The 60,845-nt window shown below is 41.3% G+C and overlaps 3 protein-coding genes across 11 annotated transcripts; 1 reads left to right on the plus strand and 2 right to left on the minus strand.

The window, feature by feature from the left end:
• Positions 1-13,743: 13,743 nt before the first annotated feature.
• LOC109615789 lies at positions 13,744-16,206 on the plus strand. 2 transcript variants are annotated; one of them, XM_020046427.2, is made up of 3 exons: positions 13,744-13,912; positions 14,151-14,379; positions 14,775-16,206. In XM_020046427.2, the coding sequence occupies exons 1-3, from the start codon at positions 13,891-13,893 to the stop codon at positions 15,121-15,123; spliced, it is 600 nt and encodes a 199-aa protein (XP_019901986.2). In that variant the 5' UTR covers positions 13,744-13,890; the 3' UTR covers positions 15,124-16,206. The 2 variants fall into 2 exon arrangements, with proteins under 2 accessions (XP_019901986.2, XP_019901985.2); XM_020046426.2 differs by having other exon boundaries at positions 13,744-14,379.
• A 3,669-nt stretch (positions 16,207-19,875) lies between these two features.
• On the minus strand, positions 19,876-20,475 carry LOC117594527 (stonustoxin subunit beta-like). The gene is made up of 2 exons (XM_034292403.1): positions 20,461-20,475; positions 19,876-20,391 (listed from the first exon to the last, which is right to left on the minus strand). The coding sequence occupies exons 1-2, from the start codon at positions 20,473-20,475 to the stop codon at positions 19,876-19,878; spliced, it is 531 nt and encodes a 176-aa protein (XP_034148294.1).
• A 4,683-nt stretch (positions 20,476-25,158) lies between these two features.
• On the minus strand, positions 25,159-39,630 carry LOC105028842 (G2/M phase-specific E3 ubiquitin-protein ligase). 8 transcript variants are annotated; one of them, XM_034292106.1, is made up of 14 exons: positions 38,995-39,630; positions 36,507-36,602; positions 36,035-36,268; positions 35,767-35,917; positions 35,219-35,278; positions 33,616-33,786; positions 31,792-32,004; positions 31,537-31,672; positions 30,643-31,205; positions 30,140-30,456; positions 29,831-30,012; positions 29,569-29,741; positions 27,057-27,271; positions 25,159-26,917 (listed from the first exon to the last, which is right to left on the minus strand). In XM_034292106.1, the coding sequence occupies exons 1-4, from the start codon at positions 39,544-39,546 to the stop codon at positions 35,807-35,809; spliced, it is 993 nt and encodes a 330-aa protein (XP_034147997.1). In that variant the 5' UTR covers positions 39,547-39,630; the 3' UTR covers positions 25,159-26,917; positions 27,057-27,271; positions 29,569-29,741; positions 29,831-30,012; positions 30,140-30,456; positions 30,643-31,205; positions 31,537-31,672; positions 31,792-32,004; positions 33,616-33,786; positions 35,219-35,278; positions 35,767-35,806. The 8 variants fall into 8 exon arrangements, with proteins under 8 accessions (XP_034147997.1, XP_028975450.2, XP_019901835.3 ...); XM_029119617.2 differs by lacking the exons at positions 36,035-36,268; positions 36,507-36,602; positions 38,995-39,630 and having other exon boundaries at positions 35,767-35,790; XM_020046276.3 differs by lacking the exons at positions 33,616-33,786; positions 35,767-35,917; positions 36,035-36,268; positions 36,507-36,602; positions 38,995-39,630.
• Positions 39,631-60,845: the final 21,215 nt, after the last annotated feature.

Genomic DNA, 60,845 nt, shown 5'->3' on the forward strand with positions numbered 1-60,845 from the left:
TCTAACACTTATAATAATTGAAAACACATACTACTTAATTAACACTACTATACATACTTCTGCTGCTACAAAAAAGTTGATCTTCCCTACTGCCCCTACTACTGCTGCTTTTAATACTAAACAAATTAAAGCTCCTACTACTTTTAATACCATTCAAATGAATAGTTTGAAGACTTCTCAGACAAATTATTAAATGTTAGAGTTTTAGAAATATATTAGAAGAAATGCTTGAATTGTTGCAAGTCTGGCACCAAAAATCAGCCCTAGACTATGACCCAAACCATCCCACCACCCCAACCAAGTCTCCCCATCCCCCACGGGCTGCTGCATGTACCCACCTGCATCAACCACACAATGCTCCCCAGCTTCCGTCATGTTTAAACATTCCATAATTATTGTTTAATTGCTGGAATACTAACTGAGAAACAGATCACTGCTGCTCATAGAGGACTGATTTGTTCTGTGAAAGTAGCAGATAGTGCAATTGGCTAAACTACACAGTAAAAGCACTACACTAGAACAAACAACACAGTGAACCAGGACAATTAGAAGAAAAATACAGTATGTTCTAGTTATCTTATTTTATGGAGCAGTTTTCTCACCAGCTTACAGTTAGTATCCTAGCCTTAACTTTGTCCACTGCTGCTGACCTGGGCCTATCATCAACATGAACATGAATTAATTAATTGATCGTTTATAAACGGTGACTATGCTGTATCAAGGACTGAGCATCAGGGCACAAAAGAAATATTAACCTGTTGAATGGTATTTAACTATTTAATTATTTGCCTTAACAGCCACACTCAAAAGTCACTATTCATCATGTGTAAGATTATGTTATGGAGCTATGGAGCTCATTAGAACATGCTAAAGTAAAACGGTTTGATTTGTGCATCGTTCATGGGATTTCTCAGTCGTTAATATATTAAACAGTTAACATATAAATACATGGATATCAGAAGACCATTATTTTTTTTATTATGATTTAGGCTTATCACAGTCTGTGGAACGAAACGCACCTACTTGTTCGAATTGAACATGTTTTTCTCAAGGAGGATTAACATCTAGGCCTAAATTGCTTGCATTATTAGAAAACTTCAAGATCGCGGATGGCCAGTCAACTGTAACTAATTGTATTATGCATGTTATTATTGTTCAAAAACCCCTTAATGAAGAAAAAAATCATGTGTTCTGTGACGTCGCCCGGCATGGCGCAGCCGGGGCCCCACCCTGGAGCCAGGCCCAGGGTTGGGGCTCGTTCGCGAGCGCCTGGTGGCCGGGCCTTTCCCCATGGGGCCCGGCCGGGCCCAGCCCGAACGAGCGACATGGGGCCGCCCTCCAGTGGGCTCACCACCCACAGGAGGGACCATAAGGGGCCGGTGCAGAGAGGATCGGGCGGCAGTCGAAGGCGGGGGCCTAGACAACCCGATCCCCGGACACGGAAACTAGCTCTAGGGACGTGGAATGTCACCTCGCTGGCGGGGAAGGAGCCTGAGATGGTGCGTGAGTTTGAGAGGTTCCGACTAGAGGTAGTCGGGATCACCTCTACGCACGGCTTGGGCTCTGGAACCACACTCCTTGAGAGAGGATGGACTCTTCACCACTCTGGAGTTGCCCATGGTGAGAGGCGGCGGGCTGGTGTGGGTTTGCTTATAGCTCCCCAGCTCTGCCGCCATGTGTTGGAGTTTACCCCGGTGAACGAGAGGGTCGTTTCCCTGCGCCTACGGGTCGGGGATAGGTCTCTCACTGTTGTTTGTGCCTACGGGCCGAACGGCAGTGCAGAGTACCCGACCTTCTTGGAGTCTCTGGGAGGGGTGCTGGAAAGTGCTCCGACTGGGGACTCTATCGTTCTACTGGGGGACTTCAACGCCCACGTGGGCAACGACAGTGACACCTGGAGGGCCGTGATTGGGAGGAACGGCCCCCCTGATCTGAACCCGAGCGGTGTTCAGTTATTGGACTTCTGTGCTAGTCACAGTTTGTCCATAACGAACACCATGTTCAAGCATAAGGGTGTCCATCAGTGCACGTGGCACCAGGACACCCTAGGCCGCAGGTCGATGATCGACTTTGTTGTCGTTTCATCTGACCTGCGGCCACATGTCTTGGACACTCGGGTGAAGAGAGGGGCGGAGCTGTCAACTGATCACCACCTGGTTGTGAGTTGGATCCGATGGCGGGGGAGGAAGCTGGACAGACTCGGCAGGCCCAAGCGTACTGTAAGGGTCTGCTGGGAACGTCTGGCCGAGTCTCCTGTCAGAGAGATCTTTAACTCCCACCTCCGGCAGAGCTTTGACTGGATCCCGAGGGAGGCTGGAGATATTGAGTCCGAGTGGACCATGTTCTCCACCGCCATTGTCGAAGTGGCCGCTCGGAGCTGTGGCCGTAAGGTCTCCGGTGCCTGTCGAGGCGGCAATCCCCAAACCCGGTGGTGGACACCGGAAGTAAGGGATGCTGTCAAGCTGAAGAAGGAGTCCTATCAGGCCTGGTTGGCTTGTGGGACTCCAGAGGCAGCTGACGGGTACCGACAGGCCAAGCGGACTGCAGCCCGGGTGGTTGTGGAGGCAAAAACTCGGGCCTTGGAGGAGTTCGGTGAGGCCATGGAGAAGGACTATCGGCTGGCCTCGAAGAGATTCTGGCAAACCATCCGGCGCCTCAGGAGAGGGAAACAGTGCCCTACCAACGCTGTTTACAGTAGAGGTGGGCAGCTGTTGACCTCAACTGGGGATGTCGTCGGGCGGTGGAAGGAGTACTTCGAGGATCTCCTCAATCCCGCCGTCACGTCTTCCATTGAGGAAGCAGAGGATGAGGGCTCAGAGGTGGACTCGTCCATCACCCGGGCTGAAGTCACTGAGGTGGTTAAGAAACTCCTCTGTGGCAAGGCACCGGGGGTGGATGAGATCCGCCCTGAGTACCTCAAGTCTCTGGATGTTGTGGGGCTGTCTTGGCTGACACGCCTGTGCAACATCGCGTGGCAGTCGGGGACAGTACCTCTGGGATGGCAGACCGGGGTGGTGGTCCCTCTTTATAAGAAGGGGGACCGGAGGGTGTGTTCCAACTATAGGGGGATCACACTTCTCAGCCTCCCCGGGAAAGTCTATGCCAGGGTTCTGGAGAGGAGAATACGGCCGATAGTAGAACCTCGGATTCAGGAGGAACAGTGTGGTTTTCGTCCAGGCCGCGGAACACTGGACCAGCTCTATACCCTCTACAGGGTGATGGAGGGTTCATGGGAGTTTGCCCAACCAGTCCACATGTGTTTTGTGGATTTGGAGAAGGCATTCGACTGTGTCCCTCGTGGCATCCTGTGGAGAGTGCTTCGGGAATATGGGGTCCTGGGTCCTTTGCTAAGGGCTGTCAGGTCCCTGTACGACCGAAGCAGGAGCTTGGTCCGCATTGCCGGCAGTAAGTCAGACTTGTTCCCAGTGCATGTTGGACTCCGGCAGGGCTGCCCTTTGTCACCAGTTCTGTTCGTAATTTTTATGGACAGAATTTCTAGGCGCAGCCAGGGGCCGGAGGGTGTCAGGTTTGGGGACCACACGATTTCGTCTCTGCTCTTTGCGGATGATGTTGTCGTGTTGGCCCCTTCAAGCCAGGACCTTCAGCATGCACTTGGACGGTTTGCAGCCGAGTGTGAAGCGGTGGGGATGAAAATCAGTACCTCCAAATCCGAGGCCATGGTCCTCAGTCGGAAAAGGGTGGCTTGCCCACTTTAGGTTGGTGGAGAGTGCCTGCCTCAAGTGGAGGAGTTTAAGTATCTAGGGGTCATGTTCACGAGTGAGGGAAGGATGGAACGGGAGATTGACAGACGGATCGGTGCAGCTTCTGCAGTAATGCGGTCAATGTATCGGTCTGTCGTGGTGAAGAAAGAGCTGAGCCGTAAGGCGAAGCTCTCGATTTACCGGTCAATCTACGTTCCTACTCTCACCTATGGTCATGAGCTTTGGGTCATGACCGAAAGGACAAGATCCCGGATACAGGCGGCCGAAATGAGCTTTCTCCGCAGGGTGGCTGGGCGATCCCTTAGAGATAGGGTGAGAAGCTCGGTCACCCGGGAGGAGCTCAGAGTAGAGCCGCTGCTCCTCCACATCGAGAGGGGTCAGCTGAGGTGGCTTGGGCATCTGTTTCGGATGCCTCCGGAACGCCTTCCTGGGAAGGTGTTCCGGTCCCGTCCCACCGGGAAGAGACCCCGGGGAAGACCTAGGACACGCTGGAGGGACTATGTCTCCCGGCTGGCCTGGGAACGCCTCGGTGTCCCCCCGGAAGAGCTGGAGGAAGTGTCTGGGGAGAGGGAAGTCTGGGCATCCCTGCTTAGACTGCTGCCCCCGCGACCCGGCCCCGGATTAAGCGGAAGATGATGCGATGCGATGCGATGTTATTATTGTACTGTAGCTGTTCTTCTCTCAGCTTAATATTAGATTCCCAGGTGACAGGTCAATAGTTTAGGAGCTACAAAACATGACAAACTGAACAATTTCATGTTCAAAGTCATCTTGTGTTCGCTGTATTTGTGCAAGAGAGTACAACAGGCATTAAGGATCTCCGTGGATATGTTTTTGAGACCGGTTAGAAAGCCAAGTAGTTGCGGGTCTCTGTGTATGCGTTGTATTTTTGACGTAGCTCACCCGTCAAACCAAAACTTCTACACGAAATATCTCATTGGATCAAGTGTCCTGGACTCGTCTGCTCTTTGTTTTCTATACTTGAATAACACACCAGGAGTCAGGTCAATTACCGTACCGCATATTCCGTTTTATTACAAAAGCCTTTGGAGACAAGTGTCGCCGCACAATGTCTGAACCAAGCGTGCCGCACAAACCCTGAAAAGTGAAGCCAAAACGTCTCGATCGCCCCCTGGTGAGTGGTCCCAGTATAGGTCATAAACCCCGCCCTCCCCATGTTATTCAATGGGACGCGAGACAAACTAAACAATTAAATTACCCTTCAAATATATTTTTTCCGAAGCTGGTTTCTGTCATTTACTGTAGTTTATATCACGCTAATGTAAATTCAAGAGTTTGTTTTTAAAATAAGTTTGTTTTTAGTTAGTTATTTAATGCTCTAAAAACGGTGGTGTGACGTCGTGATTCACAGCTGTTCTATACCTTATATGTGTACATGCAGCACAAGCGTCAGTCTCAAGTCGGTTGATGATTTTATTGTCAATAAAATACAAGAGTATTAGTGACCTGTGCGTGAGCTGCCCATCGTGTGTCCGACATTCCTTTCAATGTCTTTCAGTGCCTTTCCATCTTCTAGGGGATCCTGGGAAATTTCCAGTGAAAGAGAGTAAACAAGCCACCCCCTTGGAACTTTCTCTCCATTACGTTTTGAACGCGTCAAAAAGGTTTTGCTAAAGGTTCTCATCGGTTCCTCAGAGATAGGACCGCAACAGGCTACGTCAGTGGATACATTGACTAATTATTCCTCTTCCGCAGGTAAAGATTCACCTGTGACCGTTGAAACACTTGATTCGATGGCGATTATAATGACAACAGTTTTTCTGGCGCTGGTAAAGGCCGGAGGTTTCAACTGTGACTGAGGTAGACGCGCTAGCCTCCGGGAACCTTGCGGTACTATTACCTTCGTCTGAGAGTTTGTTGCTATGTTAGCAGCATTTCTACCGGTGTCTTTGAAGTGTTTGGAATAATTTTTGAAGAAAGTGGTAAGATTTGGTATTCTTCTAAGCACTTGTTCATTTCTAGACCTTTTCAGTTGCTGTAGTTTTCTCTTATTCGCTCCACTATCATATTTCTTGGGGCATCATGAGACATGTATCACGTTTTTTTATTTGAACTGACATACAGTGAACTGACACAAATCCTACGAGATGTGATAGCCCATAGCTAGCAACTTAAAATCCCAATGAAAATTTCGATTTAGCCGCTCACGCTCATTGCTCTCTAGTGGTCTTGCCAGGGGCTGCAGCACCTGCTTGTACCGAGTAATTATTTCTTCTTCAATGTTTTGCGATTATTAGCTGCGTAATATAGTAGCTACTATAGGTGTTTTTCAGCTAGTTTCTTAATAGCAAAAAATACGACCATATATAATTGGCCACGTCCCCACTAGGCCACCTTACTATTTGGTTCTGTTACATTATATTTTGTTTTTATTTGTGTTGAAAATGACATATCATAGTCAATCAATCAAATCAATCTAATGTATTTATAAAGCCCTTTTTACAACAGCAGTTGTCACAAAGTGCTTTACAGAGACACCCGGCCTTAAACCCCAAGGAGCAAACAACAGTAGTGTTGAATTTCAGTGGCTAGGAAAAACTCTCTAAGAAGGCCGAATTTTAGGAAGAAACCTAGAGAGGACCCACGCTCAGAGGGGTGACCAGTCCTCTTCTGGCTATGCCGGGTCAGATATTAAGAGTCCAATTGGAATAATAAATACATTTCTCTGGGCTTAATCCAGAGTCTATTTGATTTTAGACTAGGTCAGAAGTATGACCAGGTGGACAGGGACAGCAACAGGCCCCCCAAACCAGGTAATCCGCAGGTGTGGACCAGGACCTCATCTCCTCCTAAAATTTAAAACTGGAGGAGACTGAGAAAAGTTAGTAGTGCATTCCTCATATCCCCCAGCACAATAATATAGCAGCGTAACACCTTGGAACTGAGACGGGGGGGTCCAGTGACACTGTGGCCCTACCCGGGGGAGGCCCCGGAGTAAAACCTTAAAATCAGCCCTAACCCTAACAAGCAGCCAGTGTAAGGACGCCAGGACAGGAGTAATGTGTTCAATTTTTTTTGTTCTAGTTAGGATTCTAGCAGCCATGTGCAGCACTAATTGAAGTTTATTTATTAATTTGTCTGGATAACCAGAGAGAAGAGCATTGCAGTAATCTAGTCTAGAAGTAACGAAAGCATGGATACATTTTTCTGCATCAGTTTTTGATAGAAAGTTTCTAATTTTTGCAATGTTTCGAAGATGAAAATAAGCAACTCTTGAGACATATTTTATATGTTCTTCAAAGGCGAGGTCAGGGTCAAGGGTAACGCTGAGGTTTTTTACAGTTTTTTGGGATACGACCATGCAGCCGTCGAGGTTCACAGTGAGATCTGCTAACAATGCTCTTTATTTTTTGGGTCCTAAAACGAGCATTTCTGTTTTATTTGAGTTTAGGAGCAAGAAATTCTCTGTCATCCACTTCCTAATATCTGAAACGCATGCTTCCAAAGTAGCTAATTTAGGGGCTTCTCCATGCTTCATTGAAATATATTACTGTGTGTCATCAGCATAACAGTGAAAGTTAATATTGTGATTTCGGATTACATAGCCCAGAGGGAGCATATATAGTGAGAACAATAATGGGCCCAGAACCGAGCCTTGTAGAACTCCAAAGCATACCTTTGACTTGTCAGAGGATATGCCATCCACACTAACAAACTGATATCTTTCAGATAAATAACATTTAAACCAGGCTAGAACATGTCCACGTAGCTCAATATGGGTTTCCAGTCTCTCTAAGAGAAGGGAGTGATCAATAGTGTCAAAAGCAGCACTAAGATCAAGAAGCAACAGGACGGATGCGGATCCTTTGTCTGAGGCCATTAGAAGGTAATTTGTTACCTTCACGAGTGCAGTCTCAGTACTATGATGGGATCTGAAACCGGACTGGAGTATTTCATAAATGTTATTTGTCTTTAGGAAGGCATTCAGTTGTTGGGAAACACATTTTTCTAAGATTTTTGAGAGGAACGGGAGGTTCGATATTGGCCTATATTTTTTTAGAAGAGGCTTAATTTCCGCTATTTTTTGTGAGTTTGGTACGCATCCGGAGGAAAGGGAGCAATTTATTATGTTCAGCATTGGCTGACCTAGCACAGGAAATAGCTCCTTAAGTAATTTTGTTGGAATCGGGTCTAGCTGAGAGTTTGTGGGTTTAGAACTCATTACAAATTTTGTAAATGTGTCGAGCGATACGGTATCAAAAAATTCAAGTGTCCCCATTGACAGGGAGGTTCAGGATATTTTTTGGACAACTGAGATTTTGAGGACCATAACTATTTAAGGAGTCAGTTATTTGTTTTCTAATGGTGACGATCTTTTCATCAAAGTAATAATAATAATAATAATAATACATGGGATTTATATAGCGCTTTTCAATGACCCAAAGACGCTTTACAAAAACAAGCAAAACAAAGAACACTGAGAAATAAAATATACAACAACAAAGGGGCTATGGGAAGGCTTGTTTAAACAGAAATGGCTTAAGGCGGAGTCGGAAGGTGTTAAGAGAGTCAGAGTCAAGGATGGATTGTGGCAGTGAGTTCCAGAGCCGGGGAGCAACCCTGGAGAATGCCCTGTCACCACAGCTCCGTAGCTTGGATCTGGGGATGATGAGGTGGCCTGCTGTACAAGAGCGGAGTGAGCGTGAAGGTTGATAGTGTTGAAGAAGGTCCGAGAGGTAGGGGGGAGCAAGTTTGTGGAGGGCTTTGTAAGTCAGGAGGAGTATTTTGTATTCAATGCGCTGTTTGACAGGGAGCCAGTGAAGCTCACAGAGGATGGGGGTGATGTGCTGCCAGGACTTTGAATGAGTAAGAAGCCTCGCAGCAGAGTTTTGAACCATTTGGAGCTTATGGAGGTATGAGGAGTTGATGCTGGACAAGAGGGAGTTACAATAGTCAAGACGGGAGGAGATGAATGCATGAATCAGAGTTTCAGCTGCAGGTGGGGGGAGGGAGGATTTGAGTTTTGCAATGTTACGAAGATGAAAGAAAGATGATTTGACAGTCTGTTTAATGTGTTGCTCGAAACAGAGGGTGGAGTCAAGGATGACCCCAAGGTTGCGAGCACAGGGGGAAGGAGAAACTACAGTGTTGTCAATGGTGAGAGAGAATGTGCCAGTTTTTAAAGTAGTTCATGTATTCATTACAACTAAAGTGAAGACCCACTTCACTTGCTAAGCTTTGCTTTTTTGTTAACTTTGCAACTGTATCAAAGAGAAATTTTGGATTGTTTTTGTTCGCCTCAATCAGGTTGGAGAAATAAGCTGATCGAGCAGACATGAGTGATTTTCGGTATTGTAGTGTACTGTCTATCCAGGCTAGTCTAAATACTTCCAACTTGGTGGAGCGCCACTTTCGCTCCAATTTTCTGGAGGCTTGCTTAAGTGCTCTAGTATTGTCTGTGTACCAGGGAGCAAGTCTCTTGTTGCGTATTTCTTTTGTTTTTAGTGGTGCAACTGTGTCTAATGTATTTCGCAGTATTGAGTTTAGATCCTCGATTTGATCGTTTACAGATTTATTTGCTCTGTCGTTAATGAGCGAACTTGTAAGAATATCAAGGAATTTATTTGTAGTCCGAGATTTTATAGTACGGCTTTTGAAACTCATTGTTTGGGGGACAAGTGGATTTCTTGTTTTAACGGTAAATGTAATAAGACAGTGATCCGATAATCCAGGATTTTGGGGGGACATTATTAGATCTACAATATCTATTTCTCGTTACAGGACTAAATGTATGATTGTGGCAATGTGTTGGACCTGAGACATGTTGGATGAAACCCATTGAGTCAATTATGGCTTCAAAGGCTTTTTGAAGAGGATCATTGGACTTTTCCATATGAATATTGAAATCGCCAAAAATTTGAATACTATCTGCCATGATTACAAGGTTAGACAAGAATTCTGGAAACTCATTGAGGAACATTGTGTATGGCCCGGGGGGCCTATAAATAGTAGCTATGTAAAACGATTTATCGGCCTGGTTAACTTTCATGAGTTAAACTTCGAAAGAATGAAACTCAGTGATATGTTTGAGAGTAAATTTATATTTACTGTCATAAATATTAGCAACACTCCCTCCTTTTCGGGATGCACGAGGGATATGATCACTAGTATAACCAGGAGGAGAGGCCTCATTTAAGGCAATGAATTCATTAGGCTTTACCCACGTTTCACATAAAACAATAGCATCTAGTTTATGATCAGAGATGAATTAATTTACTGCCACTGCCTTTGGAGCAAGGGATCTAACATTTAGGAGTCCCATTTTGAGATGCGAAGTGATACAATCATTTTTATTTTTGACCAAGGTGGAGGAAGGCTTTATCTTAATAAGGTTGTTTTTGTTAGCAGTACCTTGATTAACTTTTCTCAGCCTGGAACGAGTCACAGTGGCAATAGGTAAAGCTGTACTAACTACTCCGGCTATGCTATTGACAGACTCCACTATGCTAGCAGGCTGGCTAACAGCCTGCAGCCTGACCTGCACCCTATCTCATGTTAAAGCTATAGGAGTGAGACTCCTGTCAATGTTCCTAGATAAAAGAAGAGCACCACTCCAGCTAGGATGGAGTCCGTCGCTCCTCAGCAGATCAGGCCTGGCCCTATTTCTGGGAGAGTCCCAAAAAGAAGGCCAGATATCTACAAACTCTACCTCCTGCGACGGGCAGAACTCCGTTTTCAGACAGCGATTGAGTTGCGCAAGTCTGCTGTAGAGCTCGTCACCACCCCTAGCTGGGAGGGGCCCAGAGACAAGTACTCGATGCCAATACATCTTTCTAGCTAGTTTACACGCTGATGCTATGTTCTGCTTCGTAACCTCTGACTGTTTCATCCTAACATCGTTAGTCTTCTCTGAAGTGTCCACTAGAGAGTTTTAGCTACCTTTCTTGTCTTCTGGTAAAGTAAAAAAAGACTGATCAATCTGATATTACATGATATCTGGTGTGTCATCAAATCTAATAACTTGTATTTTACTCCAATTCAAATCTGCGCAGATGCAGCGCGTTTTAGCAGTCGATATGTCTAAAACTCTGCCAGTCAACATTGGTTTATATATTTTTCTTTATGTTGAGAAATATGTTTTAAGTAATTCACACTTCAAGTGTTTATTATTATACATTATTTATTATTATACATTTTTTATTATTATACAATCCGTGTTAAAGTAACATAAAAAGTCTGTAGTGTAAAAATTAAACCATTTATTCAACCATGTTTTTATTGGTTGATGGACGTGATTATGACGGACCTGATTATGACCTGTAATTCCAGAATGACGTCACAATACCCTACAATTAAAACACATTGATAGAATCTTTAAACTTCACTACACCATATTAAACTGCTAACCTCCATTCAACCGCAAACCGAAATATGAATCCAAACTTTGACGAAGAGATGCAAAAATATGAGAATGTGAGTAATTATATTCCTCTTCTTTTGAAGTTCTTCAAATAGATTTGAATTCTGAATTGCATTAATTATACAGTTTACACCTACTGATTCGAAAATAATACAACTTGTCTCATGAATGTAGTTAATCTGAAAGGCCCATTCATTACAAGAATGTTTACCGTATCGCTCGACACATTTACAAAATTTGTAATGAGTTCTAAACCCACAAACTCTCAGCTAGACCCGATTCCTACAAAATTACTTAAGGAGTTATTTCCTGTGCTAGGTCAGCCAATGCTGAACATAATAAATTGCTCCCTTTCCTCCGGATGCGTACCAAACTCACTAAAAATTGCGGAAATTAAGCCTCTTCTAAAAAAAATCTAATCTAGATCCCGACATATTAAACAATTATAGGCCAATATCGAACCTCCCGTTCCTCTCAAAAATCTTAGAAAAATGTGTTTCCCAACAACTGAATGCCTTCCTAAAGACAAAAAACATTTATGAAATATTCCAGTCTGGTTTTAGATCCCATCATAGTACTGAGACTGCACTCGTGAAGGTAACAAATGACCTTCTAATGGCCTCAGACAAAGGTTCCGCATCCGTCCTGTTGCTTCTTGATCTTAGTGCTGCTTTTGACACTATTGATCACTCCCTTCTCTTAGAGAGACTGGAAACCAATATTGGGCTACGTGGACATGTTCTAGCCTGGTTTAAATCTTATTTATCTGAAAGATATCAGTTTGTTAGTGTGGATGGCATATCCTCTGACAAGTCAAAGGTATGCTTTGGAGTTCCTCAAGGCTCGGTTCTGGGCCCATTACTTTTCTCACTATACATGCTCCCTCTGGGCGATGTAATCCGAAATCACAATATTAACTTTCACTGTTATGCTGATGACACACAGTTATATATTTCAATGAAGCATGGAGAAGCCCCTAAATTAGCTATTTTGGAAGCATGCGTTTCAGATATTAGGAAGTGGATGACAGAGAATTTCTTGCTCTTAAACTCAAATAAAACAGAAATGCTCCTCTTAGGACCCAAAAAACAAATAGCGTGGTTAGCAGATCTCACTGTGAACCTCGACGGCTGCATGGTCGTATCCCAAAAAACTGTAAAAAACCTTGGCGTTACCCTTGACCCTGACCTCTCCTTTGAAGAACATATAAAATATGTCTCAAGAGTTGCTTATTTTCATCTTCGAAACATCGCAAAAATTAGAAACTTCCTATCAAAAACTGATGCAGAAAAATTAATCCATGCTTTCGTTACTTCTAGATTAGATTACTGCAATGCTCTTATCTCTGGTTATCCAGACAAATTAATAAATAAACTTCAATTAGTGCTGCACACAGCTGCTAGAATCCTAACTAGAACAAAAAAATTTGAACACATTACTCCTGTCCTGGCATCCTTACATTGGCTGCCTGTTAGGGTTAGGGCTGATTTTAAGGTTTTACTCTTAACCTATAAATCAATACATGGACTTGCTCCTACTTACCTTGCTGAAATGATCCAGCCATATATACCTACACGTAACCTTAGATCGCAAGACGCAGGCCTTTTAATTGTACCTAGAATTTCTAAACAAACAATTGGCGGCAGGGCCTTTTCTCATAGAGCTCCACTCCTGTGGAATGATCTGCCAATTAAGGTTAGAAATGCAAACTCAGTGCAAACTTTCAAGTGTCTACTAAAAACTCATCTCTACAGCACGGTTTATAATTAGGTGTAGCCTGGCCCGGGGGCGTGAAGGTGACCAGTAGGCTTGATACTGTCCACCCTTGCTGTCTTGCCAGGTGGGCTCTCGTCGCCACTGGGATGCCCTCCCTCCAATGCCCTTCGGGGGAAGAGTCACTGGCTTGTTGTTGACTCTCTATTGCGCACTTTTGCAGTTGGGCTGTACGCTACTAGCAATACTCGGCCCTCATTCAGGGGGGTTGCGGTTGGTGGGTGTCCCTTTGGTTGATGCCTGGCAATGTGGTTGGATTGATTTTCTGCCTGTTGGGCCCTGTCCGGGGCCTCCCCCGGGTAGGGCCACAGTGTCACCGGACCCCCCCGTCTCAGTTTCCAAGGTGTTACGCTGCTATATTATTGTGCTGGGGGACATGAGGGATGTACTACTAACTTTTCTCAGTTTCCTCCAATTTTAAATTTTAGAAGGAGATGAGGTCCTGGTCCACACCTGCGGATTACCTGGTTTGGGGGGACCGTTGCTGTTCCTGTCCTTGTCCACCTGGTCATACTTCTGACCTAGTCTAAAATCAAATATACTCTGGATTTAGCCAAGAGAAATGTATTTATTATTCCAATTGGACTCTTAATATCTCACCCGGCACAGCCAGAAGAGGACTGGTCACCCCTCTGAGCCTGGGTCCTCTCTAGGTTTCTTCCTAAAATTCGACCTTCTTAGGGAGTTTTTCCTAGCCACTGAAATTCAACACTACTGTTGTTTGCTCCTTGGGGTTTAAGGCCGGGTGTCTCTGTAAAGCACTTTGTGACAACTGCTGTTGTAAAAAGCGCTTTATAAATACATTTTGATTGATTGATTGATTGATTTAGTTTTATTTTAATGTGTGAATGTAAGCAAACACTGCAAAACATGGTTTAAACATGGTGTATTTGGACCTAAACATAAGACCTAAACATAAATGTCTGCTTTGCCATTAAACATTGAGTCCTTAAATCTACGTACTCTCCACACATTTCAGGTCACATCCTATCTCCCTTGGCGGCTGTTGAAGATATGTTTTCCAGCCGAACAGATGGTGAGACAAATCAAGACCTATAAACAGCATTTAGAGAGAAAGAGGCTAGCTGGGATGTCAGAGAATACGTCTGGCAGCAATGAGTTCAGTAATGGTCAAAGCTCAGTTCAGAAGACTGTGAGGAGTCCAAACTCGACTCAACTGTCCCAGAGTGCTGTTCTTCATGTAGAGGACAGTGCAAAAGCTGGTCAGGTGTCCTATCTTCCCTGGCTGCAGCTGAAGGACCGTTTTCTTGCAGAGAAGGTGATCCAGCCCAAGACATCCAAAGCTGTTTCCAGGATGTGGGCTTCCAATGACCCCAGGTCAATCCCACAGAAGCAGCAGGGTAAAAGAAAGTGTCCCACAGGGGAGCTGGATGAGGCATCTGGGGTCAGTAAATGCAAAAGAGCCAAGGAAAAGAACATCTCTGATGTGACCCTGCTCAAGACTGATCCATCCACTGGAAATACGACAAATACAATCAATAGGTAAAGATTATTACAACTATAGTATAGCGCTTGTATGATTTTGTATATGTTACCTATAAATGATGACATTTTATATGGAGTATTGTAATATCAAATTACTATATTGTGTGAAACATTTAATTAGTATTCTATACTTTTATTTATACAATTTACAAATATTTTTTTTCTCATGATAGGCAGTTTTTGTGAGTTCAAATGGTGATGGCGACTTATACTGAAAAATCACATTTTGCGTGGAAATTATTTTCTGCGTGGTTTTGTACAGTAGCAAAAAGGGAGTGTGTTCCCATATTGTGTCATGATACATGAGTTTGTCTCAGCACATTACGGTATGGACCAGGTGATGAACAAGGTTTTACATGCGTGTGTGTCTGTGTGTGTATCCTGACTGACAGAGCTGGAGCATCTCGTCCTCTGGAGGCTATGAAGAACAGAATTAGCGTTTGGGGCCACTCTCGGCAATGTCAACCTCAGGCAACTTCACCAGCCAGACGCCTCAGTGCCCCTTTGGCTAAGTACCTAGCCTCCACCATCACACCAAGGGCCATTGACATCCAGCTAATGGGGTTAACATCTGACCTTATGAAGTTCCTAAACATGCCGGATGAGAAGCTGTCATTGCAGCTCTGGGACTTAGGGGAGGATGCAGGAGACCAGCGCTACAAAGCCCACTGGCAGTTCTCCACCCAGCAAGGCCATATACTGATGGACAGCAAATGGCTCCAGAACAATGAGAACTGGTGATGAGACTCAAATCTCCCAAATGCTTCCTCAGGAGACTCTAATCCAGAACAGAGGAAACACTGCTGATATTTCCTGACATTCATTTACATCCTCATCACTCATGTTTGGGGTCAAGTCCATTTCATTTCTAGCAATTCCAGAAGTTAACTGAAATTTAAATTTACTGAAAAAGAATCTCAAAGGAGGCCATGGGGATCACAGTTTTAAATTAAGTTCAGTAGAATTGACTGAATTGGAAAGGAATTAATCCCACACATGTTACAAGTACACACACACTCACACACACACACACACACACACACACAACAAGGACCCTTTTGAATTGCAGCATTTAAAATACACTTATCACTATTTACTGTCTATTTAGTGTCTTTATTTAACATCTTATAACATTCCTTAACTACAAAAATCTGATATTTGTAAAAACGAGTCCTGGCTAAATTTGGCCCTCATAGCCTTGTGGCCACATTATCATGTCTAGTTTCCAAATAGCTCATTTAAGAACTTGGGGTAATCTGGATAGAGCTAGCTGTAGAGAGTTTGACATTCAACTAGTATATATTATACTGAATTTAACCCATTCAGTCCATATTGCTAATGATGTGGGTATTAACAGGTACCCTAACTTCACTGATGAATATGAGCATGCAGTACCATGTAAACAAAATATCAGATAGCATAATGTTTGCATTTAGGACAGTAAATTTAGCTTCTGGTTTTCATGGTTGACAGTGGCACACCACACACACTTAGTGTGTGTTATTAGCCTTCTTTAGATTATTATCTGCTATTTTAGCATACTGTTTGTATATCAGGATGAGTATAGGTAAACGTTTCATGCATGTCACATGAAAAGAGCAGGGAAGGTACATTTTGCTAACACATTTCAGTCACAACCAAGTAAGAATCTTCCGTCTGGAGAGGGTTTCTGATCTGCCTCACTGTGCATTATTTGGTCATCCACTGTAGAGGTCCTTGGATACCAGGTAATTTGCAATTTCTGAGCTTATCTGTGGTTTCTTTATTAATGTAGTAAAAAGTTGGTCTCAGTATGCAATATTTTTTGCCTATGTCGATTTTCAATTAATTCAGATTTATCTGCCTCATTCTTTAGATTATTATCTGCCTCATTTGCATTGACACTTATTTCTCATGTTGGCAGACACAAGAAACAAACTCCAAATGCAAAACCTACAATCAAGATTAGACGTCTCTCTTGTTCATGCGCTTACAATGCAAAAACATCACCCTTCCTCAGCTGTGAAGCCAACTGCCAAATACATTTGTTACCCTAAAATGGGAGTGTACATACAAAATCTGCATAATTTATTTCCAAATTAGAACTGACAATCTGTCCTATACAAGGAGTGGGATGCACAGTTCTCTGGTGATGCTGGGACAGCATAGCCCATAGTTCTCCAGTTCTCCATGATGCCGGGACAGCATAGCTAATTTTCTGAAAACCTTTGAAACCTTAACTTCTATTGACTAAAATTAACTACAGCTCTCCCCACCAACCCCCAGCATAAATTTTTCTAAACTAATGCTTGCAATTTTTATTGTTCATTTTCACTTCTAGCACCGACTTTGCTTTGAGGGCAACTGAATTGAGTAAGGCATATCCACAGTACTGCACCTGAGCTGTTTTTGTCTTACCTAGCTATCTTAACATTGCAGCTAATTGTAAGTTTCTCTGGATGAGAGCATCTGATACTTACTGCAACATAAAATGTTATATAATCAACCTCAACGACCGTTGGTACGCAGGACATTTTCCCGTAAGGACTTTCTAAAGGCTGGTTTAGATTGGGTTTTACGGATTCAGTCAGACTTTTTTGTGTCTCTTTCAGCAATTCCTTGGATTCATACTATATGACCATCAATCAATCAAATGTATTTATAAAGCCCTTTTTACAACAGCAGTTGTCACAAAGTGCTTTTACAGAAACACCCAGCCTTAAACCCCAAGGAGCAAACAACAGTAGTGTTGAATTTCAGTGGCAAGGAAAAACTCCCTAAGAAGGCCGAATTTTAGGAAGAAACCTAGAGAGGACCCAGGCTCAGAGGGTTGACCAGTCCTCTTCTGGCTGTGCCGGGTGAGATATTAAGTGTCCAACTGGAATAATTAATAAATGCATGTGGGCTAAATCCAGAGTTATTTAAATTTAGACTAGGTCAGAAGTATGACCAGGTGGACAAGGACAGGGACAGCAACGGCCCCCCAAACCAGGTACTCCGCAGGTGTGGACCAGGACCTCATGTCCTCCTAAAGTTTAAAACGGGAGGAGACTGGGAAAATTCAGAAAATGCATTCCTCATATCAACAACGATTTATAGTGGAGAAGGAGAACTTAGTGGGGAAGGAGAACTGACCCAATCCCCCAGCACAATAGTATAACAGCATAAGACCTTGGAACTGAGACGGGGGGGCCCGGCGACACTGTGGCCCTATGCGGGGGAGGCCCCAGACCGGGCCCAACAGGCAGGAAATCAGTCCACCCACATTGCCAGGCATCAACCAAAGGAATTCCAAGGTCCTGGGAGATGGACTTGTAAACTTGACAATGTCTATGTTAATGTAATAATTAGTTTCTGCTGTCCTCAGACACTTTGGTACAGGGAGGAAAAGTTTCTGTTGTGTCTTTGTCAAACCCCATTGAGTGGTTTGACAAAGCAAGTAGTTTTGTCCAGGCCATACTTTTTAATGAAATGGGTAATTATTCTAATCTATAGCAATGGTGTACATGTCCATATCTTGTTGTCATAGATGTGTGAAAGACAGTTGCCCTGTTTACTCTAGAGTAAACTTACACCCATGTAATATGCTCAATTTTCTGTGACAAAATAAAGTAGAAACCATCACAACATGAGACAATTCTCTACAGACGCCATCAGGAAATTCACACTGGAGAATGGTCAATGATCACGCTTTACAAACTTTCCTTTATTTCAATGTAATTATATTGGACAGCAATGTTAGGCAATTACAGTTACGCTTCTGTGAGCTACGCGAGAATAGCAGTGCAGGTTAGAAATGAGATCTGGCATAAAGACAAAGCATGAAGTAAACACAGTTTGAGTGATACCCATGTATAATTGTAATAGTGGAAATAGGTACTTTTTTTTGTAATGACATGAGTTGGTTGTGTAGTTTATTTTATTGAATGCAAAATGCATTTGCATAGTTTCGAAACCCCTACGTTTGCCATCACATAAAATGGGTAAAATTATAATGAGGTGCACCAAAACAGGTGAAAAGGATTAGAAAACCATTAGAGAGTAACTTAGAAGTGTCTGAACATCCATAAATATTATTAACTTGGTCTGGTTTGGTCTTAACACATAATGCCATGATCAAAATACCTATACCTTAAGAAATATTATTGATGCCTAAATAGTTTGGAAGTGGATAATTTCACGGTCCCACCAAAGATGTTCAGTCTAAAAAAGCCCCCATGTGACATCATGGGATCTACAGGCACCTCTTGTCAAAATGAATGATTTAACTGTCAGACAATTTGCCATCATTGAGTCAACTATGAATTCAATATTGTACCAGAATATTTTTAAGGAGAATGTGAGGCCATCTGTTGAAAATGTGAAGTTGACCTGAACATAAATTTTGAAACAGGACAATGATCCAAACACACAAGCAAAGCAATAACAAAATGGCTCAAAAATAAGAAATGGAGGATTATGGAATGAACAAATCAATGCCCTGAACTCAATCTAATCTAAATGGTGTGGGGGTACTTGAAGTAGACCCTACATATAAGATAGGCCTTGAACATGACACAGTTGAAGCAATACTGTAAAGAAGGGTGGGCAAAAATTCCTTCCAATCAATAGAAGAGACTAATAGATAGTTACAAGAAATGGCTACATTAAGTTATTTTAGCAAATAAAGGGGCAACAGTTGTAAGTATACCCCATCTATTGAAACTAAGGGTGTACTAACTTTTTCCACTTTATTAAAATACAATTTGGTTGATAAAAATTGAATAAGGCTTGAATAAAATAATTTTTTTTAGTATGTTTTATAACATTGGGTTAACTTTATCGATGAATGTGGTTGGTCTATAGCTCAGAACTAACTTTTTCACTTAACTGCATTTTTCTATATACGACGATTGCAGTATATTACTCGTGCATGCAACCAGACATAATACATTAAGAAAATGGAACTCCAACCAAAGGTATGGTCTGGATTATGCTTCAAAATAAACGTTATGTAAAAAATGTGGTATAACATAAAAATACCTTTAGCACAGTCACACTCAAGAATTCGATCAAGTCATCAAAAATATTATGATTATGATGATTCCTTAATCTTATGTACATGTCACAAATACACACTCATTTATTATTATTAATTGCAATTGTAGTACAGCAATATCATGTTTCCGACCACTGACTAAACTCTGGTATAAATTATTAGTCCTTTCACCTGTCAAACAACACCCTTCACCGTTTCAAGTGCATTTCTCATTTTGTGTTTATGTTCGTTAAAGAATCAAGGACTCGAACAAGGTTTCACCATGTTTGAATGAAAACACAGTAAATGCAAATTACTATATCAAACTTTACTCTGTGATACTTGTCACCTAAAATAAATCCCTAAAAAAGGGATAGATTAATTCTGTTCAGGGTATTAACCTCTTACATCAGCATGTTTTTTGTACCTGTGGTGATTATTAATAGTCCTCCTATTAAATCAAAAAAGACATTGTTGCCAGCAGGCTGATAGCTTTATCACTGAATTGGTGTTAGTATCTTCACAGATCCTGTATCAACAAAGAACCCAGGATAGAGTGGCTGAGCGAATGTGGTCTGAACTCTGTGGAGGAGGGTCATTGTGTCAGAGACACTGTAGAAGAACAGAGTTCCTGCCCTGTGGTCCAGATACACTCCTATTCTGGAGGAGGTTGGGACAGGGATATCAGTCCTGTCTTTATCGTGGTAGAAATAGCAACTGGATGTAGAGCAGTATAACCTCCAGGACTGATCATTAGACCCAAATAAGCATTTCAACCCTCTTCCTTTCCTGCTGATTCCTCTATATGAGACAGATACACCAACCCCTTCCCCACTCCACTCTACCTCCCAGTAACAGACTCCAGACAGACCCTCTCTACACAACACCTGGTAATGGGAGGTAAATCTGTCAGGATGGTTAGGATAGGACTGGTCCTCATCACTCCATGTCACCTTTCTGTTCCCCTCAGACAGACACAGGTACTGATGTGTTGTATTGGGATCCAATGTCAACTGGCAGGAGTCTGAGATGAAAAATAAAATCAATAAGAATGTGTGTGTGTGTGTACATGTGTGACTGACTGCCTGATTACTCATCATGAAAATAGTTCATGGGAATATAGCACACATTCAAGTGAACTGAACACACCTCTGTTTCGTTTTCATTTCTAGGTAGACACCCACGGTAGCAGAAACAGTGCAGAGAGGTGTGGCATGTTCCTATTCACTAGGCCATGAGTAATGTAGCAATTTCACAGTAATTGTGAAACACTATGATTCTGTACATTATAACTCAGTAAAATTAGACTTATAATGCATTATGAGTATTGGTATATGGAATTACGATTCTACATGAGTCTTTATAACTATGCTTATACTGCATTATTACTGTTATATTGCTTTATGAGTACATGTTTATTGCTATGTAATGCGTTAGAGCAATATGGCCTTTAAATAAAGAGCTACCGATGCATTTATGCAAATAAGCATAAATCCATAGATTCATGTGTGGGTTCATGTGTGATTGTATTTACTCACATGCTAAGAAATTCTCTCTGGTCATGGGCTGTGGAGTTTGTTTCATCTCAACTGTAGTCACTACGGAAAGAGAGGACATAAATGACTGGTCAGCAACCACACTTTTTCCTCAGGGAACTAGCATGGGAACAGTCAGACTACTGAACTACTTTGTTCTCCAGAGACAAGCATGCTAACACCACACTGATCAACAACCACTTGGCTTGAGAAGCTAGCTAGCATATGTGTGTGTGCATACGTGTCCAAATGAGGTGAAGGCGAAAACAAGTGCAATTGGGTGCTGTGTGTGGATGGATGACGCACGCTTGTGTGATTGTATTGACTTGATGCGCTTCACAACTTGATAAGTACATTTCCTGAGGATGGTTCCCCACTCATGACAGGGTGAGTTGGAGGAAAACGTATTTTCCTCCAAGTTCCTTTTGCATCCCCAACTCTACTTTATATTCTCCTTTATCAGCTGCTAAAGCTCCTTTCTTTTACTACATTTTAGGCATCTTCCTGGAATCCTTGAAAACTCTTTGCCACCTTAATTTGGGAAAAGGTCTGTGAATGTCCTTTGAGTGGAGCAGTCAACGCCAAGACTTGAATCCCATTGAACAAATGTGGGGAGTATGAGGGGCCGTATAAGACATTATTCATTCTGATACTCTCACATACATACATTCTCCTTTCACATACATATATTTTCACTCTCACATACATACATTCTCCTTTCACATACATATATTTTCACTCTCACACATACATACATTCTCCTTTCACATACATATATTTTCACTATCACATATATACATTCTCTTTTCACATACATATATTTTTACTCTAACATACATACAATTTTTCTATCATAAGAATATATTTTTTACTCACACATTTATACATTTTACTCTTATATTTCTATATTTTAACTCACACACAAATTTATTTTTCTCTCATATTTCTATATTTAACATACATATTTCATAACTTTTTATCTCATGCACATGCAGTCACAATTTTAAATAATATATGTATATAAGCAGAAAATGTATGCATGTGTAAAGAAAATATATGTATGTGAGAGAAAAATGTATGTGTGTGAGAGACATAGTGGAAGTATAGTGGAAACGGAAGGAGTATAGTTGAAACGGAAGGCAGAACATTTCTCGCGCTGTGATTGGCTGAGACACTCGAGCAGGGTCAAGTTCAGTTCGCGATTAGCATGGACGGAGATGAGACGATCGTTTTGCAGCAAGCCATTGGATTTTTAAAAACTATTTAAACATCCTGTGATATTATTTATTCAATTGAGCAGCAAAGGACATGCTCATCTGCACCTAAAGTTGTTCACAGCGCAGCAGAAAGGGAAATTAGACAACTTTTCAGACCAGGGGGCAACTCACAAGTCAGTGCTACAGGCTGAGCAGCTCGCTACACAAGAACAAACTGGAGGATCACGGCAGTCTTTGCGGTATCAAACGCAGCAGCACTTTGGCAATTGGTGCTCTCGTCAGAGGAAAAGGTAAGTGACTGTGCTTTTTTCCCCTACCTGTCTAGCCTTAACCTCCCGCAATTGTGTCCAATCTCATGCCTTCACTGCACTGACATATTGTAAGGCTTCAATCATGCTCTTTGTCACGCTAAGTTTATGTCCTGGCTTCCTCAAATGTAAATATATCAATTAACTTACTGTAATGAAGAGAAGGAACAACAGCCATTGAAGTTAGTTTTAGGTTGGATATTATATATTGATATGTTTTTCTTAAGATTTAATTTCAGTTTAGTAACTACAAACATTTTGTGGAACTATACAAATATTTTCTATGTTTACAGTGTTCAATCTAAGACCAGAAATTGACTAAATTGGCTTCTTTGTTGGAGTAACATAGTTTATAACTGGGAGGGGATACTGGTACTTTGGGAGATGTCACTCTATTGGATGGTAACTCTCGGAAATATAAAGATAAATCTTGATTTTTTTTCCCAGGTACTGGATGATGATCCTTTCAAGGATGATAGCAGCGATGACAACAATTTGAGTTCAACTCACCAACTGCAGTCCTCATCTCTAACGCAACAGGAACTCACTCTCAAACTGAGAAATACATGCAAAGGACTTGTTTAGCTTGGTCCTAACCTGGATTTTAGGGGCCCACCTACACAATGATGCTATTCAAACTCATCCTGTTTTTTTCTCAAGTGCAGTTTCTAATTTTGGGAGTAAGTAGCAATGAAAATGACATTAGAGTTTTTTTTAACAATATATTGGTATGTGTTGAAAATATACAAAGAGGAGCTACAGATTTCTTTGTTCATGAGAGGCTGTATGGAGAACTTCGTGATCATGTTCAAACCTTATCTGGATTAATGTCCATCTCAAGATTTGTTGAACCTTCAAGAAATAGAGAAACAATCAATACATTGGAGTCTTTAAATGCATATCTGAATTTTTTGGTGAGTGCTCATGAAAGCAGGCAAAGAACCAGGTATGAGAACAGGTATGAGAACAGGTATGAGAACAGGTATGAGAACAGGTATGAGAACAGGTATGAGAACAGGTATGAGAACAGGTATGCCCTTTTGCCTCCCCCTGTGATGACTGGGCTTCAAGGAAGGCCTCAATACAGCATTTCACAAGATCAAATCTCTCATCTAGTATCCCTTGGAATGAACTGGCAAAGCATTGCAACATGCTTAGGAGTAAGCTGTCGGACTCTCTACAGGCATAGACAGCTGCTTGGTGTTCAGCCACTGACATATGCAACACTGTCAAATGACCACCTGAACAGAGTTGTCGCTGAAATTCTTCAGTCAACCACAAATGCAGGTGAACGATATATTCAGGGGAGCTTGAGGTCACGTGGGTTACGCATTCAAAGGTGGCGTGTTAGACAGAGTCTGCAAGAAATTGATCCCATTGGGCGATCCCTCAGAAGACGCCATGCAATACGCAGACGAATATACAGTGTTCCAACTCCCAATGAATTATGGTGAGTAAATTCCCAACAGAAAAACAAAATGTAAATCAACAAGCAAAAAGTTAGTCACCCAGAATTTTTATATTTTCTCCATGTTTCAGGGAAATTCAAATAACCCCTCTGAGGAAAATATACTGACAACATATCTTAAAAACGTTGTTGCACCTCCAAAGCTATATTTAGTATATATGTTTTTTAAATCCAGGACCAAATATTAGGTGTGACTTTATGAAAACCTCTACACATAATACCGATTTGGTTAACTGGCAGACACATTTTTTTTTATAAATGAAACTCTTTGTTTAGGTCAGATTTTTATTTAATTTTTTATTTTATACTGTTTTAATTTGATCAATGTAAAACATTCAGCAAAAGTAATTCATACAATTTTATTCATTCTATGTGGTGTGATGTCTTTTGTCTGAAATCTCAATCTGTGATAAAGTTTTAGGGGAAAAAATTGGGATTTGTTTTTATTAGAAATTTCAACCCAACCCTCTGAAAAGTAAGCAATTGATAAAATGTATCTCCAATGGCTAGACTTCTAAAACTCATAACTAAGAATTTGGAGTAGGAATATTGGGAGGTCCCATGAATTTCAGATTCTTCATTTGACATTCTATGGAATGACTCCTGCTAAATTGACTAAGCATCCAAAAAGCAAAACAGAATTTTAACATTTTTAACAATTGTTGATGCACGATTTACAATTTATTTTTCCCCCTTTTCCTAATTTTCTTAGGCACATCGATGGAAACCACAAACTTGTGAGATGGAGGATGGTGTTCCATGGCTGTGTAGATGGTTTTAGTCGAGCCATCATTTACCTTGCATGTCTAGACAACAACAGAGCCTCTAGTGTTTTGTCACTTTTCATTACTGGTGTTTAGAACTTTGGATTACCATCCAGGGTGAGATGTGACCATGGAATGGAAAACACTGGTGTTGCCCGTTTCATGCTTTACAGAAGAGGGTTAAACACACACAGTGTTATCACTGGCAGATCAGTCCATAATCAAAGAATAGAGAGATTATGGGCAGAGCTAAATCGAGTGGTGTCATTTCATTTTGTTAATATTTTCAACTTTATGGAACAGAATAACGTATTAGATTCACTTAATGAAATCCATTTATTTTGTCTTCATTATATTTATATACCACGAATTCAAAGGGCTGCAACTGAATTTCAGAACCAGTGGAACAACCATGGTCTCTCAACACAAGGGGGTCAAACTCCACTTCAGCTGTGGCAAAGAGGCATAGTCAATAATGTTGGAATGCATAACCCTTGTATGAATGGTGTTTATGACATACACAGTGACTTTGCTATTGATGACAGACCACTTTCACAGTTACAGACAAACAATGATGTTGTTGTTCCATCAATGAACATTACCATTAGTGACACAACAATGGAGACACTTCAACAGACCTTTGATCCATTTGAAGATGATGGAAATCATGGTATAGATTTATTTTGCAACCTTGTGCATTTTCTTGAGAGGCATTCCTAATATTGTAACCATAATTCGGTCTTAAAAAAGAAACCGAACCCGTCCAGGAGCTATACTGCGTAACTTGACAAAGACTAAGATTAACCTAAATAGTAGAAGAACACAGGATATTTACTTGCTATAGTTATGTAATATAAAGCAAAACTGCCTTTCACTGCCTATGTGACAGAACAACACTTTACTTAAAGATAGAGATCGTTATAAGGTCATGGTATCATTGTATTGTTTATTTATTTTCAAAAAATAATTCCCAAAAAGGTCAAACCTGAAATACTGTGAAAACCAGTGTTTTTTCATGCTTTTGGATCTAGAGATCTCAATAAATTGAATTAAAATCTGACTTGTTTTAACATGTACTTTGTTGAACAGGATTTAAAAAATCTAACAACAAACATTGGGCATCTGCAGAAATGGACATCAAGAGAAACAAAGCAGAAGATGACAAAAGCAGATTTTTTTTTGCATTGCACATACAGCAAATAAAATACCAAATAAATAACTAGTTAATAAGAAAATTGTGTAAAATGTTATTAGTCAAAGAACAGGAGTAACAAGAGTCAAGTATAGGGCATCACTAACATTTGTCACTAATAAGAGGCCAAATTACAATCTGTCAACATAATGCCAGTGTGTAGATCAGTTTTAGAAAGCTATGCCTTACAATATTTGATGGTATTAGGCAATATGTCAGGTTAGGGTCAATGTGTTACCTATAGGAATCTTGTACACTTATCCAGTTATCCAAACTGTAAGATTTGGTGAACTCTTGAAGCTCAAAAATATTTGCAGCAACAACAAGTGTTTGTTTTAATGGTCCATGCAAATAAATGTCATTAAAGAAATCAAGCACAGATGATTAAAGCAAACACTATTGAAATTAAAATACCAATTAAATGTATCTATGAATTATCACTGAAAAACAGCAGTTTCAAGATGCCTGGCAAGATAATCCTGGCCACAAAAAGCCAAATTAAAAATGTTAAGCTTTCTCAACAATAGGTTTCTGATATGGTTTTACCTTCATTGAACTCTGACAATCTGAACTGTACTTAATATGAAATGGTAAGCACATTCTTTAAAAAAAATATGGAACAAATGTGTATTTTGCACACAAAAAAACACCCAAATTGTGGAATGATGAGACACCAAATATATGCGTGTCAGGAACTGTTTTGTGATTACTTCAGTGCTGCTTCATGTATCTATCTACAGTATCTGTGTGTGAGTTAGACCTTACAACAGAAACTGAGAAGGCCTCCCTGCATGCATATTAAGCCATGCCAAAACCATGGGTATTGCCCAATGCAAAGTCCAGGTTTTCCTTAAAGTCTTTGTAAGAAGTGTGCAGTGGTAACTTCAGACAATTGATGCATGTGTTTGCAATTGGTAGTTTAGAGGTAGTTCCTGCATCATGCTCCGGGTGAAGAAATTCAATTGAAGGCTGTGGAGAGAAGCCAATTGGTGGAACAATATTGGCTCCAGTGGCAAAGGCGAGAATCGTCCCTAGCTTCTGTGTTTCTTCTTGCTCTACATAAAGAAATACATCAGATATTAGATTAAAACACTACACACCTCACTACTCTAAAGTGATACACAATGGTAAGATACAGTGCAATTCAAATTAAAAATTAGTAGTTATTTCAGTTTATTTAAACATTCCAATAACCTTCTGCATCTGTTAGGTAGTCTCTCCAGAAAGGAACAACAACTTCTTCAGAATGCCTTTTATTGCTGCCAGCTGGAGAAAGGCGGATGGTGAAGAGGCTTTCAACCAGGTCAGCTGTGAGGGTTGTAGGAGACCAGCATAGAAGGGGGCGGAAACTCTCCGGATGAGCTTTGATTTTGTCCAGCACACCAAGTGTTCTCAGTCCATCCCTAAATCTGAGTAAAAATCAACAGTTACGTTGAAAGGATTTTGATTGGTGACTGAATATTTTAGGACAGTTTGTTTTTACATATTCACGTGCAGGTGCTGAAAGAATCAAAGAAAAAAATATCCATCCATCCATCTTCTTCCGCTTATCCGGGGCCGGGTCGCGGGGGCAGCAGTCTAAGCAGAGATGCCCAGACTTCCCTCTCCCCAGACACTTCCTCCAGCTCTTCCGGTGGGACACCGAGGTGTTCCCAGGCCAGCCGGGAGACAGTCCCTCCAGCGTGTCCTAGGTGTTCCCCGGGGTCTCCTCCCGAAACAGATGCCCAAGCCACCTCAGCTGATCCCTCTCGATGTGGAGGAGCAGAGGCTCTACTCTGGCTCTACTCTGAGCTCCTCCCAGGTGACCGAGCTTCTCACCCTAAGGGATCACCCAGCCACCCTGCGGAGAAAGCTCATTTCGGCCGCCTGTATCCGGGATCTTGTCCTTTCGGTCATGACCATAGGTGAGAGTAGGAACGTAGATTGACCGGTAAATCGAGAGCTTCGCCTTGCGTTTCAGCTCTTTCTTCACCACGACAGACCGATACATCGACCGCATTACTGCAGAAGCTGCACCGATCCTTCTGTCAATCTCCCGTTCTGTCCTTCCCTCACTCGTGAACAAGACCCCTAGATACTTAAACTCCTCCACTTGAGGCAGGGACTCTCCACCAACCTGAAGTGGGCAAGCCACCCTTTACCGACTGAGGACCATGGCCTCGGATTTGGAGGTACTGATTCTCATCCCCACCGCTTCACACTCGACTGCAAACCGTCCCAGCGCATGCTGAAGGTCCTGGTTTGAAGGGGCCAACACGACAACATCATCCGCAAAGAGCAAAGACGACATCGTGTTGTCCCCAAACCTGACACCCTCCGGCCGCTGGCTGTGCCTAGAAATTCTGTCCATAAAAATTATGAACAGAACCGGTGACAAAGGGCAGCCCTGCCGGAGTCCAACATGCACTGGGAACAAGTCTGACTTACTGCCGGCAATGCGGACCAAGCTCCTGCTTCGGTCGTACAGGGACCTGACAGCTCTTAGCAAAGCACCCAGGACCCCATATTCCCGAAGCACCCTCCACAGGATGCCGCGAGGGACACAGTCGAATGCCTTCTCCAAATCCACAAAACACATGTGGATTGGTTGGGCAAACTCCCATGAACCTTCCAACACCCCGTAGAGGGTATAGAGCTGGTCCAGTGTTCCACGGCCCGGACGAAAACCACACTGTTCCTCCTGAATCCGAGGTTCTACTATCGGCCGTATTCTCCTCTCCAGAACCCTGGCATAGACTTTCCCGGGGAGGCTGAGAAGTGTGATCCCCCTATAGTTGGAACACACCCTCCGGTCCCCCTTCTTAAAAAGAGGGACCACCACCCGGTCTGCCATCCCAAAGGCACTGTCCCCGACAGCCACGCGATGTTGCACAGGCGTGTCAACCAAGACAGCCCCACAACATCCAGAGACTTGAGGTACTCAGGGCGGATCTCATCCACCCCCGGTGCCTTGCCACCGAGGAGTTTCTTGACCACCTCAGTGACTTCAGCCCGGGTGATGGACGAGTCCACCTCTGAGCCCTCATCCTCTGCTTCCTCAATGGAAGACGTGACGGCGGGATTGAGGAGATCCTCGAAGTACTCCTTCTACCGCCCGACGACATCCCCAGTTGAGGTCAACAGCTGCCCACCTCTACTGTAAACAGCGTTGGAAGGGCACTGTTTTCCTCTCCTGAGGCGCCAGACGGTTTGCCAATAGAATGAGAAATAGAAGAATTCAAACCCAGAGTAGTTAGTAGTAGTTAGTTAGTTAGTTCTTCCAGAGGTAAACCTGCTGAGGCAGCAGTGATGAGGTGAAGATGTATTTAGAATTTCTTTGTCTTCCAATGGGTGCATGCATTTGCGACAGGCTCCCAACTATATACAAAAACGCGTAAGGCTGTTAAGTTTGTCCGTTCTGTTAGTCCATAGTGTGTGTGATAACTTAGTAAAATACCAGGACATCATGGCAACACGCCCTGCTCCTATGTAAATATAAAAGGCTCATTTTTAACGCAATTAAAACAACTTCTATTTTCAAGATATTATTCCATTTTCACTAAGTCTATTCTGAAAAACACCAATACCTTTTACACATGTTGCCTATTTCAGCATGTTTATCCATGATTTAAAAAAAGAAAAAAAAAGAAAGATTAATGTACATGCTTGCCCTATGTATAAATGGCTTTGGAGAGGCAAAGAAGAATTGAAAAAGATTAAAATGTACCTCTCGAAAGGACCACGCACTCTGTGCATCACTTGAAACATCAGGATGTCGTCTACAAGCAAGTTCTTGTCTTCCAACTTTCTCAGCGGCCTCAGGCAGCCAGCATTGGCCAAATACTCCTCAAGTGGCTCTGTGGTTGCTAGCAGTTCTTCAAATGTTTTACACTCTATGACCTTCAAATAGAAGAAAAACAATTAATACCGTGGTTAATTAATGTTCTCTCTGCCACACTAGTCACTAATGTAGAAACAGACAAATGTACCCTTTTGATTTTGTCACGTAGGTCACTATCTGCAACATCTGCCAATACTGGCTTTGCCAATTCTGGGCCGTCAGCAAGGCAAGAGAAGAGGGTTGGAGACAGAAAGCCTGCGGGAGGTCCACCGTGTACAAGGCTTACTGCGATGGCCCTGCCTGCAATGAAGTACCGGTCCTCTCTCATGGCTACAGAAAAAAAGCATGGACAGTGCGTAGTGTGTACAAAGTTAGGTGTACCTGCATCATCACACAAAATAAAGTTAAACTTATTTAGGTTCAGCACCTAAATGATGAGATGACAATCAATACATACCAGTACTGTCTAAGGACAAGTTCATTTTGCCTTCTTCTCCCTTAAACATTTGAGATCTGGGCAAAGCTTCCATAAGCAGTGTTAGAAATTCCCTTCTTGGTCCACCCAAGTCCACAGCCTCTTCAGGTACTCCCATATCATCAGAAAATCTGACAGAAATAGTGTGGCATGGATCATATGTCCTTCGTTTAAAACCTCTGATGGCTCCATCCAAGACTGTTGATCGGTTAATGTTAAACTTGCATCTCTTCTGTTGGGTTATTTTTGTTGCAAGATCTTGCAAGATCTCTCTTGCTGGCATCCAACATCCTGTGGTCCTAGAAAAAAAATCAATTAAATAAGTTACATTCCTAAAACTACATTGTATAATGTATCATGTGTATTGTTCATTGACAAATTTAAACTTCAGTAAAATTGTCAGGTATGTTAGTATGTTAGCAAGTATCAATAATAGTACAACATGAAAAGGTTCTAAATCTTAAAACATTTACATTTGTACTGACCTTTCACTATGCAAGCTTGCTAGTATAGCCTGGTTCAGTTCCTCCTCATCAGAGGAAAGATCAGACAGTACAGACATTATTGAAAGGTAGTTATCATAGTTTGTTGCTTGATGGTGTGTTGAGGTAGAGGGTAACTCAGAGGAATGACTTGCTGAAGTGCTACTTTGGTAGGGTGAGCTTGTACTGTTTGGCCAAGTCAGTACCAGGGTTGGATCAACTGAAGTTGTTCCTCCAAATGGTAGGGTAGAAGGTTGACTGGTGGAAGGACATACTGGCAGTTGATTAGAAGAACCGCTTGCTGAAATGGTGGTGTTAGGTGAGATATTGCTGTGGTAGGACGAGGCTGGAGTATGAATGGAGAACACTTCACATCCAAATGATGAGGCAAAAGACTGAACTGCAGAAGTACTGTTTGATGGGGAGGCAGTTGTAGGACTGGTCAAACTGTCTGAAGATGCATAAGAGTGTCTAGCTTCCATTAGAGATGAGGACCGCAGTTGGCGATTGGAACAAGAATTGTTGTCATCGCTGCTATCATCCTTGAAAGGATCATCCTCCAGTACCTGGGAAAAAAATCAAGAATTGTCTTTATATTTCCGAGAGTTAACATCCATCTATTAGAATGACATCTCCCAAAGTACCAGTATCCCCTCCAAATTATAAACTATGTTACTCTAACCAAGAAGCCAATTTAGTCAATTCCTGGTCTTAGAATGAAAATTGTAAACATTCAAAATATTGCTATAGTTCCACAAAATGTTTGTAGTTACTAAACTGAAATTAAGGTTTAAGAAGAACAGATTACAGCAGTAATTTACAGCATGTGTATGCACCAATTATGGGTTCCTATTCTAACAGTACTCTGTAGGTCAATTCAAATGTGATATATCTTACCAAAATTGGCTTTGATGGTCTGAGGTATAGGGCTTTCGATTTATATACTTTGTGAATGAGATTTGCATCCAGTTCCTGTCCAGCACGCAGTTTGGGGGAAATCAATCTGTTGCCACATGCCATCAGAAACTCAAGGCTGAATTGTTATAATTTTTTTAAAGAAGGGGGGGGGGGGGTCAACAATGCCAAAATGCATAACACACATTGGTAGTGATGACTGGACATCAATAAAGCCAATAAAGTAAAAGTGCTTACCTCACTTCAGCAGACAGTTTTTCTCCAAAGGCATCCCTTATTTGTTCAGTGACAGTCTTCAGGTCCCAAGACTTCTGGAATTCAAACCCATTCAGTATATGTCCGTGTTCGTGTAACCGTTGTTTAGTGAGATGCTTGACGACGACACTGCTTGATGGCTTTGTAAGAAGGATGACATCTTTGTTGAAAGTATTGTGATGTTGAATTTTGGCCCTACAAAACAAAGCAGACATACTTGATGTGTTCATCCTCTTATTAACCCATAACACATTATAGGCTATTTTATTTCTAGAACACAACAACTGTAAAGTTAGTTGTTATTCAATAATTTATGTCCTTCAACATTTCACTAAAACTGGTGACAGTGTAGGCTAGGCCAACATTAAACCATTTGATTCACTTATATTAAGCTGATGAAACAATACAATACAACTAAAAATCTGAAAAGGCTCTCTCACAAATAATGTCACCTTTTTACTTAAAATGTGGCACTGTCAATATTAGGATTGTGAATGCTACTGACGCTTAGCGCTGAACAAAGTTACAATGATCTGTAGTTGTGATTTACATTTTATTGGAACATTTTTAAAAGCACAACAATCCAAAAGGAGTATAATGACAAAAAAATCCCTGGGCAAAGCACTTAATACCAATACAAAAACACTTTTCTATTGGTCCTCAATTGCAGGGATTCCAACTTTTGAGTTCAGTTTGAGTGAGTTATTTTCCCATTTAATTTTGGCGCGTACGATCACACCGGTGTGATCAATCTAGAGTGGTCCCTGAAGGGTACGATCACACCGGTGTGATTAGAACGTCATGTTTAGAACGCACCATTAGCATACCTAGCTGCAAGTAACGTAACAATGGCTGGTAAAACCGCGCTATTATTTACTCACATTTAGCTCAAACAGTGTTTATAACTTTATTTCCTGATTGTAATTGTTTCAAGACCATACTATGATATTAACCAAGTAGAAAGCATTCAAATCAGGACAAGAAGTGTTACTTACGTACCAACAGACAGCCAACACTAATGCACAAAAACGAATTATATTAGCGACTACTACCGATCAAAACCATTGCAAAATCTTTCTAGAAGTTACGTTCCCCGTTGTATGCATTTTATATAGTTTATTCATTTTCACTGCACTGAATAACTGGTTACGATTTGTTAGCTAGCGGGCAGCTGACGTTTTCTAGCTAGCTACAGTAATAAATCAACCAACTTTTGCAGCTCTTAGAATTCGAGTCAACGAGAGAAGCTTGCAATGCATGTAGTGTTCCTTACATAGCAAGTTAAATGTGTTTGCCCTTCATTTTTAGATGATAAACATGTTCAATATGACTAGTTCAGCATAAATCAGTTAAGCAAAAATCGGTTGTGTACACTAGACAGTATTTTATTGATGGTCACTATGGCGGTTACGTGCGATGAAGCGAATGAACAACAGTCATTGCGTGAATCGCGGTGAAGATAGTTTAAGGTTGGATATTCAAAATACATTCTTTAATTTTTAGCAACAACTTCTTAGTAGTTTCAGCGGCAGAAGCAGCAGGAGTACGCCGGAGGATGGTTAGCAGATTGTATGTTGAATATCCAACCTAAAACTATAACTTCAACCCGGTCCGCCCAATGGCTGTTGTTCCTTCTCTTCAAGTTAATTGATATATTTACATTTGAGGAAGCCAGGACATAAACTTAGCGTGACAAAGAGCATGACTGAAGCCTTACAATATGTCAGTGCAGTGAAGGCATGAGATTGGACACAATTGCGGGAGGTTAAGGCTAGACAGGTGGGGGGGAAAAGCGCGGTCACTTACCTTTTCCTCTGACGAGAGCCCCAATTGCCTAAGTGCTGCTGCGTTTGATACCGCAAAGACTGCCGTGATCCTCCAGTTTGTTCTTGTGTAGTGTGAGCTGCTAGGCCTGTAGCACTAACTTGTGAGTTGCCCCCTGGTCTGAAAAGTTGTCTCATTTCCCTTTCTGCCGCGCTGTGAACAACGTTAGGTGCAGATGAGCATGTCCTTTGCTGCTCAATTGAAGAAATAGTGTCAGAGGATGTTAAAATATTTCTTAAAACTCCAATGGCTTGCTGCAAAACGGTTGTCTCATCTCCGTCCATGCTAATCGCGAACTGAACTTGACCCTGCTCGAGTTTCTCAGCCAATCACAGCGCGAGAAATGTTCTGCCTTCCGTTTCAACTATACTCCTTCCGTTTCCACTATACTTTGTCTCTCACACACATACATTCTTCTCTCACATACATATATTTTCTTTACACATGCATACATTTTCTGCTTATATACATATATTATTTAAAATTGTGACTGCATGTGCATGAGATAAAAAAATTATGAAATATGTATGTTAAATATAGAAATATGAGAGAAAAATAAATTTGTGTGTGAGTTAAAATATAGAAATATAAGAGTAAAATGTATAAATGTGTGAGTAAAAAATATATTCTTATGATAGAAAAACTGTATGTATGTTAGAGTGAAAATATATGTATGTGAAAAGAGAATGTATATATGTGATAGTGAAAATATATGTATGTGAAAGGAGAATGTATGTATGTGTGAGAGTGAAAATATATGTATGTGAAAGGAGAATGTATGTATGTGAGAGTAAAAATATATGTATGTGAAAGGAGAATGTATGTATGTGAGAGTGAAAATATATGTATGTGAAAGGAGAATGTATGTATGTGTGAAAGTGAAAATATATGAATGTGAAAGGAGAATGTATGTATGTGAAAGGAGAATGTATGTATGTGAGAGTGAAAATATATGTATGTGAAAGGAGAATGTATGTATGTGAGAGTGAAAATATATGTATGTGAAAGGAGAATGTATGTATGTGAGAGTGAAAATATATGTATGTGAAAGGAGAATGTATGTATGTGAGAGTATCAGAATGAATAATGTCTTATACGGCCCCTCATAGGGGAGACCTGAAGGTTGCAAAGCTGGTATAGGCATACACAAGAAGACTTAAAGCTGTGATCGTTGCCAAAGCCGCTTCTACAAAGTACTGAAACAACATTTTTAATGCATAAAAAAAAAAAGGAATTTCTAAATGCATGTTTCCCCTATGTAATTATGGGGTAATGTTTGAAGATAGATGGCAAAACATCTATTATATAGTATTTTGAAGGCATTGTAAATTGGAACAAGAAAATACCTATTTTGTGGTTAAATCAGAAAAACTTATACTAATGGGGAATTCTTTTTTTGTTGGGTATAGGATGAAAAGTGGGGTTTAGGTTAGGTTTTTAGGATGAGGGTTAGTTTGAGGTTAAGTTTATGCTAGGTTTAAGGTTTAGGATTAACAAAACACTTTTTCTAAGGGGAAAAATATATTGAAGCACCCCCATTTAGATTGTTAAGTCAGACCTCTGTGTAGTTGTGTGTGTTACTCACATTCTAATTTGTCCTGTTTGATCTTGAGCTCAGCAGGGCGCTGAATCTGAACCTTTGTTACTATGGAGACAGACAGACTCATATCACAGGTCCACATTAATCATATCCACTAGTAATCTACATACTAGTAACTAGAGGAGAGATGGACTATAAGAAGATATCATGTACTAATGCTTGATTCTAACTTTAGCCATTTTATGTGATTGTTTACTATAACTGCATATCTCGTATTGAGATTTTATTTTTTGAACTGTGTCAAAATGTGTCAAAATATTTCAAAAACAAAAGTCAACTTTCAACGAGGTGTACTTACGTTTTCACATGACTGTATTTTACAGCCATTCAACATATATGCATCCTAACAGTGTCATGAAACATTTTGATGGCTCGTGACAAGTTGCAGAAGCAGTTATTCATTGTTAGGGTATTGTTATAACAGTATCATAACCCATTATAAAACTGTGCTTCATGTAAAATGTTGCCACTATTGCTTGCAGTGTCCTATGATGGTAAAATAATATTTGGAATTTGTAAAAGCCTTAACAAACCTTCCACAGACATCCGTTCCATTTCCTTCTCACATAAATCTTAATTTAGTTCAGAAATTGATTTTTTCACATGCTCAAAGCAGATGTTTGGATAGATTGTGATGTTGAGTAAATACTCAGATCCATGAGCGACACTGAGAGACTGAAAATTCTACAGAGAGAGGGAAACGAGCAAGACATTTTGAGAAAGTGAAACTGTGATTTAAGTTGTCTAAAGGCAGCAATTATTTTGGATTTTTAAGTTAACGAAATTAGTTGTTGGTGTCACCTGGAGGAAATGTATGTTATCTTCCGTGTGTGAGAGCTGTTTTAGCTCAACATCTCTCCTCCTCATCTCAGAGACCTCCTGCTCCAGTTGCTCCAAGAGTCCTTCAGCTCGACTCACTTCAGCTTTCTCCTGAGCTCTGATCAGCTCCTTTAATTCAGAGTGTCTTTTCCTAAATGAGTGGATCAGCTCAGTAAAGATCCTCTCACTGTCCTCCACTGCTGCCTGGGCAGAGTGCTGTTTGGACACAGAGAGAGAAGGAGGTCTATTTTTAACAAGCTCTCACCAGGACCACAAATTTAAATACATATGATGTGATGGAACACACCTGACCTACCATTTCTGATGGTAAAATATGCACAAAAATGTATACATTATAATCTAGCCTTATATTATTTGGTTTCTAATCCCAGTTTTTTTTGTATATAGGAAAACATCTTAATGGCCCAAATAATTATGAAGCAGCTCCACTTACCTTAAGAGAGTCCAATGCATTTCTCAGTTCCTGAATCTTCTCCTCTTTCTCTTTGATTCTCAACTGGAATTTCTGATGTTCTTCCAATAAATGTTTCTGCAGAGAAGGAAGACATAACAATTGTAACTTTGTAAATATTAAATATTTTATGCAAATTACCTAAAATAAACATAAGGAGTTTTAGTCCAAAAAAATTTACAGTATCTCACATTTTTGCAAATATTGATTATTTCTTGATTATGTCTTTTCATGTGACAACACTGAAGAAATTACACTTTGCTACAATGTAAAGTAGTAAGTGTACAGCTTGCATAACAGTGTAATTTTGCTTTCTAAACCGCTGGCAACAAATGTGAGTACACCCCTAAGTGAAAATGTCCAAATTGGGTCCAAAGTGTCAATATTTTGTGTGGCCACCATTATTTTACAGCACTGGCTTCGCCCTGTTGGGCATGGAGTTCACCAGAGCTTCACAGGTTGCCACTGGAGTCCTATTCCACTCCTCCATGACAACATAATTGAGCTGGTGGATGTTAGAGACCTTGCGCTCCTCCACTTTCCGTTAGAGGATGCCCCACAGATGCTCAATTGGGAGAGTAGTCTGGAGACATGCTTGCCCAGTCCATCACCTTTACCCTCAGCTTTTTTTTTGAGAGCGATAACACCAAATTTACATCCTCCCCCCTAATATTAGAAAGGGGTTAAAGTGCCCCACCCCCCAATAATATTGTTTTGCGTAATACTTTTATTTAGAAAAAAAATTACGCTTTGGAACTTGTTACGTGTCCATGGTGGTTGAATCCAACATTCTCATTCATTCTTTCATGACGAGCAGTGTGTGTAGGCTAACTAAGTGGATTACTGCAGCTGTAAGTTTTGTTTTCACAGTAATTACCCCGTGAATAAACATCAGTATATTTTCATAGCTATAGAACGAACAAACGTGATAAAATATAAGCTTTCCTCTGGCTAAAAACATAGTTAAGGCGTAGTTAGCTAGCTATCTTTATTTTCAAATTTAATCCAACAAATGTTACAGTAGCTTGCTTGCTAGATAACACTGAGTAGTTCCTATTGCTGTGTGAAAAAGTAATAGTGAATGATTTGAAAGGAAGTACGCCTGTTAAAATGATTTGCACAATCTCTGTCTTAGTCTTCACTATAAGGTTTGCAAGTAGCTAGCTACGTAATGGACGAGCCAACACCAGTCAAGAATGGATTGTAAGTAGCTAAGATTCTTGGTAACAATCTCCACACAACAGCTGGCAATTTTTTTTCCTTCAGTTTAGATGTTTTGAATCATCTAGATATAGCTAAAGTGTGTTCAATATTTTAAGAATTTGATTTATGCAATGTATGATCATGGCAGGGAAGTGATAGACATGAACAAAGAGGCAAAAACCAACAGGTAAATAATTGACAAGTGCCACGCCAAGACAGACTGTTGATCAGTAATCATATAAATCAATGCTATTGAATAGGATCTTTGATAAAAGAACAGCAGCCGAATTTAGCATTGTACTGAATGTGTTTACTTTATGCAGAAGAGAGGCTGTCTGAACAATAACACTGGTCAGAAAGTTAGGCAGAGCATGGGAGAGAGAGGCCACAAACCAACAGGTAAGACAGTGAGAAGTATTAATTCAAGGCGGCCTATAGGAGCAGAAAGGAAAACTTAAAGCTAGACTAACATGCCTGACTGAGATGTTCCCAACATCATTGTAGTATTAGTCATTTTAAAAGATGTACTCTGGTTACATTATCTATCTGAAATGACTTTCTAGCTGAAAAGTCCCACCATGCAAAAATTCACACACAATATAGTTTACCAGTGCTAGTTAGGACTATTGCATGTTCAGAAATCATAACTTTTTTAAAGACAAACTGGAATTTTGACACAGAACGCTTGAGTCCTATCAACACCTACAAGGCCTCGGTACAGAAAGACAACATTATTTGGGGTAACTGCCTACTTGCTACACCCTTTCCAGACATAATGAGTATTGCAAGTCAGTGTTGTTGAAACAATTATTGCCCCCAGTATTTTCAACCAGACTACCTCCGAGCGAAACTGTCGGTCGCACTGGTCCTATTCACACTTCATTGGCCAATAATGCCTTTGCCTTTTTTAACCAGAGCATGTCTATATCTAACGTAGTCATGGACAGAGAATCAAACTAGAATTGGATTCTAAAAGTCGAAAAACACATAGAACTACATATTAAATAGACATTTTGGTGAATAAATTAATATTCACACTGTAGTCAAATGTGTCCCCCCACAATATCAGTCACCCCTATGCCCTTGTCCACATTTCATCAAAATGACTCCCTTTCAAATGTGGAATTTCGCAGAGTAATTGTATATATATATATACACATATAAACAACAAATTACGTATCCAGCCAGAAATAGGAGGTTTAAACAATTATTTTGTTAACCACCAAGGTCTCAGACTGCATCTTTAACTTCAGAAATCACATCTTACCTGTTTCTCAGTCCATGCTGATGCAGCTGAGACTGTATCATGGCCTTTATGTTCATCCAACATACAAAGATAACAGATACACTGCTCATCAGTAAGACAATAAATCTCCAGTAGTTTGTCATGATGAGAGCAGATCTTCTCCTGTAGTTTTGTAGAGGCTTGGACCAACTTGTGCTTCTTTAATGGAGCTACATCATAGTGAGGCTGTAGGTGAATCTCACAGTAAGAGGCCAGACACACCAGACAGGACTTGAAAGCTTTGAGTTTTCTCCCAGTGCAAGAATCACAATCCACATATTCAGGTCCAGCATAATGATGATCAGGAGGAGTAGCTTGGAGTCTTGTTTTCTTCAGATTCTCCTCCAATTCAGCAAACTTGGTGTTCCTGTTAAGAACAGGACTTGGTATGAAGGTCTGTCCACACTGGGGGCATCTGTAGATTCCTTTGTCATTTTCCCGATACAAGTAACACTTAATACAGTAACTGTGTCCACATGGAATAGTCACTGGATCCCTCAGTATATTCAGACAGATTGAACAACAATCTGCCATTTTTCCACACTAAGTAACAAATGAGCCAGAGAACCTGGGTTATGTTTAATTTCACTTGAAGTGTCGGTTCCAATGACTAAGCGTGGCTTGCATGATGTCAGTGGATTCCTTCTTCTGGGGGTGAGTTCAGATGTCACCTGACTGGTATGTCCCAGCCAAATAGTACATCTATACTCACAACTGTGTATGAGTCAATAGGAGGAAATGTAAAGGAACACAGGATACATTTCTATAAAAATACTGTATGTATTCTATATAAGGTAACACACAACAACCCAGATATTCTATACTGTAGATATTTTCTTTTAACTAATACTAATAATAATTTTTTCCGGAGCTGTATTTATAAACCTTTATTTATACTGAAAAATCAACTGAGACCAAGGTCTCTTTTACAATTACAAAAGCCTGTATTACAACAATATAGGCAAATACAAAATGAAAATAAAGCATGTATTACAGTTTTTTACAATTGTTAACATCCATTTGTCCAATCTGTAGTCTCATTTTCAAAACTCTAAACACAATTAGCCTAATATCGGTCTGTTCAGGCCATACCATTAACACAATTCATTTTGTTTCCACAAAACATGCCGTCAATTAAACCATATCTTAATGTCACGTCCTGGCTATGCCCCTAGCAATCTCTGCGATGGGCTGGGGCCATGGTCAGGACAGAAGGGGGTGCCTCTAGGCACCTCTATCCATTTTGGATCCTACTTATGTTCAATGATAGGCCACACCTGGTGTGGTTCATTTTGGTTTTGTTTGTGCTTGATGCCCAACATCCATCGGTTGCTGCTAATGTTTTGTTACTTTTCATTAAACATGGATTACTACCATCCTTTCTTCTCTGCGCCCGTGTCCCACCACAACAACCGTGACACTAAAATGTTAATGTTTTCTTTAAATACAAGCTTGCCCAATACCAAAATTAGGGATCTTCCTTGTCTTATTCACAAATGCTTGCACACCACACGTCAGAATGGAAGACATAATGTTCAAAACCTTAAATATTGTACAAATATTGTCTACTTCTGCAACAGCAGCTCAAACTCAATATTGAATCAGCTGATATGCATTCCTGAATGAGAATTGAAACATTGAGAAATAGCTGATTCATTGTAATTTGTGTAAAATAGATCAACCACAGCTGTTTCCAATCACAATCAGAGTGTTCAGTCTTTCAATTACACAGACAAACACAATGCAGTCAAAAGGGGATGTTTTGGATTGAGTTCATCCAATGTGGTCACAGAACACAGAGAAAGAAAGAAATAATACTGTAATGTCCGGACAAGGGAGAGGAATAGTTGGGCCAGGGAGATGAGGAGGACCAGGCAGAGGAGTAGCAGAAGCAGGGAGAGGAGTCAATCAATCAATCAATCAAATGTATTTATAAAGCCCTTTTTACAACAGCAGTTGTCACAAAGTGCTTTACAGAGACACCTGGCCTTAAACCCCAAGGAGCAAACAACAGTAGTGTTGGATTTCAGTGGCAAGGAAAAACTCCCTAAGAAGGCCGAATTTTAGGAAGAAACCTAGAGAGGACCCAGGCTCAGAGGGGTGACCAGTCCTCTTCTGGCTGTGCCGGGTGAGATAATAAGAGTCCAATTTGAATAATACATTTCTCTGGGCTAAATCCAGAGTCTATTTGATTCTAGACTAGGTCAAAAGTATGACCAGGTGGACATGGACAGGGACAGCAATGGGCCCCCCAAACCAGGTACTCCGCATGTGTGGACCAGGAGACCAGGAGTAATTGGACCACAGAATGGAGGAAGTAGAGGTAGGGGGAGAGGAGAGGTAGGGGAGAGGAGTGCGAATGAGTGGTGATGTTCAAATGAGAACTGTTGTCACTGATGAAATAGGAGCAACCATCATAGAACATGTGATAAACCATGGTCTATCACTGAGGGAGGCTGGTGAAAGAGTCCAGCCTAATCTCAAACGGTCTACCTTGGCGTCCATTATCCAGACTTTTCAACAAACCCACCATTGCTTGGACACTGAGCAAACACAGAGTTCGAAGGAAACAGTTGTACACAGTCCCTTTTGGAAGGAACAGTGAGCGGGTCAAGGAACTCAGGCACCAATATGTCCAGGTACGGTATGTTGTCTATCCAATGTCCTGTTCTACAGTGAGTTTGACAATTTGTTACTCTACATGTAAACATTAGTTACAGTACTGATACTGTGATGGATATCTCTCAGAGTTCAAAGCTAATCAAACCCCACATGAAACCATTTATGTGGACGAGGCAGGGTTCAACCTGTCCAGGACACATGAACAGGGAAGAAACATAATCAGGAAACGGGCCACCGTTGATGTGGAGGGTAAGAGAGGAGCAAATACAGTGGTTATAAAAAGTCTACACACCCTTGTTAAAATGCAGGTTTTTGTGATATAAAAGAATGAGACAAAGATAAATCCTGTCAGAACAGTATCCACTTTTCCAACAATTCAATTGAAAAACAAACTGAAATCTTAGGGTCTGTTTGATTAAGTGTGTGGACAGATGTCTTTTATACAGGTAACAAGTTCAAACAAGTGCAGTTAATACAGGTATTGAGTGGATAACAGGAGGGCTTCTTAAAGAAAAACTAACAGGTCTGTGAGAGCTGGAATTCTTACTGGTTGGTAGGGGATCAAATACTTATGTCATACAATAAAATGCAAATTAATTATTTAAAAATCATACAATGTGATTTTCTGGATTTTTGTCTCTCACAGTTGAAGTGTACCTATGATAAAAATTACAGACCTCTACATGCTTTGTAAGTAGGAAAACCTGCAAAATCGACAGTGTATCAAATACTTGTTCCTTTGCAAGCCAATACCTTGTGGGTAGCATTGGAAAATTCGGGTAAATTACCAAATTTACCGAATTTTTGGAATTCAGGGATATTTTTTAACCATGACTTGGATATTAATCTGACAGCACATTGTATTTTGAGGACATCTGAACTGAATCCATTAGGGAGGGACATTGCAAGACTTACAAAATGTAAGACCTTACAAAATAAGGTGTTATGGGATATGTAAAGTATTCACAATTGAACCTTTATAACAGTTGTGTAGTAATTGAAAATAATGAGAAAAAAAAATCAGTTAAATAACCATGTACCAGGCTTTAATAAATACTGTAATGTATGGTAACTGGAGTTCACTTGAAAGGGCAACGCATGCTGGGAAATTATATTGTATGTGTGGCTTAGTATATTACACAGTTCCTTTAAGCAAATACTACTCAAATCTAAAACTCTGTTAAAGTTGTTTAAACTGAAAATATTTGTGAGTGCTTTCTCAATAATTTAAGTTGTATGCAATAAAAATACATATATTTACCTAGCCCTAAACCTGTAAGTTCTTCAAATGTTATTATCTTAAAAGTATTAAGGCAACTGTTTGGGAACTTAATCAGGTTTACAGTGTATTTAATCATTGCCAATAGATAAAATAGAGCACATTACTTGTGTATGGCTGTAGATATCATGGATTGCTTGCTGAAACTGATAATTGACATTTTCTTCTTAAAAACCATGACTGTCTGTGCCGCCCTGAGGCACAATGAAAGAAAAAGGTGCGGTCTCACATTTTTTGGACATTGCTCCTTGGTTGATTGAGCAGATTGGCATCGCTAAACCAAAGAAGGGTTTCAAGTTTCAAGGTTTATTATTCAAATGCACTGAACAACACAGCTTCATCCTGCACAATGAAAATATTGTGACATGGCACCCGACAACTACGTAGTCAGAATTAAGAAAGAAAAAATCATCATCATCATCATCATCTTCTTCCGCTTCATCCGGGGCCGGGTCGCGGGGGCAGGAGTCTAAGCAGGGATGCCCAGACTTCCCTCTCCCCAGACACTTCCTGCAGCTCTTCCGGGGGGACACCGAGGCGTTCCCAGGCCAGCCGGGAGACATAGTCCCTCCAGCGTGTCCTAGGTCTTCCCCGGGGTCTCAGGTGGCTTGGGCATCTGTTTCGGATGCCTCCGGAACGCCTTCCAGGGAAGGTGTTCCGGTCCCGTCCCACCGGGAGGAGACCCCGGGGAAAGAAAAAATATAAGAAAAAATATAGCCAACCAAAAAATGAAGCAATAATATACATAACACCATACACTAGCAGCATTTTAAAAAGAGTACTGTAAACTAGCAGCAATCTAGGTAGTAATATAGAACATTATGAATATTATTGATATGGGAAGTATAGCAGTAATATACTAACAATGCAAACTAGCAGTAATTTGAAAGAGTAGGATTGGTATGGGGTGCTGTTTGTAAAATGTTGCCTGTCCTATAATCCTGCTCACTTTTTTCACATTTAGCATTGCCAAAAAAATGAATTACAATTTTAAATGGTCACTTTTACAAACATTTAGAGAGAAATTAATGTATATTTATGCAATAACTTTTCCAAGAGCAGTGTTCTACAGTAAAGCACAATTATAAAATATCTTAAATGTAAATGTTAAATCTAAATGTTAATGTTAAATATAATATTTATATTAAATTATAAAATATGTGGAAACAATTCAGTGTTGCTTTATTATTGATCACTGTGTGTGCTTATACATTAACTCAGAAACTGAACTGCAGAGACTATATCAAAACATAATTACTATAAAGGATTACATTGAAATGGGATGTACAGTGTCTCAAAAAAGTGAGTACCCCGCTCACACTTCTGTAAATATTTGATTATATCTTTTCATGTGACACTGAAGAAATGACCCTTTTCTACAAGGTAAAAGTAGTTAGTGTACAGTTTTTATAACAGTGTAAATTTGCTGTGACCTCAAAATAACACAGCCATTCATGTCTAAACCGCTGGCAAAAAAAGTGAGTGAAAATGTCCAAATTGGGCCCAAAGTGTCGATTTTTTGTGTGGCCACCAATATTTTCCTGCCTTAACCCTCTTGAGCATGGAGTTCACCAGAGCTTCACAGGTTGTCACGGCTTCGGGGTTTTGAGGAGCAAGGAGGAACAGGAGAAGGCGTGGTGGAAGGATATTTAATTGTATCCCAGCGAAAGTATATAGCATAAGCTTAACAAAGCGTCGTACAGCTCTTATACAAGCAAGAGACAATTACACACAAAGACAGGGGGAGCAGAGGGAACATATATACCGGGGGAAACAGCGATGATGAGGAACAGGTGCACTAAACGAGACACAGGTGAAATGTATGATGAGACGGTGGTGTCAGAAAGCCGGTGACATCGACCGCTGGGGCCCGCTCGCTGCAGGGGGAGGTGAACCAGCAGAGGTCGCAGTTGTCACACAGGTTGCCACTGGAGTCCTCTTCCACTCTTCCATGACGACATCACATAGTTGGTGGATGTTAGGACTGGAGTCCTCTTGCACTCCTCCACCTTCCATTTGAGGATGCCCTACAGATGCTCAATACGGTTTGGGTCTGGTGACATGCTTGGCCAGTCCATCACCTTTACCCTCAGCTTCTTTAGCAAGGCAGGGATCGTCTTGGAGGTGTGTTTGGAGTCGTTATCATGTTGGAATACTGCCCTACCAGCAGCACTTATGCAGCCCCAGACCATGACACTCCCACCACCATGCTTGACTGTAGGCAAGACACAATTGTTTTTGTACTCCTCACCTGGTTGCCGCCACACACGCTTGAAACCATATGAACCAAATAATTTATCTTGGTCTCATCAGACCACAGGACATGGTTCCAGTAATCCATGTCCTTACTCTGATTGTCTTCAGCAAACTGTTTGCGGGCTCTCTTGTGCATCATCTTTAGAAGAGGCTTCCTTCTGGGACACCAGCCATGCAGACCAGTTTGATGCAGTGTGCGGCGTATGGTCTAAGCACTAACAGGCTGATCCCCCACCGCTTCAACCTCTGCAGCAATGCTGGCAGCACTCATACGTCTATTTCCCAATGACAACCTCTGGATATGACGCTGAGCATGTGCACTCAACTTCTTTTGGTCGACCATGGCGAAGCCTGTTCTGAGTGGAACCTGTCCTGTTAAACCGCTGTATGGTCATGGCCACCATGCTGCAGCTCAGTTTCAGGGTCTTGGCAATCTTCTTATAGCCTAGGCCATCTTTATGTAGAGCAATTCTTTTTTTCAGATCCTCAGAAAATTCTTTGCCATGAGGTGCCATGTTGAACTTCCAGTGACCAGTGTGAGGGAGTGTGATAGGAATAACACCAAATTGAATACATCTGCTCCCCATTCACACCTGAGACATTGTAACACTAATGAGTCACATGACACCGGGGAGGGAAAAGGTCTAATTGGGCCCAATTTGGAAATGTTCACTTAGGGGTGTACTCACTTCTGTTGCCAGCGGTTTAGACATTAATGGCTGTCTGTTGAGTTATTTTGAGGGGACAGCAAATTTACACTGTTATACAAACTGTACACTCACTACTTTACATTGTAGCAGTGTAATTTTTTCAGTGTTGTGATATGAAAAGATATAAGCAAATATTTGCCAAGTGGGCTCCACCAATTGTTCAAAAGTATCCAACTAGTACCAGATCAACTGCTTCTTGCAGGCAGCTAGGGTATACTTTTCCCCATGCACTGCTAAGACAGGAGAGATCCCCTAAATTTGTCCAACACTGGACCTTGTTATTGTGGTAGAGGAGTGCTGTGATGTGAAAGGGACATGAGGCCAAAAGAGACTCCACTTGGCTCAGTCACATAACACTTGTTCACAGAAGACTTGTTCACAGAAAACCAAACATCAGAAGTCGATATGCTCTCAGAATGACAGCTAGAATGACACTGCAGTCTTTTATTATTTCCTTTAATACATTATATCATTTTAAGCTTCGGCCTTCAAAGATTTCTCTCCATTTAAAATGTGTGGGTATCAGTTATCCCAATTAGGAGAAATTTGATTTGGCTAAAGCAAGGTGAACTGTTTAAATTGCCATGCATTTACCATTAAATAGAGTTTGCCCTCATTAAGGATGAACGCTTGTTTCTCTTTTTTTTTTAACAAATGCTGAAACCTGAGTCAGAACAACACTCCTTCCCAGTAGGCCTGTAATGTGATTTTTTGATTGTTGTTAGAGTACTGGAGAAAAATGACCATCCTACTGTATCTTATTGGTTTTATTACCATCCACATGCCAGTTGAAATGTATACACGGCACAGAATAAACACATATTGTTGTTCTCCTAGTCTCAACACCACCCGAACCAACCCTTTTGATTGACTCTCTTAACCGCTTTCACTGCACCAGAATGTCTCTGGAATACAGATGTCCATTAAGCATCACCTATCCCAGATGAGGATGTTCTGCTTTGATCTCTGATACTGCACAATCCAATTCCTCATCACTTAAATGTGATGCTTTGTTCTTGAGATGTTGTGCTCACTCGTGAGTTTGTAAAGAGTTAGTCTGGAAATGCAGAGGTTGGAAGCAACTTCTGTCAATGTGATCTTTAATGACAGCACATTTTCCATGTCTTCTTTATACATGTAGTTCTGATGTCTATCCTAGAATAACATTTTAAATCCTAGAATAAAATAATATTTACAAGGTTACATTAATCTAATACAATGGACACTTCTGACACAATACAGCTTTGACTTGTGGCCATGATGGCATTATTCGCCCTAAGAGCTACAGGTGATTGCGAATTCTAAAGTTTTTCAGATCTGGATAACCGATCGTTCCATTGCCCAGCATTATTTAAAAACTTACCGATCTCAGTGATGTGGTGGCTGAGCTCGATAAAGTCCTGCTGGTATATTACATACATAACTGAAACGCCTGCTGATAGAAGACTTCAATTTCACGTTTGACCCACGTCAAAGGACCTCTCAATGCAAGTGAAACAGGCCAACATTAGGCAGCAAAAAATTCATCAGGGAGTTAGCAGGAACATTTAACAGTTTGGTACATTCTGAGAAAAAAACTATGCACTGGTGAACTCTGTAGTACAAAAAGGCCTGGATTTCCATGGAAGACAACAGTGGTGGATGATCGTAGGATCCTTTCCATGGTAAAAAAAAAAAGCCCCTTCACAACATCCAGCCATGTGAAGAACACTCTCCAGGAAGTAGGCATATCATTATCCAAGTCTACCATAAAGAGAAGACTTCACAAGAGCTAATACAGAGGGTTCACCACAAGGTGCAAACCATTCATTAGCTTCAAGAATAGAAAGGCCAGATTAAACATCTAAAAAAAGCCAGCCCAGTTCTGGAACAGCATTCTTTGTACAGATGAAACTAAGATCAACCTGTACCCGAATGATGAGAAGAAGAAAGTATGGAGAAGGCTTGGAACAGGTAATGATCCAAAGCATAACACATAACACATCTGTAAAACATTGTGGAGGCAGTGGGATGGCATGGGCATGCATGGCTTCTAATGGCACTGGGTCACTAGTGTTTATTGATGATGTGAGAGAAAACAGAAGCAGCCTGATGAATTCTGAAGTGTACAGGGATATATTGTCTGCTCAGATTCAGCCAAATTCAGCGAAGTTGATTGGACGGTGCTTCACTTTACAGATGGACAATGACCCAAAACATACTGCGAAAGCAACCCAGGAGTTTTTTAAGGCAAAGAAGTGAAATATTCTGCAATGGCTGAGTCAATCACCTGATCTCAACACTATTGTGCATGCATTTCATTTGCTGAAGACAAAACCTAAGGCAGAAAGACCCACAACTGAAGACAGCTGCAGTAAAGGCCTGGCAAAGCATCACAAAGGAGGAAACCAAGCATTTGGTGATGTCAATGGGTTTCAGACTTCAAGCAGTCATTGCCTGCAAAGGATTTTAAAAATTAACATTTTATTTATGATTGTTTTTTTAATTTGTTCAATTACATTTGAGCCCCTGAAATTAGGTGACTGAATGAAAATGGTTGCAATTCCTAAACGTTTCATACAATATTTTGGTTCAACCCTTTGAATTAATGCTGAAAGTCTGCACTTCCATTGCATCTCAGTTGTTTCATTTCAAATCTATTGTGGTGGTGTACAGAGCCAAAATTATGAAAATTGCATCAATGTCCAAATATTTTCCGGACCTATCTGTATCTAATATGGGCCTTAAAATAGAGGGTAGAGTTACATTTCTCTATTGGTGATGACTGAGGAGTGGGGAATTATTTGGCCGTCAAAAGCAGGGCAGTTGTTATAGGAGTTGGTGATTTTCTGTGGGGTGCTTATAAGCAAGCAAGCAAGTTTATTTATACAGCACAATTCATACATAGAAGCAAATAAATGTGCTTTACAATGAAAATAAAGATTAAAAAAATGCAATAGAATTAAAACAGTCAGATTGTTACATTTCACTAACTCAGCTGTCTCCAGGGGGATTGCACATAAACTTCAACACCCCGGTATCTAAATCTTTGCATTCCAGCACTAGGATGAATCCTTTGTGAGATAATCATTGCATCAATGTCTTACTTGGCTCTCTCCACGGGGACATTGATGCCATGTCTGTTCATGCATTTTATATTCATCCTCAATGAGTTACAGTTACCATAACTGTTTTCTGAACCACCCCGGTATCTCAATCCTTGCGCTCCAGCGCTTGGATAAACTCGTCAGTCCTTTTGTGAGAAAATACCCTACATTGAAGTCTAAACAGCAGCACAAGAACTTGCATTATCCGTCATCCCAAGATTGTTACATTTACACAGAGGTTATTCCTCTGATAGCACCAGAACTTGCATTAAGATTGGTAAAAGTATTGGAAAAATATAAATTATATAACAAAATAAATCATGAGAGAGAAATACAAAATAAATCATAAAATAACAGCATAATAATAAAACATAGAATAATAAAATAGTAATAGAATACAAATTTGATAAAGAAATTTACTTATAAAAGTTGTAAGGCTAAACAGTGCGGTTAAGTTTATGTGCTCAGTCATAGGCATGTGAAAAGACAACTGTTTTTAAATCTGGATTAAAAAATGTATACGTTTGGGGCACCTCTAAGATCTTCTGGTAGTTTATTCCAGTTGTGTGCAGCGTAACTGCTAAACGCCACTTGACCATGTTTAGTTTGGACTCTGGGCTCTACTAGCTGACCTGTGTTCATGGATCTAAGAGCCCTGCTCGGTTTATCTTCTTCAAACATATCAGAAATGTATTTGGGTCCTAAACCATTCAGAGATTTATAAACTAAAAGCACCACTTTAAAATCTATCCTGTAACTGACTGGAAGCCAATGCAAAGATTTTAGAACCAGAGGGATGTGCTCTGTTCTCTTGGTCCTGGTTAACATTCTAGCAGCAACATTCGGAATGAGCTGCAGCTGTTTTACTGTCTTTTTGGGGAGTCCAGTGAAGAGGCCATTACAGTAGTCAACCCTACTAGAGATAAAAGCATGGATGAGCTTCTCTTGGTCTTTTTGGGACACCAAGCCCTTATATGCACCTTTTGTCTCGCTGCTATTGAGTTGGAGAACGTTGTTCTGCATCCAACCATACAGTTGGATAGAGTTGATGTGGCAGATGTTGTGTCAGGTTGGGTTTAATGTACACCATGTGTCATCTGCGTTGCAGTGGATTTGAACACTGTGATGTCTGAAGATCTGGCCAAGTGAGAGCATGTAAAGCAGGAAGAGAATAGGTCCTAGCACCGACCATTGTGGGACACCACAGGTTAATGTGAACTCCTCTTCCCTCACTGAGAGAAACATACTGCTTGTGGTTGTGGAGAGGTAAGAGGAGAACCAATTTCAGGCAGTCCCAGATATTGGAGTGTGCTCTCTTAGGCCCTGGAGTAGAATTGTGTGGTCAACTGTATCAAAAGCAGCGCTGAGATCCAGAAGAATCTGAATGGAGGGGGATCCTGTATCTGCAGCCATGAGCAGATCATTAACAACCTTCACCAATGCAGGCTCAGTACTATGCATTGGCATGAAGCCAGACTGGAAAACCTCATATAGTTGGTTAGCCTGGAGGTGTGAGTGAAGTTGAGTTGCCACAAACTTTTTTAGGACTTTAGATAAGAATGAGTTTGGAAATGGCCTGTAGTTTGAAAGCATGTCTGGATCAAGGGTTTCTTGAGCAAGGGAGGGATGGCTGCCCTCTTGAACAGTGATGGTACCTGCCCAATGTGCATGGACCTTGTGGGCGACAATCTGAGAGCCACAGAAATTGTCGGCCGAGAGGCTGAGCATTATTACAGTTAATACACAGTAATAATTACACAGACATTACACATTTAGGGGAAAGAACAAAATTATTCATAGTCCATCATACAAATGTGAGCCAATCTTCTGTTTTCTCTCAGAAGAAAAAAGTCAAAAAATAGTCCAGTCAATTCAGTCAAAGTCATGTTATCCAAGTACAGCAATCAGGATTCAGCTGACTCCTGAAGAAGGCAGATCTTGGTTACAGGCCGGCATATACGGCTGGTTTGGGTCTTAATCCAGACTTGTCTCACGATTCCTTTTCTGTCTGGAACCATTTCAGTTATCCTTCCAACGATCCATGAGTTACGGGGTGCAGAATCATCCATTATTAGTATGATGTCTTTAGGAATGAAATTCCGCTTGATCCTTGTCCATTTTTGTCGTTCCTGCAGTTGTGGTAAATACTCCTTAGTCCACCTTTTCCAAAACAAATCAGCCATGTATTGGACTTGCTTCCATCTTCGTCGTGCATACATTTCTGAAATAGTCCAAGAGGTTAGTTTTAAGAAGCAGAAGGTGGTTCGGAGTTAATGCTTCCAAATCGTTGGGATCTGTCGATTCCTTGGTGATGGGTCTACTGTTGAGAATTGATTCCACTTCACAAAGCACTGTGCAGAGTGATTCCTCATCCAGACTTTGTGTCGTTAATGTTGAGTTAAGGACCTTTCTGACAGAACGAATCAACCTCTCCCATGCTCCTCCATGATGTGATCCAGTGGGAGGGTTGAAGGTCCATTTTATTCCTTTTAACAAAAGTGCATCATTGATCTGTTCCAAGTTCCATCCTTCAATGGTTCGTCTCAACTCACGCTCTGCGCCGACAAAGTTGGTGCCGTTGTCTGACCGCAACTCCTTGACCTGTTCTCTTCTTGCGATGAAGTGCCGCAGTGCATTAATGCAAGAATTTGTGTCCAGCAATGAAGCAACTTCAATGTGTACTGCTCTTATTGCCAAACACGTGAAGATAACTTCATATCTTTTTACAAGACTCCTACCACGCTTGACCTCGAATGGACCAAAGTAGGCGACTCCAAGGTGACTGAAAGGAGGTTCTTCCGAAGAAACTCTGTCTTCAGGCAAGTCTACCATTTGCTGTTGACCTGCAGCTCCATGTAGCCGCTGACACACCACACATCTCGCCAAGATCCTCCTTATGAAACCACTAACACCAGGGATCCAGAATCTCTGGCGTAGTCTTGACAACATATGCTTTCTACCTCCATGGCCAACCTCTTGATGAATATGTTGTAGAATGAGGTCAGAGATATGATGGCAGGATGTTTCGACTCTTCAGGCATAGCAGCCTTACTCAGCCGTCCTCCAACTCTTAACACACCATCTTCCAATATTGGATTGAGCTTGTATACATGGCTGTTTCTTTTTACACCTTCTCCCTTTTGGAGGCAGGAAAACTCTTCTGAGAACAAAACATGATTATTTCAATTTCAGCTTCTCGGATCTCTCCCAATGAGAGAGAACCACCGCAGAACTTATTCTTGAAATCACACGTCCTTGGTGAGAGCCTCTTTCTGTTGAATCACTTTTGACGCTGACCGAGTAAGACATACAGTGATCTCTTTCATTTTCCTGAGATTCAGAAGCAAAGCCTTAAATCTTAGAACCCAGCCCATCACTCTTATTAGACATGTCCAAGATGAGGTGCAATTGATCAAACAAGTTATGGCATCATTCTCATCCCTTATTGCGGAAACTTCAATTGTAGCTGATACCTTGACCTCAGGGTCTCCAGGTGGAAGCTCTTGCAATTAATCTGGGTTAACAGGCCAGGCTTCCTCTGATTGCAAGAGAAATGAGGGACCAGAAATCCAGGTTTTGTTTTTTAGGAATGGTTCCACCCTTGCACCTCTGGAGGCAAGATCTGCGGGATTGTGTGCAATGCTCACATATCTCCATTTAAACGCATCAGAAACCTTGACAATCTCGGAGACCTCTGTTTGCCACAAAGATTCGAAATCTTAAAGTTTCATTCTCAGTGTATTTTAATACAGAGGTACTATCTGTCCAGAAAACAGTGTCTTAAAGCTGTAGGCTAAGCTCCTTTCTCCACAGTTTGTCCATACGAGCTGCTACAAAAGCAGCTATCAGCTCCATACGTGGGATAGTAACATGCTTCAAAAGGTACCACCCTAGATTTTCCCATTATGAAGGCGCTGTGTATCTGAGAGTGTTCATTACGCAGCAGCAGATAGGTGACAGCACCATATCCGTCCTCACTTGCGTCGGCAAAAGGATGCAACTGAGCAGTGGCTGCTTTTCCAAAGTTCAGAGGTTTTAAACATCGTCTGATGCTGAAGCCTTCCAACTGATGAAGCTCCTTCAACCAGTCAATCCATTCCTGGGCAACTGCAACTGGTATGAAGTCATCCCATCCTAGCCGGCTCCGACACAGATCTTGAAGAATTATTTTAGCTGTAAAAACCACAGGAGCTAGGATCCCCAGAGGGTCATAGAAAGAGCTGACAGTTGAAAGGATCCCTCTGCGGGTCAATGGTCTCTCCTGAATAGTTATGCTGAACTTAAAGGTGTCGGACTGAACACACCAGCGCACACCCAGTGCTCTCTCAATAGGTAGTGAGTCATGGTCCAGATCCAGATCTTTAACTTCCTTTGCTCTCTCCTCCTCAGGTATTGAGACCAACACACTGCGACTGTTGCTTATCCATTTTGTTAGATGAAAGCCACCCTTGGCACAGATGGCTTTAAGGCCTTTATAAAGGGATATAGCTTCTGGTTCTGAGGCTACAGAAGCAAGGCAGTCATCCACATAGAAAATATACATGATGGTATCAATCACTTGCTGGCTGAAGAGGTCTTTATTGTTTTCAGCACACCTCCGTAGAGCAAAGTTAGCACAGCTTGGAGAAGATGTTGCCCCAAATAAATGGACAACCATCCTGTACTCAAGCAAACACTGACTGAAGTCTCCACTGGACCACCAAAAAAATCTCAGCAGGTCGGCAACCCCCCCTGGAACTTGAACCTGATGAAACATCGCCTCAATGTCAGACATCAAAACAATAGGCTCTTTCCTGAACCTGGTCAGGACTCCAATCAACGTACTGGTCAAATCAGGACCATTCAGGAGTTGCGTGTTGAGTGATGCGCCTTGAAATGATGCTGCACAATCAAAGACAACTCTGATCTTTCCTTTCTTTGGATGGTATACCCCATGGTGGGGAATATACCAAACTTTTCCGTCACTGTATTCCAGAACTGTGGTTGGCTCGGTCTCTGCATAGCCACTGGATATAAGTGTCAGGGTTCCGCCATCCACCACGCCTCAATCACCCTCATCGGTAACTCCGCCCACTCGTTCCTCATCACCAGAATTCTAATCATCCCCACCTGCATCCCATCACCAGCTCACCCTTGATAAACCCCCCTCACCTTTCAGTCATCGTCTGGCCTCGTCTCTACATAGACTTTCAGACTCACCTCTTACCTTCCGGACACTTACTGAGATTTCCCGTTCTGCGGTTGGTGGGTGTCCCTTTGGTTGATGCCTGGCAATGTAGTTGGATTGATTTCCTGCCTGTTGGGCCCTGTCCGGGGCCTGCCCCGGGTAGGGCCACAGTGTCACCGGACCCCCCCCCCGTCTCAGTTCCAAGGTGTTACGCTGCTATATTATTGTGCTGGGGGATATGAGGGATGTACTACTAACTTTTCTCAGTCTCCTCCAGTTTCAAATTTTAGGAGGAGATAAGGTCCTGGTCCACACCTGCGGATTACCTGGTTTGGGGGGCCCGTTGCTGTCCCTGTCCTTGTCCACCTGGTTATACTTCTGACCTAGTCTAAAATCAAATAGACTCTGGATTTAGCCCAGAGAAATGTATTTATTATTCCAATTGGACTCTTAATATCTCACCCGGCACAGCCAGAAGAGGACTGGTCACCCCTCTGAGCCTGGGTCCTCTCTAGGTTTCTTCCTAAAATTCGACCTTAGGGAGTTTTTCCTAGCCACTGAAATTCAACACTACTGTTGTTTGCTCCTTGGGGTTTAAGGCCGGGTGTCTCTGTAAAGCACTGCTATTGTAAAAAGGGCTTTATAAATACATTTGATTGATTGATTGATTGATATAGCCTGCTTCCTGATCTTCTTCAACCTTGCTACCGTATGCTTCTGTTCACCATCTGCTTCCCATGCAAGAGAGGCATTGATTATCAACCAGCTAAGTCATTTACAACTGTCATCGTTCTGTCTACTCACCATTATCTCCGGTTCCCGATCCATTCTGCAAATAAAACATTTAGCCTCATTAACCTGTCTGATTCCTGTTTCAAACGTGACAATAAGATTGTTCATGAAAGCAGTGTAGTCCTTATGGAGTCTTCAGGTTAAGGGTGCGTTGTTCTGCTATTTTACGGTTGTTAGGCATGCTTATCTTCCTGTCCTTCAGAGGTAAAGCAATACTGTAATGGCCATCAACCAATTTCACAGTATTGTTAGCCATTTCTAAGCACCTGCAGTCATCTCTTGAAAGTCCTAGCTGTTCTTCCTGACTGCATTCTGGAAAGTCTGTCTTAAACTGTTGCTTCCAGAGTTCATCAAGAGTTCATCAACACAACATTCTCCACCCAGGGGCCCATTTACCGTCCAACCAAACATAGTCTTGATGGCATACGGCCCTTCGTCCACACTCCGGATGATTTCAAGACATTCCAATGCTCTGGATGCATTCATGCCTATCAGAAGCTCCACGTCTCTATCTATCTCAGGCAAGTACACAAATGAGGCCATTTATCCACATCTTCCTGTCGTGGGATGTTTCTCTTATTCACAGGCATCCTAGGTTGTGAGAAGATATCTGGCATTTCACAGTACCAGTTACTGTCCAATCCAGCCACTTCCAAGTCAGACACAATACAACTGTCCACAATTTTTTCTTGGCCCATATAATCTTTGTTTTTCTCCCAGAGAGATTTAATCTATCCATCAAACCCATTGTGCAGAAAGATGCTGAACTGCCCTTGTCCAAAAAGGCATAAGTCTCCACGGTCTTTTGCCCACTCTTTGATTTAACCTTTACTGGTACGATGGCAAGCTAAATATCTTGTTCACCGGCCCCAGTAAGACCACTGGTTTGGACTGCAACCAAAGAACTGCCCACTGCACTCTCTGAGTTTCTCTTACCCTTCTCGGCATCTGCTCCCTTATCCTTGTGGTGGATGTGAAGCACACTAGGGTGCCTCAAGCCACATGTTTTACAAGAGAGACGTTTCCTGCACCCCTTACTGATGTGACCAGTACACAAACAGCCAAAACAAATTCCCAACTTTTTCAGGAAATACATTTTCTCATTTTGAGATCTCTTCTCCAGCAGAGCACAAAACTCCAACTTGTGTCCACCTTTACAGTACAGGCAAGCCCTTTCAGGTGAATGTCCATCTTTAACCTTATGTTCTTTTAGTGTCCTACAGTGAACTGTAGTAGCAGCAGTGGCAAAGCTACTTCCTTTAGCCCCTGAGCGAAGTGATTTTGTCCTGCTGCCTTCTCCATTTGCCACCGACACTGGTAAGTCTTGTAGATTTCCAAACACAGGATCTGTCATGATCTTCACTTGACGCTCCAGAAAAGTCACAATGTCAGCAAACATAACTCTCCCGCAATGCGTTTCCTGGATGTTACATGACACTGTACGTCACTAATCTCTCAGTTTGTAAGGTAATCTTTTGATCACAGTGATCATAATGGCAGGTGTATTCAATTCACACAGACTATGAACCTCTTCCATGGCATTGCAACATCCACGCAAGAAAAGACTGTATGCATGTAAAGCCTTTCCATCTTCTGACTTAATCACTGTCCATGAAAATACCTTAAATAGGCAGATGCTATCATATGCTAATTTCCAAAGTGTTCATGCAGTAAAGTCTTCGCCTTTGCATAGCCTGAGCCGTTAATCAAATGTTGACAGCTTCTGACAAGTTGTTGTGGTTTCCCCCTGGTTCAAGAAAAAGCAGGCTGTCTTCAGCATTATCAGACCTTTGCTCAATTATGTTTTCAAAAGACTGCATGAAAGCATGGTACTGTAGAGGGTCACCATCAAATATTTGGACATTTCTTTTAGGCAGCGATAAAAGACATTGTTGATGTACTAGCATTGATGTTATCTCATTCTGTTTTTTCATTATAGACAACATGTTGTTCTGGTCATTGTTAATGTTCGTGGAAAACGGTGTATGAACATTTCCATGATTGAACACTGGAAGCGCTGTAGTATTTGGAACTGTGCTCTGTCTCATAAGCTCTGAGGACCTCTGCTGGAGATAGATGGTATTGTCAAACATTTTCTGTTTTGGCCTTCCAAGCTGTAAATCAGCGTTTCCCATTGCTGGTTTTCCCTTTTTATCCTTTCCAAGCTGTGGAACAAAAGTCTCCGCATCAGTGTTAAGAGCTTCAACCATTTTCCCCCTTTTTAAAAAATATGACTCCATACCATTAGATTTATTGAGAAACCACACTCCGCACACCAGATCCAGAGGTCCTTAAAACATTAAATTTAGCCACTGATGCAGCGATATCGGCTTTAAGCTGAAGTTGTTTCTTTTGCTGTCTTAGTTTCTCCTCCTGCTCCTCAAGAGAATGTTTTTCCTTCAGCAAACTTTGACGGGCAAGCAGAGCAGCCATTTCAGCCTCTGCTCTGAGACGTGCAGATGAAGTAGTGGAAAGGTTTGATTTTGAACTTTGTTTTCTACTGCTTAGGTTTGATATACTGTCACATGGCAATATGTCATCCTGGTCATCGTGTTGAGAAAATGGATGCCGTTGTCCTGTTTTTACATCCTCAGGAATCACAATTTCATCCCCAGACAGAACTTCCTGATCACACTCAACGTTATGAGTTAGCTCTGAATGAGGCCTGTAGGTTTCTGAGATCCATACTTTGGCATCCTTAATAAACCCTTGGCTGTATTCAGCGATGCTTTTGAACCATGCATTTTGTCTCTCCTGTTCATCAGAAGGGATTAAAGGCATCACAGAGTTGTGCAATGCAGTGGCATTTTCAGACAATTGCAGCAGAACATCAAACTGTGCTTTAACTTGTGAAGCATTTTGATCATCTCTCATGAGCTCTTTCAGAGACGATATCTGGCTCTTTATGTTGCCTACTTCCTTTTTACGCTGTTTCTGAATTGACTCAATCCTGTTTGCCAGAGCCTTTTCAGTCAGAGTGAATTTTCTTTTTTCCATATTAAAGGAAGTTGAACCAGCCCTTGATCCACTCATTTTGTGCACAAACAGATGCAACTGAACATCGCAGTATGAATCCAACGTAAAGCAACAAACCAATAGCCACAACAATTAAATTCAGACACAAATAACCAGCGTGCTGAAGCCACACTGCACACACATAAGTCAGCTGATCGCTCCAAACACAAACCCAATCAGCGGCAATCAACCTGCTCCAAACATCAGCAACACCAAAACTCAACGAATGGCAGTAACCTGTTCAAAACTGTCTTCCAAACAAGCCATAACAGTACAAAACGCAGGTTACATACCACTGTTTGTGTGCAATGCTCTCCGCGCGGCCACCGTTCTCCAGGATGTTCAGCCGAATCCGTGTGTGTGTGGTCTCAATGGCCGTGATGTTGGAATAGGGTCAAGTGGGCTGCTGGAGGTTTGTTGTCTAGAACAGTAGCAGATGTCACCAGAGCAAAGCCACTTTGAAAAAAAGGACATATGGATGGTTGTGTGGAATCTGAGCATTAACAATTACAAGATAAATGTACGTTTCATTGGAAGTGAACGTGCCTAGTAATGAGAACAACAGAAACATCTCTGTTTAGATGTATCTCTCTATAGGTTGTGCTTTAATGACTAAAGGAATGTTTACGATAGCCATTTGGCATGGGGGTTACTGTCTTGGAAACCTGATCTTTGCTAGTTAGAAACGTCCTTAAATGTATAGGCTTGCTGGTAATGTTGTGGAAATTTCTTTATACAATGTATTCTCACTGAGTAAAGGACCGTGTCCCACTGTTAAGATAGGTAGAGAATGTGTGGGATCTGGTATTTGCATAGGGGGCATCTATTACGGAAGGTAATGATCTAGAAGAATGTAAAGGAGGATCCAGACATTTCAGATTTGCTAAGTTCTCTAATCACTAAGGATAATAATATTGACTGGGTCATGTTGTTAAAGAGTACTGTTTTGTTGCAGTCTACATCCTAATGAGTGAACTGTTTAAGGTTTGATACCAATGTTTGACATGGTATCAAGAGGATGGATTGTTGTGGAAATGTCTTTATACAATGTATTCTCACTGAGTAAAGGACCGTGTCCCACTGTTAAGATAGGTAGAGAATGTGTGGGATCTGGTATTTGCATAGGGGGCATCTATTGTCTGTCCAGATGCACATCAATGGGTTTTAGGACAAGATAGGAGAAGATACAACAGGGGGCAGTAAGGCCAGTTGGCCCCTTTGGGTAAACACAACATTAAACATTATGGCAGGAAGGATAAGTTGGGGGAAGATAGCATTTGACTTGTGTGATAGAACAAAGGGAAAGGTGTTTGAGACAGATGGCAGCATCTTACCACACCCCTTTTCCTATGTAATAAATACTGTCGAAATGATGTTTTTATTTAGAGACTATCCACTGTTACTTTGTAACCTGTATACTTTCTCCTTGCAAGCAAGATTAAAACCGTTTATTGCGCAATTGATTTCTCCTGTCTTACCTACCATTTTCATAGAATTATTTGGATTTTAGAAATTGCCATCACAGTAACCAACATTACAGTGAGAAGATAATTCACGTTCACCGAATGACATCTGTGCTGTAATTTTCCAATAAACGTGAGCGAACTTCTCCCTCGATTTAATACGGGTTCTACATTATTTGACCACTATACGAAACCGCCAATTTCTAACAGTTGGGAAGGAGCCTGGTGGGGATTAGAGTTACAGGATAGAATGTTCCCTCTAATGTTGTCTATTTTATTCTGGAAGAATTCAGCAAATGTATTTTCTTTATTTATTTATCCTTTATTTAACCAGGACAGTCACATTGTGATTAACAATCTCTTTCTCAAGAGAGACCTCGCCAAAAATAGCAGCACAGATGTTACAGTACATAAAATCACTACATAAAACATAAATTACCATTGTTCCAATTAAAACCAAGATTCAAAACATTTACAGCAACCCATTTCAATATATATCATGGATTTGGACTTAAAATCAATCATAGTCACTAAACAAGTAAAACATTTTATCGTTTGTAGCTCATTCCAGGTAGAAGGTGCACATCACTGGAACCCTTTTTCTTCCCTACTTCAGTACGTATCCTAGAGGCCATCAACAAAATACATTTAAAAGAGCACAAGCAATAATTCTCATTAGTCTGCTGGACAATGTAAGAGCATAAATAAACTGGGAGCTTTCCAAGAATAGTTGCAGCAAGGGTGGTTGCCAAATAAAGTTTAGTTTAAGACCAGACATAAAGCTTTGTCTCAGTTCCTCCCGGAGCAATGCCTCCTGCACCACCTCCCCTGGGCCGGTCCACGTCACCTGCCTTTTAGTCACCACCCTTCCCAACCCCTCTCAACAGGGAGCTCTTGAAGGTAGCGGACTGCCTCGTTCTACCACACTCACCTGATTCCCATTCCCCATCAGTATGTGAATATATGTTCCCTCAGCTCCCTTGTCCATTGTGTAATATTGTCAAAATGTCACTGTGTTTGTCAAATCATGGTTGTCTCTGTATATACTCTCCTTCACGCTCAATTGTGTTTATTAATTCTAGCTGCGCTAAGCGCTTTGTACCTGCTTTATGCCACCATTCCTAGAACTGTCTTCGTGTGGTCTACTTTGTTAGGAGAGTCTTGTAACTACTATTGTGTTTGTGAAAATACTATGTTCTCCACTCCTCTGGAAAATAAATATCCTCAATCTGCCTTCTACCTTTTTCCAACTACACAGTGACAAGCGTGCTCTCGGAATTTTGTTACAGAAGTTAGGATCTTGTTTATGAAAGGACTAAGGAGGATCTTAAAAGATCTGTTAAGAGTTTGATGGACAGAATTTCACTCTTTCACACAGAGCACTCAGGGCAGTGGAGAAGTGTGATGCTCTGGGCAGTGTTCTGGAAACCGCTGGGTCCGGGC

Source organism: Esox lucius, chromosome 5 (assembly GCF_011004845.1).
Source record: "Esox lucius isolate fEsoLuc1 chromosome 5, fEsoLuc1.pri, whole genome shotgun sequence".
NCBI classification, from domain to species: domain Eukaryota; kingdom Metazoa; phylum Chordata; class Actinopteri; order Esociformes; family Esocidae; genus Esox; species Esox lucius.

Coding starts and splice junctions, on each gene's coding strand:
- LOC109615789 (XM_020046426.2), top strand. CDS start 13,796: ATGTCTGCTTTGCCATTAAACATTGAGTCCTTAAATCTACGTACTCTC. Junction 14,380..14,774: donor ACGACAAATACAATCAATAG/GTAAAGATTATT, acceptor CCTGACTGACAG/AGCTGGAGCATCTCGTCCTC.
- LOC105028842 (XM_020046274.3), bottom strand. CDS start 33,917: ATGGACGGAGATGAGACAACCGTTTTGCAGCAAGCCATTGGAGTTTTA. Junction 32,005..33,615: donor GGCTCTCGTCAGAGGAAAAG/GTAAGTGACCGC, acceptor TTTGTTTTGTAG/GGCCAAAATTCAACATCACA. Junction 31,673..31,791: donor AAACTGTCTGCTGAAGTGAG/GTAAGCACTTTT, acceptor ATAACAATTCAG/CCTTGAGTTTCTGATGGCAT.